Below are 72,089 nucleotides of genomic sequence, written 5' to 3'. Positions count from 1 at the left end.
TTTTTTTTTTCTTTCAATTCTTTGGTTCTTATAAACAATTCATACTTGATAATAGTTTCTCACATTCTTCGTGTGGTAACCAATATGTTGATTTTATGGTTAAGTTTACCTCAAATATTTGTTAGACGCTAACTTCTTTGAAATTTTTTCTCAAGAGTGTAATTCCTTTTTCTTTCTTTTTTTCATTCTTGAAGACATCGGTTAAAAAAGCAAAAAATTGTAAAAAATAACAAATTTTAGATTTTAAAAAAGTTGACTTAAGTTGAATACAACATTTTTCTGAACAAAACTTCTAACTTGTGTTTTTAAGAAAATGTTCTATGAGCACTCCTTAGCATTTTCTTTTAAATATTTATCCATTTTTTAAGATTTGTTTGAGAGTTTAAAGGGAAAGGTTTTGAAAGAAAAATAAAATAAGTGGAAGAAACATATGACATTGGAAGGGGAGAGTCACAAGCTCATTTTTCTTTATAATAAAACAAAATTCTCCTTTTTAGAGAACTTCAAAACTAAATTAAAGGAGGATTTTGAAGGATTTATATATATATATTTATTCTTCAAGTTCACTTACTTTTGTTTTACTCAAAAAAAAAAAAAAATTACTTACTTTTGTTGATATAATATTTCTTTAAAAAAAATGAAATAATTTAGCACAACAATTAGAAAGAATAAAATTACCATAACAACCTCGAGAAGACAAAGTAAGTGAATTGAATTGTCTTCAAAGACACTTCATCGTTCGTGGCAGTACCCAGAGACGACCAGAAAAATCATAAACCGCAGTTCCAGTTTAACTCATTTCGCCTTAAAAAAAACAATCGAATTGAATTTTGATTGAGATCGTCGAAGAAAGAAGAAGAAGAAGATGGAATATCTTGGTATCGATTTGAGTTGTGCAATTGGATCTCTTCGTAACGGAAACATCCCTGAAAAAGATTGCTTGCTTCCTCTCATTTCCAAACTCCTCGGTTACGCCATCGTTGCCGCTTCCACCACCGTCAAACTCCCTCAGGCACGCACTCCTCTTCTCTCAATTTTCCGTTTCACTGTTGAGGAAAAGGAAAAATAAATTAATTATGAGATTTTGATAGTTTTGTAGTTTGTTACGCGCATGCAATGCTTAATTTTGCAATTGAATTGTTATAACTCTTTTTTTAGTGTTAATTCTTAGGTTTTATATGTTGTATTCATTAGTTTCGAAGGAAATCTTCATTTTCTGTTGATTTAAGCGTGATTAGTGTGATGATTGATTTTGCTTGAAAGGGAGTAGAATTTTTTTGTCTTGACCCTGGGAACCTAGAATTTTAGAGTTCAGCCAGATGTGAGGTAAGTAAAGTCATCAATTATTTTTTCATCTAGGGCTCGAACAAAAGAGAGAGAATGTAAACATGTTTAGATAAATTTAAGGAAAACTGAGTTAAATAATTAATTTGAGGCTCAAAGTTACATTTGGAGGCATAAACAATTGGAACTCTTGTACTCGAGAACACACAAACATTTGGTAAAATGAATACAAATATGCACTTAATGTCTGCACACTTTGAAATTGAACTAGAGTTTGTAATTGTGTTGATATTGTGAAGTGCAGATTTTGAAAATTTTGAAGCATCAAAGTGTCAGAGGACTTAGTATGTTGTCGTTTGAGCTTGAAGTTGTTGGATATACCATAGCACTGGCTTACTGTCTTCACAAAGGCCTGCCTTTTTCAGCTTATGGAGAATTGTTGTTTCTTTTGATCCAAGGTGTGTGCTAATGTTTTGCAATTTTGATTATTCTTTTGTCAGTATATGTTTTTTCATCATTCTTCCATTATGTTATATCATGCACTTTTAAACGGGATTGAGGGGAGGGTTGAATGAGAATGAGGTGTGACTAAAAAGTTGACTGAAAAAGAAATAGAATAAACAAAGATAATACGACAAGACAAAAGAAAGGCAAATTTTTGGGTGTTTTATTGGAATGCTATCTGATTGAATTGTTCGGCAGTAAAGTGCCAAGAAAAGCATGAGCCAAGTGCCTTGGTGGATGAGTAGACATGCTAGAGGAGATAAGAAATGAATAAATATATTTGATGAAAATGGGGATGTTATTAGTTCTAGTAACAAACAAATTAAAAATTCTCACATAAGATGATTCGGTAGTCATGTGGAAAAAGGCCAATAGAGATCCCAATAAGGATAGCAGATCATGTGGACACTAGTAGTATAACAAACAAAGGTAGAGGTGGATCAAGTAAACTCTTAAAGGAAATGTAGGTTTTAATTCAAATGGCCTTAGAGATGTAGGCTGCATGGCCATGTCATCTGAAAGGTCTTAGCTTCTTTAAAGGTTAAACCAAATTTACACCTCAGCCTTTATATGAGATCAACCGGCCAATTGACTGTGTTTGAATATTTCTTTTTCAAACATTCTCTCTATTCTTACTTGGTGGAATTGTATATAGGCCAAATACATCTTTTGGTCCTTTAAGTTTGACAAAACTACCAGGTTAGTCCTTTAAGTTTTTTAAGTTTCAAATAGGTCCTTATTACCCTTTTAAGGACCTATTTGAAACTTAAAAACTTTAAAAACTTCAAATAAGTGTATTAAATTAACAACTTAAAGGACCTATTTGAAACTTAAAAAAACTTAAAGGACCTATTTGAAACTTAAAAAAACTTAAAGAACTTATTTGAAACTTAACAAACTTAAAAGGTCTAACATAGTATTTTTGTCAAACTTAAAGGACCAAAAGAGTTATTTTGCCTTGTATATGTATTACTTTGTCCTGCTGTATTCTGTTGATGATTTTGACTAATTTTACATACTGAATTGCTGATATTCCTGCTTGCTCATGAAATATAGGCTGTAGATCATGCAACTTGTACATCTCTATCTTTTGTTAGATATATCTTGTTCTTCCATTTACGTGAATTAGTTTAACTTACTTCGTCCTCTCCGTTTCTGATACAGCTCTTGTATTGGTTGCCATAATCTACTACTATTCTCAACCTATTAGTACAGTCACATGGATTCGGCCATTGATGTATCCTACTTGTTTGCTGAAGCACTGAATTTTCATTCTCATATTATGCAATTTAATCAAATATTCTCGATCATTTCCTTGATAAATTGGTTTTCAGATATTGTGCTGTAGCACCCACAATCTTAGCTGGTAAAATTGATCCTGTCCTCTTTGAGGCCTTGTATGTGAGTAATAACTTTATGTTCAACATTTATTTACTTATGCTGCTGAAATTTTTCTCCTATTGTCTCTGCAGTATTCATCTGTCGTCTATTCATGCTGTCAAACCTTTTAGCCTTTATTTTATAATAATTAGTAATCTATAAGGTTCTCTATGGCCAATATTTTTTTATGTGAATATGATCTTTTGCAGGCATCGCAGCATGCAATATTTCTGTGTGCAAGGATCCCACAAATATTCCAAAACTTTTCTGTAAGTAGAAACATGAACGCCCGTTCTGTATTCATGCTATATTGTGTTGGAGAAAATACCTAGTTGTCATGAAATTTATAAACTTATCTGTTTTATAGTTTTTACTTGCATATATGATACTTGATTCTCCAGCCAAAAGGGCTATACTTTTTCCCTTTAAAGCAACTGGTAAATGAGTTATTTTGTTGTACAGTTAATGATGATCTACTTGAAACTAGTTAGATACATGGTTGGTTGTCAAACTTTGAAGTTAACAAATACAATCATACAAGTTTCCAGCTCAGTATTAAAATTGAGCTAACTTGCTTACAAAATTGTTTTATGTAAATTTGGGTAGATTTGCATAGGAATCACAAATTTACAACATAATGGTTATTTGTCCTGGTACTAGCCTAAATTTCATGTTTTGCGAAAAACCCCAAACAAAACGATGATAAGGCTCCACAGTGCACAAAACTTCGATCTCACCCAATGTAGTCAGGAACGAGTTTCTACGTAGGTTCGATTGGCTGGTGAAGGGACGTAAAGTCGGGGAACGTAACACGGTTCGTAAGAACCCACTCAAGGGCAAAATTGTAATTTCTCATACACGCACACACAATCATATTAATATATAATACAAAAAAACATAGAACTCATAAGTACATTAAACTTAATTAATAAGTCATAATCAGAGATTGAAAACGAAACAGAAACAGAGTACTGGAAAGGAAGTGAAGGAAAGGAAAACAGAGTTTAAGTGAGGAAAACGAAAAAGGAAGTGAAGAATGAGAGAGAACTATGGGAAACCGGGCTACAGAGAGAACAACGGCGAGAAATTCGCCAGAAAAATGCCATGGCCGCCGTTCCTGTATTTTAGGGTTAGGTGAGGAAGATTGAGAAAAATTGAATTTCTAGGTTTTAATTAATTTATTAAAACCGGGATATTTTGACCCGACCCGGTTCGGGAAGCCCAAATCAATTTTGCCAAGCCCAGCTCGTTTTTTTTAACGTTCCTGCTTCAGGAACTCGTTCCTGACCACAAACATGGGGAAAACGAATCGTAGCAAGCTCGAAGCACGTTTTGCTGTGGGAAGCACGTAGGAACGGACGAACCTACGTGCCAGCACTCGTTCCTGACTACCTTGATCTCACCTATTGTGAGTTGTAGCTAGGGCTGGACATCGGACGGATAGGGTCGGATTTCGGTCCCAATCCCTCAATCCGGACAAGCCGACGGTGATAGAATGACAGCCCATTTCCGTCCAACTGAATGATCGGTTTTTTCGGTGTCGGTTTGACGGTTTTCGCGGTTCGATAGCGTCGGTTTTTCGTTCAAACAAAATTTGATAAAAAAAAAAAACTGCAAATCCAGATCTTCAGAGAAAAAAACAAACTCCACAAATTGATTTTCAAAGAATAATTCAAATGTGTTAACTTCAGAAGCAAAACTTAAGATCCAGTCTGAAATACAAAAGATTTGGTCAGATCTGAAAGATGGAAGAAGGGATATGTGGTTAAAATGAGAAGAGAAGATGAAGAAGAAAATACAACCCACACAAATGAGTTTTAGACAGAAAATAACAGAAGAAAACAGAAATGTTATAATTTTAGAGGAGATGAATTAGAAAGAAAAGCTGAGATTCTGATGGGGATCGTCGCCGGAATTAATGGTGAACGGTTGAGAAGGAGAGAATGGAAGTGAAAAGACGAAACTGAGTTCCTGAAAAAAAATTCTTGTCACAACAAAACGGTATCGTTCCAATAATTTACATAAATATAAATAATTAATATAATATATATAACATGGACGGACGGGTTCGGATTTCGTTGGGCTGGATTAGCCCAACCGAAACCAACCTTTATTAACCAATACAACCCATTGATCAGAACCCGTTTCAACCGACGGACCCGGATGACCCGACCGAATTCAAACGGTTAAAACGGGCCGAACGGATTTGGGCGGTTTGGGCCAATCTTGTCCAGCCCTAGTTGTAGCACTAAACTCCACGAATGTATCAACGTGAACCATCTGCAAAGAAGGTGAATGAGTTTTATTGAGTCTCAACCCCATAGCTCCCAGATTAAACGAAGTGAATAAGCAAAAAACATGAACAAACCCATCTTTGCAAGTTCGCAATAAATCCAACTTGCCAACAAGGCCAATGCCCTGATGAGCTGAAAGTCTGAAACCTAGCTCTACTGAGATAAATCTAGCTCCAACTAGGGGATTTCGATCCCAAGATTATTTGTCTCAGTAATTTTGAACCTTGGTCAATTTGTATGTCAATTTTGAACTTAGGGTCTGTTTGTTTGAAGTTTACCAAATTTATTCATTGGAATAACATTCCTTGGAATATAAAGATGGGAATTTTATTCCAAGGTATTTAGGAAAAATATGTTCGGTTAACTTTATAACATTCCTAGGAACCATAAAAATAGGGATTATAATAGGTAACTATATATAAATTTATTCTCATCTCCATGGGAACTTTATTCCCACCTTTTTCCTTGGGAAAATTTTTCTATTCCCAGGAACATTTTATACCCGGGAATAAAATTTAGTAAACTTGTAACAAACATAGGCATATATATTTCTATCATTTTATTCCTGGGAATCAACAAATATAACTTGAAACAAACACACCCTTAGTATACTTGTGTGCTGAATTGTCAAAATATCTTGTAATTTGTGAATTTGTCCATCATTTTTGAATTGTTCTGGTCTGGTCATGTGGATAGAATATTTATTAGAAGTTTTTTTTTTTTAAGGTTGAATAACTACTATGTACATACTGTTAAATTATGCTTTTGATATTGTGATATATGCTTTAAAAGTTACTTTTGTATTAAGTAAACTCTTCCAAATTTACAAATTGAGCCTACATACATTTCATGAGTTTGTGTAGACCCTTGAGTTTGACAACATTGATTACATGACAAACATGATTTTTATGTATGCTGTGTTGCCATTCTTTCTGCATTTTGAAGAAAACTAGGAGCTTTTATTCCTCTTGTAATGATAGGCTAGAATCTGTCAACTCTGTTAATGTGGATATGCTGAATTTATTTATTTTTTCAAAATGTTTGGACTAATGAAGTATATCAGCTATTTGTTTTTCACCATTCTTATTTGTCACTGATAACCCTGGTTTGAGCAGAATAAAAGTACAGGGGAGCTCAGCTTCTTAACTTCTTTTATGAACTTTGGAGGCTCAATGGGTAAGCCAGTAAATCTTTAGTACAACAAAGACTGCAGTTTTCGTTTGCTGGAATGGAATACTAATTTTTTTGTTTATGTTTGTTGCAGTTAGAGTATTCACCACCATCCAAGAAAATGCCCCAAAAAGCGGTAGCCTTTCTTCTTAATTTGTTTTCATCATCATTTCTCTTGTTGTGGTGATTGTCATCAATGAATATTAATTCAGTTTTTGGTGTTAATACTAATAGTAATGCTTAAGAAAGTAATGACCTATTCAACTTTTGTGTGTAGAAACATTTATTTGTTTTAAAAACCAAAATATGTTTGCAGGACGTCCCTATCTCAATTTTTTCTGCAGAAAAATGGAAACAATTTGAGAATATATTCCCCATTTGCCTCATTTTTTATTCTGATTTTGTGGTATTGTGTTCATGAAATTGCTATCTTCACCTATACTTGGCTTGATAACTTTTTTTCCATCTCACGAAAGTTACATCTAACTCTTCTGTGGAAGACAAGTGGGTGGTCCTCTACCCCTTGTGAAATTACACACTTTTTTTTGTGAACTTATTAGAAATTAAGCTTGAGAAATCCCAACAATACGAGGCTCTTTTTCCTTTTGTTTTATGGGTTCTTACACTTCTTATATCTTAACTTTCTTGGCAGTAACTATTTTTGTGATTGTGTGATTGTAGACCAAAAGGTGTTTTAGCTGGTCCTGAATAAATAAGAACTGTCTAATTTTCATGCTTTGATTGGGAATAATTTTCATGCTTTGGTATTGGCGATTGAAAAAGATAGTAGTAGATATTGTTAACTCTGCTCACATCAGAACAAGCGTTTGTGCCTGTTTGGTTTAGATTTCTGTGGAGGCTAATGGGAAAAAACCACATTCCCATGCACTTTTTACCAAATCAAAGAATTGTAGCCTTGGTCCAACTCAAGTTCAAGAGCCTTCCCAAATGCCATAACAGACAGGCACATTTTGTGATTTTGGAAAACTGGTTCTAAAAATGATTTTCCCATTCACATGCCCCCTCTTTCTATGAAACTGTTCTTAAATCTGCATTTGAAAATTAGAAGACAAAACTAGTCAGACTATTTGTGGTTGAAGGGTTGTGTGAAACACTTTGTATTGAGTGTTAGGATTTGGCTTTTCATTTTTTGGTAGAAAATTTAAATTGTAGTTTTGGGAGGGAGAGAGAGTAAGCAGTTCTATTGCAAGATTTATGATCCCTTATACCATAAAACATGGATCCCTATTTAATGGAATTTGTGAATTTCCCTCTTAAGAAGGGAAACTCATTTTTCTTAAGGATGAGTCTACGGAGAACTTTACCTCTTGTTCATTAGGTTCAACAGAGATGCTTAATAATTATCTTTAACAAGTCATATACATATACAGATCTCTTGGATGATCTAATGAATAAGATAGTAGATCACTTGACAACTCAAGCTCTCTACAGACTAGCTTTTCTTTATCCTTTTGAAGCAGAAAACCCGAAGTTCATTTTTTTATGCTTATATATACTTGTGTGTATAGTACTCAGAAAGTAGTTCCCATTTCATGTTTGTTACCACTATTGAAAGCACTTTCATAACCACATTATTTCTATCATTTTGTTGAGGAAATTGAACATATTCTACCAAGTTTTTATTGTTCCATTATTTCAAAACACACTTTTGGGATTGTGTCTGCTTAGGGATCTGGCAATTTTAATTAGCAAATCTTTTTTTTTTTTTGGAAAATTATGTCTTCCATCTCTTGACTTACAAAGTTCTGGGTACATTTCAGTCTTTTTGACATTTATGTGTATACAGTACATTTATTCTTTTACTGTTAATTGTGACCGTCTCCTTAATTCTATTGAAGTTCTACTGGGCTATGGAATTGGTGTTGCAACGAATTTTACAATCTTGAGTCAGATAGTGATCTACCAAAAGCCCCAGGCTGCGAAAGAGAAGAAAGTGAAATAGAAGAACTATATGGAGTTCTCCATATTCCTTCATCCTGTTCAACTCTCAACAGGTGCTGCTGCATGCACAGGCGATACACAGAATTTTATCAGTCTTAAATTAACCCACTGAACTTTACGGATTTTCATGTGCTGATGGGTGGACCATTTTATGGTAGCCAAGGGTGCATAAGTAACAGGTGTATTTTGTCATCATATTTTAGAACCTGTAATTCTTATGCATGATTATTTTGTCGTTGTCAATCACGTGATAATTTAAAAGATGCCTGCTGGTTCGTTGTAAGAATATCTTATCGTTCTTGATTCTCTTTATATGTTTATGTGATTCATTACTCACTCAAGCTAGTTGGTCCTTGTGGGATGAATCAATTTGGCAATATATATGCATGCTGCTGTACTTGATGAAATGATGGCAGAGTAGAACGGAAGAGCTTTTAGTTGGGCTCATAATAAAGGTAGTATTCCATTCGCATGCTTACGAGTGAGAAACTTTTTGTGGGAAGAAAAAAATGATATCATTACGAAATTATTCATATCATAAAATTTTGGTGAATTCGTAAATTTCTTGAGTATTTAGAAAAACATTCATATTTTTAGAATATCTAACTGAATCGTGCTTGTTTTTTTTTTTTTTTTTTGGAAATCAGTGCATATTTCAATTTGTTAAAAAAAAACTTGGCCTCTTAAATTAGGAAAATGAATTTGGATCTGCCAAACTTTGCAAGCATCAAGGGAGGAATGAAACTTGTTCGCAGTGCAAAAATATTCTACGTATATTCTACTGTCATCAACGAGGGATACATTCCACAAAAAAAAAAAAGAGGGATATCAATCAAATTTCCTAACATCAAACCTATATATAGCTATCCTCATCATCAGAAGGATGCAGGTTTGCGAGCAATATGCTTATTTTAGACGTGTAGCAATTATGCTTTTATTTTGAAGAAGCAAGGAGACAAAAGACTGGGCAATTTGCATCCAACTTCGTGTGTTAGACTCAATTTACTAAAGCCAAAACAAGAGCTGTACTATGCTAATTTTAATAATCAAAAAATGCTTTACTCTTTAGCTCAAAACATGTCATATCACAATTGACGTGTATATCACAATTGTGACCGAGTCAAATGCACAAGAGATCTTTTGTTGCCTCTCAAAGCATATCCAATGGAGAGCCCTTAACAAGTTCCTCAAGAAGAGCTTAATAAAAATATGTATATATTAAAATTAAAAGATGCATCTCTATGTGCAATCTCAAAAGTTGGTTGCTGAACATTAAAAAATGAATTTATGTGAAAAACTTCCAGTTATATAAAAACAAATACAAATGAGGATAGAAAAATTGAAGATAAAAAAAGTAAATAAGTTAATTATGAGTTATTTAAATGCAGTCGCCATTGGAGTAAAAACTGGTTGAGTTTGGTTAAATTTTTGGGTCGATGTCCGTAAAGAGTTAGTTAAGCAATCCATTTAATTCCTCACTATTAAAGATCCTTTCAAGAGTCATACACATTTGAATGTCGCATGCACCCAATATATAACATGAAAAACAGATATCTTCTGCCATTTACTACCAGACATCTGATACAATACTATAGTTTGATGAAACATGGATACAACAATCATAATTCATACAAAAACCAAACAACCTTAACCTCTATGATCCTATACACACTGTTGTTTCCAGTCCTTCAAATCTTAGAATCCAGTCAAGAGACGAATCAAACAAACAATGTATAATCTACGCAGGATGAGTGAGAGGAAAAATGCCATTGACACTTCAACCGTGAAGATTCAATTCAAAAGGCAATAAACATCACACGGCATAAATATCAAATGTTAAGTACAACATATAGAAAATCAAATGATACAGAACAATAATAATATCGAAAAATGGTCAAAGACAACAAGCTTCCTTATGCTCTTGTCTCTAACCATGGCGGGCACTAGTGCTACCACCTGACCATCTTCTCAAAGTGCTAGCTACAATTTTCCTCCCGGACAATAGCCCTAACCTTTGCTTGAACGAACTTGATCGAACAGTACTTCTCGATGCAATATTTGCCGATGTAGATGCTGCGGAGCCAGGCATTGAAGGAAATTCAATCCCATTGTCTTGTGCTCCACCATCACTAGCACTAGCATCTTGAAGTTCTGCTTCGACCGCATCCAAGTTAACAGCAACAGAAACCCTAGTGTGCCTCAACCAATCCCCACCTTCAGGGGTAACACCCTTACACTTCTTAACCTTCACTTTCACCAAATTGGGACAACCATTTGCCAAAGCTTCCATCCCAAGATCAGAAACAGGACAACTCTTGATGCAAAGTTTCTTCAAAGCCAAACACTTTGCAGCAATGCAAGATATCTCAGGATCACCAACAGTATCACTTGCACACAAAGCCAATCTCTCTAGATTCGGGCAATTCGATGCCAACATTTCCAAACTCACTCTCGTAGGGTTAACACCAATAAGCACCAATTCTTGCAAATTAGGGCAAAACTTTGCAACCGCAATTAACCCTTCATCGCCAATCCGATTTGCCTTCCATCCATCAATATGTAGCTTCCTTAACAACTTGCATCTTTCAGCTATCGCAACAAGTCCCATATCAGTACACTCAGGTGTCTTAACAAGATGCAAAATCTCCAAATTTGAACAATTCGAAATAGCTTGCAAGCCAATATCACTAATCTGAAGCCTCTCAAAATGAACCTCAACAATCATACTCGCCACTCTTTCCGCCATAAGTGTAAAAAGCGTATCCCAATCACCCGAACATCGAAAAAGCTTCAAAGTCTTCAAATTCTTAGCACCTAAAATCAACGAACCAAAACACTGTCCATTATAAAGCTCCTTCAAACAAATCGTCTTCAACGACGCCGCGGCCACACCCGGTCCAATCGGCTCAGCCACAGCAGTCTCCGCAATTCCCCTAAGCCTTTTCACCGACAATTCCTCCAGTGCGGCGCAGTTTTCAAGCACGGCGTTCATACCTTTAGATCCAAAAGTACAAGATCCACACGATAATTTCCTCAAACCCTTGCAATTCTTAGCAAAAGCTTCCATTCCTGCATCCGTAAGTTCACGACACGCGCGGAGCTTAAGGCGCGTGAGATTAGGACAACGCTCAGAGATTATAACAAGCGCTTCATCTCTAATACTCACAGATCTACGATCACACTTCAACGCTAATTTCGTCACTGAATCAAATCGATTAAACAGGGAAGGAATTACCGGAAGAAGATCGAGCTTTGCGTTCAACGAAAGCCGTTGACGACTCTGTCCTTCAACGTGAAGCCACCGCCGGCAAACGAGTGAACACTGATTCCGATCAGAGGGATTCAGCGACTGAAACACAATCGCTAAACACTCATCAGGTAGATCTGATATATAATCGGAGTTTCCGATTCCATCGTTACCGTCGCCGTCAACCGGATCTGCAACATCGTCGCCGTCGTCGGTGGAGATCATCGGAGAAACCAAGGCGGTGGATCTGGTGGTTTTCGTAGATCGGTTGCCTGCGCTTTCCCGGCGGTTGGTTCCGGTGACCGTGGAAGCTGCTTGGCCCATCCACGGTTGATATTGAACTATCGGTGAAATGAACGGTTAAGATTGAAAGAAGCTTTGTTTCTTAACAGAAACTATAACTATGTGTGAGTTTCATCATCTTTGTATTGTTTTTTTTGGATTTCAGAGACTGAAAATGCGGATTTGAAATTAATGTTGAATTTGATTATTTTTCTTTGGTTGTGCTGTGTTTGGTGTGAGACTCGATATAGATGGAGAAAGTAATTAGGTGTCGGGGAGCCCATTGGATTTCTGTGGGGTGTTGAGTTGTTTTGTGACACGTGGAAGTAAGATGGAAAATGCAGGCCGTTGTGGTGAAAGATGATAGGGACTGGAAGTAGAGGACACGACGGAACGGAAGCCATGAAAGAAAAGTGGACTTCAACTTTGTTGCGTTTACTTTAGGATAATGCTAATTAATGTTTAGAGTGTTTATTTTAAATTGCGAAAATAATTAAAGCTTAAATATTTGATTTGTTTATTTATTTTGTTTTTGTAGATAGACGAAATGACAAAACCATTATAAACTCACATACATAAATGGAGGTACCGAAGTTCGAACCCCAATCATGGCATTCAGCCTAACAATTTCGACATTTTATCAGTTTAATTAAGACTTCTGGATAAATATATATCTTTTTTAAAGAATAATGTTTTAATTTAAAATCCTTACAGAGTGTCTCGGACATCCGTTAACAAAACGTTTTACATTATACTATTTATTGAAAGAATGTCACGTCTTTGCTCTAATCTAAAATATGAACAAACACTCACTAAATTTATAATATAAATTAGATTAATCGGTTTTTTTTTTTTTGACACAAGATTAATCGGTTATTGATAAGCTTAAAAAAAATACACATAATTGAGATGGGAGATAATGTACAATAGACATGAACCATAATTTAAAAAAAACATATTCTATTTTAGGTAAAATCTAATAAAAAATGGTTGAGATTCTCTTTATCAAAAGATTTAAATATTTTTAGGTACTACGAGTACATCTTGAGTCGGAGACAAACACTTATTAAAAGAACTAATAATTAATAATTGAGCAAATGATTTAAATGGAAAATGCTTTTTTTAAAAATATTTTGGGCTTCCACCATTTGATGAGGTTGCATTTTGTGTGATCATAATATAGGTAGGAATAAAAATTATATATGTAGATGGAAAATTCGTCATTTACGACCTGTTTAGTTTGAGAGAGAGAGCTAAGAAATTGTCCATTTTTTTCGTTTGAAACACGAGAGAAACACGTGCGAGAGACAAAACCAGTGCGGGTCCCACACCTTTTTTCTTCCTCTCTAACCTGGGAAGAAAACAGAGAGAAAGCTTCACTAATTCATTTTTCCATTAATACCCTTGTTTCTCTGTAAATAATGGAAAGAAGCTTCTTCTCTACTCTTTGGGATTTTCCTTTTTAGTGGCAAAAAAAAATTACAGAATAATCTTGTCTTGTATCTGTGAAACAAATCGATAGAAGACAAAGGTTAAAAACAAATTGGAGTTTAATAATAGCAATCTTTGTGTTTAGAGAGAGAGAAGTTAATCGACTCGTAGAAGGAGAAGTTAATATCAACAAAAACGTGATTGTGGCTGAGACGAAAGGAAAAACGTGTCTGGATACCATGAACATGATGGTCTTTGGGTTAACTATGGATATTTATAAGTTGATTTATTCAATTAAATTTAAAACTAAAAGTTATAATAACAATATTTACCAATTCAAATTTATAATTTCTAATGTAATCTAATATTTTACTTTCAATTAAAAAAATAATCTAATTGGTTAAATTACTAGAAAATTGATTTAAGTTCTTTAAAAAATTAAATAAATGGCTCAAGAAATATTAAATTAATTTTTATATAAGGCTTTTCACTTAGGGGTATTTTGGTACATTTCAAAATAATCAACACTTATTTCTTCCCTATCTCGTCAATATTTCTCTTATACCAAACAACCTATCAAATCAACTCTATTTCTCATTTATTTCTCTCTTTTCAAACTCTTTCTCACCTATTTATCTCTTCACAATTTCTCTTCTCAACCAAACACACCCTCAATAATGGTAGGTTGTCTCATTCTTCTCAAAGTTTTCTTATATGTGTTCAGGGTCTGTCTTAGACATAGGTTGAAGAAACGACGGTTTAGGGTTCAATTTTTTTTTAAGGTGTGAGGTGTATATAGAAACATTTGGTGGGGGGTATGTATGTAGCAAAGTTCATTGAAATATCCCAAACATTGACATGATGAAGGGCTTGACTGAAGTCTCTTTATGATTTAGGCTCTTTTGGCGCGATTTGCTAGTTATACCTCCATATAGCACATATTTCTATTTACAACATCCCTGAAAAAAATATTCGTTGTTCTTAATAATGTGGCAAAAAAATATTGTCGAAAAAATTAGTGATATTTCTTTGGACCCTTTGTTCTTAAAAATGTGCTAGCTAATATTAAAAATATTGGCCATATTTATTATCCAAGAAATTGGGATAATTTTCATAACAAAATAAATTCTATTTTAGATGAAAATGTGCCTACTAGATAAATTAATCTTAATCTTGTCTTTCAAAGATTCCAAAAATTTAAATTATATCAATATAGTAATGTCAACTTTCTTGAATTGATTAAAAAGATTGCAGAATTGAATTTGATAATGCAAGATCATGTGAGACGCATTCATAATCATGAAACTGATGTGAGACGTATTTGAGATCATGTGGCCCGCTCATCTTTTTTGGTTTGTTATTATTTTTTATCAATAACTGCATTTGACATACGATGTTTTGGGATGCTAAAATTTCCGTATACTTCGCAAGTGCTATTGTTCTCTTCTTCAACAATATTTTATTTTGTTTTATGTTTATGGTGTGTTTGATTTATTTGGTAGTGAAAAGTGAAATAAAAAAAAACTAAATGAAAAGCTAATAAATAATAAGCACAACAATAAGCTAAAATTTTGTATGATGTATTATGTATGAGGACCTTTTCTTATATTATGCCTACAAGGTTTCTACATGTACTATTTCTAAAATTTAATTTTTGTTTAATTCTGTTTAATGGGAGGCAGTGAAGAATCTAGAAAAATTAATTGTGTGAAATGGAAATAAGAATGTTTGGCAAAAAAAAGTTGGTTTAAGTGTGTGTGTGACGCACAAACGATTATGCATTGTAAGCATAATTGTGTTTGAGGTTTAGAGTGGAGAAGAAAGATTTATTGTTTAACATTTTGGCTAAAAAATATGGATTGATATATTGTGGGGTAGTTGGTAGTTCATGTATGGGATTAGTTACAGATTGATCAAGCTAAAACAATGATAAAGATTACTATTGGTTATGGAAGAGATTCACTGTTTTGACATGATATTTGAGTGAATGTGTGGTATTAAAGGATCAATCCAGTAGACTATATAGTTTGGCAAGTAATAAAAATGATGGATGCTCAGTGATGTTGGAGGTGCGTGTTGTTTTAATAAGAGCTAGAGTTGGTTGAAGAGTGTTATTTGTTGGTTGATAATATTATTTTGCGATAAAACTCATTGGATAGGTAGACTTGGAGAAATGTTTCAAATGGTGATTTTTTAGTCAAAGAGGATTACCAACTGTTGAAGTGGAATCCAACATTAAAAGGTTGCCTTTGTATGAAATAAAATAGTTTTGTTGAATGTTTCTCGCTTTTGTGGAGGTTACTGCATGATAGAGTCCCTCTGAAGATAACCTTGCAAGTTATGGAGAAGTTCTTTTAGAGTTACATCGTGTTAGTGGATGTGGATTATTCGAATCTTCTCAACATTTGTTTGTATAGTGTGAATTTATTGATAATGTTGGAAATCTGGTTTTTAAATTAGTTAGATTTTCGTAGTGCAATGTCAAATACTATGTTGAAACTTGCTCATTCTTTTGATGATTTATGTCTATCTCAGAAGGTGCACCATGAAGTAATGCACATGATTTGGATGGCGTTGTGTGTGGGCTACTCAAGGCCGACCAAGCAAAGGAGCATCTAGCACTATAGAGTTATGCCTTCAATTTAAGGTGACCACAATTTTATTTTTTAAAATTGTTGATTTCACTTAAGGTTTTGTTCATTAACAACTCAAAAATACACTAATACACCCGGTAGTTAACTGTCATTCGCCTCCAATGGCAGTTAACAACCATTCCTCTAATAGCAATTAACTATTGTTGGGTTCCAATGACAGTTACATGTACTTTGCAGACAACATTATAACAACATTTTTGGCAAAATTGTTGTTTTTTTAATCCTCTAAATTTGCATTCAATCATTCTAACATGTCATTTGCTTAAGAAATATATTAATCATTTGCTTAACATGTTATTTGATTAAGACAAAAGAAAAGAATATATGCATGTAAAACAATAGAAAACCATGGATCATAAACACAATCAAGGAAGCCTCACATTACATTTTTTTCTAAAGATGTTGTATCATTATGATCTAGATTTATATTTAATTCATGATAGTTTTGTGAAAATGTTGACATTTAAGTGTCTTTTTTTTTGTGGTGGTCGGAGTTCGAGCTTCGGTCTTGTATATATTTTGTATTGTTCCTACTAACTGAGCTAAGCTCACGAGGACTGACATTCAAATGTCTGATACTTAGTATAATTTAACATTGGGTTATCTTTGCTAAAAAAAAAACTTATTTAATCCTATATTTTAACATTAAGTTGATTATTATTTTCGAATTTTAGTAGCAAATAAATATTATATGGATCACTTTCAAATCCATTATACTTTTTAATAAATGTATAATGATTTTATAAAATTGTAACACTTTTATTTATTTTTTTTTAATATTTTAATTTGGGTGAAAAAATCTAAAATTATGTATACTAACCACAAAAAGAGGTAATAAGTGACAATGTGTGATTGCAATTGTGAAAGTTTTGACAATCAATTTATTGCGCTTACATATGATGGGACTTGAAAATAGTGTTCAAGTTCAAACCTCGGTCCTATGCAACAAGAGCAATGTTATTTGAACAATTTTATGAGACAACTTATGAAACAAGCAAAATATACAAAGAAATGTAGGTTTTGGCTCAAAAACCAAAGCAATAGGGAGAGAGAATGAGATCATAATGTGAGTATGATAAAGAAAATTGTCATAAAATAGTTGTGCAAATACTTTTCATGCGACAATTGGCATATTATTAAATTGTTGATTTCCAATGCATTCAGATGTACATACTGCATTTTTTTCCTCAAGGTCAGTTTTTGGTCAATTTTAAAATCTAAAACATGGACAATTTTGAATTATTGACAGGGGGAGGAAAAAAAACTAGTCAGATTGTGTTTGTTGTTGAACCTACGATTTTGGACTAAAATTGCAAGCAACATTCAAAAAGAACTAGGAACAGTAATTTTTTATCATGCACTGGTATCTTCTCAAATAGGGGTGGGAATAGGCCAGGCTTTGATAGGCCTGAGCCTGGCCTATGGCCTATCATAGGCCGTTTTTCTAGGCCTGGCCTGGCCTATTTAAAAGCCTGGACTGGCCTGAAAGCCTACTTACAAGCCTACTTCACATTAAGGCCATCAAATAGTTCATTTGGCCTACTAAATAGGTTAAACATGTCTTAAAGCCTACTTAAAAGCCTATTTCACTACAAGTAAATTTCAACTAGATTAAAGCCTACATTTTTTTTTTTGAGAAGATTAAATCATACATAAAACCCTATAACAACAAAGCCTATTAAGGGACTAATAGATAGAGAAAAAGATGTTTATATTTTTCATATATGCAATTATTTTAATATAAAAAATATTTTTTAATAAATAAGTATTAATAGGCCGGTCTATTAGGCTTAACAGTCTTTTTTTGAAGCCTAAACTTGGCCTATTTAACTAAACAGACTTTCTAAAAAGTCTAAGCCTAGGCCTATCTACTAAACAGGCCAGGTTAGGCCAGGCCAAAACAAGCCAAACCGTAGACCCCTGTAGGCCGACCTGGTCTATCCCCAACCCTATTCTCAAATACTCTGCAGCATATCTGATTATATCTTTTAAAAGCGTAAAACATGTTCAAAAACACTAAATTTTATGGATTATAAAATCCAAAACTATGGTGCACAAGAAGGTTGGAGGGTGTGATAATAATAGATTCATAGTAGGAACTTCCTCTTTATTGGACTTGGGCTATAAGGCTTGCTTAGTTAAGGATATGATAAAAAAAATTAGAATTTATATTCTCACCCTCCACCTTTCTCGTACGTCCTTCATAATCTTAATTTTGCCTCCGCTTAGATTTTATAATCAAAAGCGAGTTTTGACATTTTGAATTATATAGTCCAAAATCAAACATACTCCAGCAAACAACAGAAAAATTAAATATAATTTGATAAAATAACAATTATGAAGATTAATCCAAAAATTAAATAGAATAAAAATTAAATTGTTTATGTTAAGATTATCTATGTACATAGAAACATTTTTTACTTTTTTCTTCCAAAAAAAATGTACATAGAAACATTTTTGGATTATCTATGTACGTTTAACAAAAACATTCATAAATTAAAAGATTTGACCAAAATAAACATATATAATTATATGAAAAATTATTATATATAATATGTGTTTAGTTCCCTAATGATATTCAGTTTAACTAATCTTTGGTGAGGTCTATGCTACCCCAATTATCACTTTCAAGGCTGTCATCTTCAACCTTTACTCCATCTATGTACTTGCAAAAGTACAATAATCGTATTAGGGTTTCTATTGTATTGTTCTGCCTTGAGAAGGCTCTCAAGGGTTGTATTTATAGCCCTCTATGAGCCTGATATATGGTTGCTTATGATATAAGTAACGAGGGTATTTAGGTCTTTATGGCGCATTCTAGAGGCTTCTAGAAGCAGGTTGAGGCGGCGCCCAGGGGAGGACGCGCCATGGGCCTTAGAGCCTTTATAGAGGACGGTAAGTCCTCTTGGAGGGTCTAAAAGCCCTTTTGAAGGTCTTTTAGGTGCTTAGGAAGATATCGACGATCCAATCTACAGTCTTCTAAAGGTTTTCAACTATCACCACGTCATCATCTTTGATTATCTCATTACCTGAAACACGAATGAGTTTTTTTTATAACTAACCATCATATGAATATATCTAAGCTTACAGGACGTGGCGATTCTATAGTACAAAAAGTGAAAGTTAAAGCCCAACCTTTTCTCTTGGTGGACAAGGCGATGCCATTTTTCACATTTCGACCATTTTGTTGTTGCTAATTGACAATTGCTCTTTAGGCACCCTAAAAAAAAGACTAAACAATAAATAATTGTTGTTTGAACATGTTTTTAATTGGTTAAATCAATTTTTAAAATATTTTTAATCGATTTAATAAGTTTTCGAACAATTAACTATTGTTCGATGTGTTTTAGATGCCTAAAGAGCAATCTTGTTTCTACAGTTGTGTGTTCAAGTTGAGTGTTTTCAATTTGAGTGTTGCTAAAGTTGTCTCCGCAAGTTAGAACCATCCTATCTTGAGTGTTTTCATTAATTGTCTATACAAAGTTGTTTTGAACCGATTGTCCACCGCATTTAAACTCAAAATACTATTGTATTTCTTTTATGTACACATTTTTCAAGTAAATGTTTTTTTTTTGTGCGTGTGAGACTGTATTTTGATTTGTGTATGGATTGGAGTAGCCGGCCATTTTATTTTCGTTAATAAAACTATCTAACCGAGAATAAAAATAAAAAAATATAAGTCGGTAAGAAACAATTAATTTTGACATGAGTAAAAAACAGTTTATCAAAATCTAACATAAAACAAACATATCATAAATCATTTTCCTACCAAACATGTCACGATGGCTTTGTACATGGAATCAGAATCTCTTGTCTCCCCAAGATAGATACCATGGGTAGCATAACAAAAGCAGTGCCGTTTTCAGAATCGTACGTTTAGGTCCAACAAATTGTGGCGTGTTTCATCCACATGCGTATCATGAGTGATAAGAACTGCGTGATACACTGCTTCTATTATATATCTATATTTATATGTATATATTTGTAATAGTCTTTGTTTTTTGTTGCCATAGTTGGTATTCTTCTTAAAGATTCAGATATTTGGAACTGGTCACGGGTGGGGGCAAATGATTCTTTATACTAGAACCGATTAATCAATTTGACCTAATTGAAAATAAGATTCGGTATCCTTATTATGTGTTTAAAACACTTTGTTCTTTCACCTAACCAAATCACTATCAAATTAATGAATGTATGTACTATTTTTTTTTTTTTTTTTTACTTTCGTACCGGTTTCCGACCCATCAAAGGTGGACGACTAATCCGGCTCATGCGTAGAGGCATGTGCACTAATCAAGCGTTGTTTTCCCTGAGAATCGAACCTGATATTCCCCAGATACGTTCTCGGAAGGAGCTCCTTGCCACTGGAACCCAAACAACTTGGTTCACGTACTAATATTTTTGAAGAGAAAGAAAGTTTTAGTTCTACATCACTTTCCATTAAATTAATTAAGACAAAGAGAATAGGTAGTTATTTCAGTATTTTATTTCTGTTAAACTTAACGGTTTAGTAGATTATTGCATGTTGGTCCTCGTAAGCTTAGCTCAGTTGGTAGAAACAATGCATAAAATATACAAGGTTCGGGGTTCAAACTCCGATCACCACCAAAAAAATATTGTTGCATGTTGATGTTCGGTCCTTTCTTCGAACGGGTTGTTTTGGATTCTTCTAGTTTCTTTTAAAAAAGAATCTTGTTAAAAAGCAAATTAAAAGAAGTACACTATGCTATTTAGATTCTTCTAGTAAAAAGTAATTCTTCCGTCCCATTTTAATTGAGTGATTGACTCATTTCACACTTATTAAGAAAAAGTGTATAAATGAAGGAGAGAAAAATGGTTTTAGGTACCCTTATCAACTATTGGTGCATTCTTCTTTATCATTAATTCAAAGTATAATATATTGAATTGAGAGTGATGAAAGTAATAGTATTAATTAGAGTATAATTGAAAAAAAGTCATTAATAATTGTATTGAAAAGTGAAATTAGTCAATTTTTTTGAGACAATATTTTTTTACAAATGACTCAGTTATTATGAGACGGAAGGAATAACCCATTAAAAATATCGGAGTGATAGGAAATGTGTCCTTGAACACCAATCCATCGGAGATGCAAACTAGGGTCCTACAAACATTTCGACACTCAAGTCGGTAAGAGAACAAGAGTGAATAAACCTATTAAAAGGATGGAAGTTGTGTACTTTGTCATTGTGATAAAGGGTTTTATAGGTATAGATGTGGAGTCATTGGAGAGTTTGTTACATGTGGTGCGCCCTCACATTAGTTACATGCCTTTGAGGCGTTACATAGCCCTTGGAGTGTTAATTGCATGGGACGGACCAATGCCTCTGGACTTGGTTCAGCAGTGTGTTCGGTTCAGAGTGCTTCATGGTTCAATGTATAGAGTATCGTACGTGGACTTTGAACCGATTCAAAACATGAATCAATAAAAAACAAGGTGCATGTTTGGTACTGTGTTTGTAAAATAGAGTTTGATAGAAATTACGATAAAATACCATGTTAATGTAGAAGTTAGTATTTAGAGTTTTTGAAAATCACGACAAAAATACATTGGAAAGTTTAAAAAATGTGCTTCTGTATGTTGCAAACGGAGAAACCAAACACACATAAGCATTTGTAAATTTCCTAACTTTACCAATTGCAGTTAACACAAATTGTTAGATTTTTCCACTTTCACATTAGTTATAATTTGGTTTTAGTTTTAATCATGATTGATATTGACGATGTCTCTATCCTTACATGAAAGGGTGTATCTTCTCAAAATTTCTATTTATAAAAATAAATTTGAAAAGTTCAATTAAATTTGATGGCCTACGTTAATAAAAATCACTACTGCAATTGGACCATGTATATGGAGAGGCTATGGAGCTATGGACCATCTGTCAGGTCCCCCCCAGCCCCCTGCCTACTCAGCGGTCTAAACATGAACCACACATTTCGACCAAAAACAATGAAAGAATTACCACACACAAATAAAGAAATTCAAAGCATTATATTTTTTCTTTTTGTTATTTGACAGTTTTAAAGCATTATTATGTCTGCTGTTTAATTAGTACATTGTACATTTTTTAGAAGGGACTTCTTCTCTGAGTTGCATGCATGTTTGGGATGCTAGTTACCAGACCACATGTGATAGATAGAGTAGTTTGTAATGTTATAACTTAGTATTCATACTCTATGTTACTCTTGTACATTACTAACACTTTGCTATTATAATTAATGTTAACTCTGAGGGTCTTACTCTTATTATCTCTTTCTCCTCTTCTTAACACTTGTTGCATGTTCAGGATGCTTAATGTTGATATTTTATCACATGCAAAACTAATATATTTCTTATGTAAGTTTTTATAAGAGATTACTTTTGATGCATTTGTGGTGTAGACTATTTTCACATGCATTCAATCACATCATGCTATGCCTCACATTCTTAGATTAACTCAAAAACATCTCCAAAAAAAAATTAGTTGGGTGATTTAATAGGACATTTCATGTGTAAAAAAGTTGTACAATGTCGATGTCAGATATGTATATAAATTAAATTCCATTTGAAAAATTTACACTATTGGAATGAAAACTTGTTTCACCTTTTTATGATGCGGAGTATAAACTGGTTGCACCTCTATATATGCCAATGTTAGTGGTTAATTTTTTTTTTTTTTTAAAGAGCAAAAATTGTGAGAAACAGGGATCAAACTCTAGATCTCTTTCCTCCATCCCAATTCATGCCATTAGGCTGACCAATCGGGGCTAAACTCACCCCACTTGATAAAATTGCTAAAAACAATTTATATATTTGCTCTATGTAAAAAAAATAAAAAATTCCATTTAACCATTGTTTTGCATGTATTAATTAACTCCCTTTTGTTGGGGAACATATCGGGAGGAACATGAATCTACACCAACTTGATGTTGTTGAAGGACTAAGACAAGTTTGTTAGAAACAACAATATTTTACTAAAAAATCTTAATAAATTATTAAAGAGTCGGACCTAAAATATAAACTTAATATAAATAAAATTAATTAAATTACAATCTTTGTCTTAGTTAAAGAAGAAATAGAAAAAGTACACAAGGAAGATGCAAGAGGGGTTAGGCATGGACAAGGACAGGGACAGAGTGAAAGACACAGAACACGTGATACGAATCCTTTGGAACACATGAAAACAAATGTTTTTTCTCAGTGGTGGGCGAGAAAGCAAGGCCAAGTATCTCACAAAAGATTCTTCTCTTTCTCTCCGGTTCTAATTCTATTTACAAAATTCTATAAAGCAAAATTTAAATGAAATTAGTATTACTTTTTCCTATGATGTCGAGAACACTAAACTTCTTTATGTCATTCATTCAACATGTGATCTCCATCTTATTTATTTAATAATGGAATAATATTTGTTATTAAGGGGTTAATTATCCCCAATTCATAAAATGGTAATGTTAGTCTCACAAAAATAAACTTTTCGTATAATCAGTTACCATTTTTATCTCAAAAACATCAAATTTCTTCATTTCATTATTCAACATGTGATCTCCATCTTATTCGTTTCAGAATCAAATAATACAGATTATTAGAGATAAATTATCTTCAATTCATCAAGAGGTAATGTAGGTGGAGGCTTCTACGGTGCAGTTAAAAAACTAACTTTTTTGAAAAAGTTATTTTGTTTAGCTAATAGTATAACTATCGATGTCATGTCAGCTAGTGTTCTGTCGTGGATCACTCTAAAACTAAATTTTACCTTATTATAAATCACTCCTTAATATTCATGGCCGTTTTATTAAGTCTAATGAGGAATTCTACTTGTTTAACATTTATGCACCTTGTGACCGAGCAGCACAGAAGTTGTTATGGGATTCTTTATCTTTGCGTTTACAACAATTGAGGGGTAGGAAAGTGTGTGTCTGTGGGGATTTTAATGACGTCTGGTGTAGTGAAGAAAGAAGATCAGTGAATGTTAGACATTCATCTCTGGATTTTTCTCATTTCAATTCTTTCATTGGCGATAACTCTCTGCATGATCTTCCTTTGGGAGGTCGTAAGTTTACTTGGTTTAAAGGGGATGGAAGATCTATGAGTCGGCTTGATCGGTTTTTGCTATCAGAGGATTGGTGTCTGGCTTGGCCAAATTGTTTACAGTTAGCTCAGTTGTGGGGTTTATCGGATCATTGTCCTTTGGTGTTGTCTGTTCATGAGGAGAATTGGGGTCCTAGACCGTCCAGGTTATTAAAGTGTTGGACCGATATTCCGGGTTATAAGCAGTTTGTAGGGGTGGGAATAGGCCAGGCCAGGCCAGGCTTTGATAGGCCTGAGCCTGGCCTACGAAATAAATCACAAGCCTGAGCCTGGCTTATGGCCTATCATAAGCCGTTTTTCTAGGCCTGGCTTGGCCTATTTAAAAGCCTGGACTGGCCTGAAAGCCTACTTACAGGCCTACTTCACATTAAGGCCATCAAATAGTTCATTTGGCCTACTAAATAGGTTAAACATGTCTTAAAGCCTACTTAAAAGCCTATTTCACTACAAGTAAATTTCAACTAGATTAAAGCCTACATAAAAGCCTATAACAACAAAGCCTATTAAGGGACTAATAGATAGAGAAAAAGATGTTTATATTTTTAATATATGCAATTATTTTAATATAAAAAAATATTTTTTAATAAATAAATATTAATAGGCCGGCCTATTAGGCTTAACAATCTTTTTTTGAAGCCTAAGCTTGACCTATTTAACTAAACAGGCTTTCTAAAAAGCCTAAGCCTAGGCCTGTCTACTAAACAGTCCAGGCCAGGCTGTAGGCCCCTGTAGGCCGGCCTGGCCTATTCCCAACCCTAGCAGTTTGTAAGTTCTAAGTGGAATTATCTTCGGGTTGATGGTTGGGGTGGTTTTGTGTTAAAGGAAAAGTTCAAATTGATTAAAGTGGCCCTAAAGGAGTGGCATGCCAACCATACTCAAAACTTACCAGTAAAGATAACTGGTCTGAAGGATAGGATGGCGGTGTTAGATGGGAAATGAGAAGTCGGACTGTTGTCTGATGTTGAGTGTGATGAGTTACATAGTATTGTGACGGATATTCAATCTCTGTCCCGTCTTAACTCTAGTATTTGTTGGCAACAGTCTCGGGTGCGTTGGTTGCGTGATGGTGATGCCAACTCCAAATTTTTTCATTCTTTGATGTCTTCTAGGCGCCGTCATAATGCCCCGTGTTCTATTTTTGTCAATGGGGCGGTGGTTGAGGGCGTGCAGCCTATTCGTAATGCTGTTTATGCGCATTTCGCGGAGCATTTCCAGTCTACCAATGTAGAGCGCCCAAGTGTGGCAAACTTGAACTTTCGGTCCTTGTCTGTGTCGGAAGGAGTGAGCTTAATCAAACATTTTTCAGTGCAGGAGAATAAAGAAGCTGTGTGGGATTGTGATAGTGATAAGAGTCCTGGTCCGGATGGAATTAATTTTGGTTTCATTAAAGAGTTTTGGATTGAAATGAAGGATGAAATTGTGCGCTTTGTGTCTGAATTCCACCGCAATGGGAAGCTATCCAAAGGTATCAATACTACTTTCATTGCCCTCATTCCTAAAGTAGATAGTCCTCAGAAGCTTAATGATTTTCGTCCTATCTCTTTGGTGGGGAGTCTTTATAAGATTTTGGCTAAATTGCTAGCCAATAGATTGCGGGGGGTCATTGGTTCAGTTGTTTCGGAATCTCAGTCGGCTTTTGTTAAGAATAGACAAATTTTGGACGGTATTCTGATTGCTAATGAAGCTGTCGATAAAGCATGTAAATTTAAAAAAGAGCTTATGTTGTTTAAGGTGGACTTTGAAAAGGCATATGATTTTGTAGACTAGGGTTATTTAGATTCTGTTATGGGTTGCATGTCTTTTCCTGTTCTTTGGAGGAAATGGATCAAAGAATGTGTTAGCACTGCCACAACGTTTGTTTTAGTTAATGGAAGTCCAACTGATAAATTCTCGTTGATGAGAGGGTTAAGACAAGGTGACCCTTTGTCTCCTTTTTTGTTTTTGTTGGCGGCGGAGGGTCTTAATGTTGCGATGAAATCTTTGGTTGATGACACTTGGTTGTTAGGTACTAAAAGTTGGGCTAATGTTCGTGCTTTAAGGGCGGCCCTTGTGTTGTTCGAGGCTATGTCGGGTTTGAAAGTGAATTTTCATAAGAGTATGCTTGTTGGGGTGAATATTGCGTCGTCTTGGTTACATGAGGCTGCTTCCGTGTTAAGTTGTAAAGTAGGTAACGTTCCTTTCTTGTATCTGGGTATGCCTATTGGTGGTAATCCTCGAAGATTGCGTTTCTGGGAACCTATTGTGAATCGTATTAAATCTAGACTGTCGGGTTGGAATAGTCGGTTTCTATCTTTTGGTGGTCGCTTGGTTCTTCTCAAATCTGTCCTGACCTCTTTGCCTGTCTATGCAATTTCCTTCTTCAAAGCTCCATCAGGTATAATCTCCTCTATTGAATATTTGTTTATTAATTTTTTTTTTTTTTTTTGGGGGGGGGGGGGGGGGGGGGGGGGGGAGTGAGAATAATAGGAAAATTTCTTGGTTAAGTTGACAAACTATTTGTTTAAAAAAGGAGTGTGGCAAAAACAGATTTTAAATTCCCTAAAAAAAATTCATAAAATGATCATTAATATTGTTTACTAAAAGTTCCACAATTAAAAAAACAAAAAAAATATTTCCACAAATAAAGCGTGATGGCAACCTCTACCAATCCACATGCAGCCATTGCTTTTAGGAAGCACACTCTCTCTTGTCAAATTTTCCTCTTGAACAAGTGGCTCTTTGCGTTGGTCCAGCAGCTTCTAAAGTGGAAGTACTAAACCATTTTTCGTCATGGAATCTTGCATCTTTTTTGCTTACATTTTCCTCTCTCCATCAATACTCAAAATACATTACAGATCCAAACACCCTGAATTTTATTTGACTTTTGGTCTCATGATGATAAAATTCATATATATATATATATATATATATATATATATATATATATATATATGAGATAGGATCAAATGATACCAAGGTGTCAAATTAAATTTGACACCAAATCCTAGCCATTAATACGATTTTATCACATGTTTGATCAAGTGACTCATCTTTTATTTTTAGAAATAATTTATTCTTTCTTCTTTTGGTTAATTTCTTTCCAAAAATTCTAATATTCTATTTTTTTTTATGAAGGATTCTACATCGTTTATTCTTAGGGCTATCTTGCACATGATTTACCCCTATTTCATTACTCCAAAACCTAATTGCCATTTTTTTTGCTATACCATTGTTTTATGCTTCACTTCCCAAGCTATTCACCATTACACCTTCCATCTTCTCTTTTCCTATGCTAGTCGAAAACTTAATTTTGTGGTTGCTGTCCAAAACTTAATTATCGTTTTGCTCATCCTATAACAACCTTATTTCTTTATTGAGTTTATTTCTATTAACTATTTTTTCGAAGAGCCTCAAAAGAAAATTGTTTTAAAGAAGGGCCATGATGCTAAAAACATGAACAAAATGAATAATGACTAATTCTTTAATGTAAGTTCTTTATGCAATGTTGTGAGTAATTCATACCTAAGAATAAAAGATGTAGAATCCTTAATAAAAAAAATCAGAGAATTTTTTGAAAGGAATTAACCAAAAGAAGAAAGAATAAATTATTTCTAAAAATAAAAGATGAGTCACTTAATCAGGCATGTGAGCACTTAATGAATTGATGGGAGCCGTTATATTAAAACCGTATTAATGGCTAGAATTTGGTGTCAAATTTAATTTGACACCTTGGTGTCATTTGATCCTATCCCTATATATATATATATATATATATATATATATATATATGGGTAGAGATATTTTGACTCCAAGAGTAAGTGTAATATCTTACTCCAAATCTTGACCTTTAATTTCAATTTTGGTTAATGACTTAGATTAATTGATATGGTAGGTTTTAATTCCATTTTCTATTGTAGTCAACACTTATCACCACAAAATAACAAAACAATAAATGACATTTAATTAATTGATTGATTTTTTTTCTTCCATTGTTTTTTTTTTGTTTCACGCTAAAAGAATTTTTATTTTGGATTTTATGCTCTTGTTATGTTATGTTATATTGGATTGACATGTTTTTTTTTTATGTTATGTTGAATTCTTGAACTTTTTTTCAAATAACATCATCTATGTATGTCGATGACAACAAAAACTAATTACGATGGAGATGATTATTTTAATTTGTCGTATAAATAAATACACAAATTTATTTATTTTTTATGCAATTATTGTAAATAAATTAGATATAAAAAAAGACTAGGGTTACTTCCTCTATCGTCTTTTTTTTTCGTGACAGATTAGTACAAAAATGTGCGTTTATAAAAAATATAAGAAAAGATCAGGATTATAATGAAGAAATCAAACAAAATATGTCGTATAAAAAATAGTAACGGGAGAAGAATAAATATGCAATTCTTTGAATTTTACAATTGTTTTCTTTTAAAAAAAAATATATGCAATTATTTTAGCGTAAAAAAAGTAAAGGGAGAAGAAAAAAATCAATGGGAGAAGAAAAAAAAATTCTTTTTGCGTAAAAAAATATATGCAAATTTTTTCTTATGCAATTTTTTAGAAGGAATAGAATGAGTGATTCTTGAAATTTTTCTTTCAAGGGTTAAAAGGATTTTAAGTTAACCCTCAAAAATTCTTTTAGCGTGAAACAAAAAAAAAGCAATGGAAGAAGAAAAAAAATCAATCAATTAAAAGGCATTTATTGTGTTTTTGTTTTTGACAAGAAACATTTATTGTTTTGTTATTTTGTGGTGATAAATGTTAACTACAATAGAAAATGGAATTAAAGCCTACCATATCAATTAATATAACCCATTAATCAAAATTGAAATTAAAGGTCAAGATTTGGAGTAAGATATTACACTTAGGGGGCGATGTATTGGATTAGGATTCTATGAGATTTTAAAAAACTTTTTAATTATGAAAAAGTCATGTGGTATTCAATCAAGACTTTTTGCAACTTAAAGGAAGTCTTGTGGTATTCAATTAAGACTCTTTGTCATTTTAAAAAAGTCTTGAGGTATTCAATCAAGACTTTTCATCACTTAAAAAAAGTCTCGTGGTATTCAAAATCATTTAAATTTCAAAGGATTATTTAATAAATTGGATTTTGTGGGATTTTGTAGTGTAATTTTAACAAGAAAAAGTCCTTTATGAAAAGATGAGATTGTTTTTCTTTTAAAAGTTACTATCTATTCCTTCTCCCTTCTCTCTCTCTCTCTCTCTCTCTCTCTCTCTCTCTCTCTCTCCCCTCTCCCTCCCCATTCTCTCCTTTCTCTCTTCGTTTCTCTATCTCTCCGTTCTCTCTCTCTCTCTCTCATCCCCCCTCTCTCCCTCTCTATCTCATAAAAAATAAAAAATTGTATTGAGAATATTATGATAGAGAGTACGTTGTAATCAATGTTCCGCAAATTGAGTGTTAACTCTCCGAGATTACCGAGTTTACGTTTTTAGGTACCAAAATCGTGTTAACTCTGAGGTAAACTCGGTTTCTGGTAAAATCAGAAGGTTTGATGAGTTTGACTGAGTTAACACTCGATAAACTCGTGTAAACTTGACCGATTTGTAAGGGCTGACACAATATATTTTTTTGAAAGATTTGTAAGTGTCGGCATAATTTTAAATATGTACAATTGAATTTTGTGAGAATAACATTTTTAACAGATAAAAATTGTGTATTGAGAATAATGTATTAGAGTGTTTTTTAGTCCCTTAAAATTTTAAAATCAATAGTAAAAAAATTATTTATTGATTTTATATTTCTTTATTCAAACGCTAGAATTTATTTGTTCATTATTTTTATCATTCACGCTTGTAAGTTTGTTTTTTTTTCCTAAAATTCATTGAATCCTTTGAAATCCTTGAAAGTCAGTGTGATAAATCATTTAAAATCTTGATTATATAAAGTCTTTTACATAAAAAGTGTTTTAAAATCTCACATAATCAATACAATCTCACAGAGTCTTTTAAAATCTTAAATACTTCTTTTATTAAAATAATCTTTTAAAATTCTAATTCAATACACCCCCCTTACTTTTGGAGTCAAAATATCCCTACCCTATATATATATATATATATATATATATATATATATATATATATAGGGGTTGCTAACTTATTCCCACCCAAAAACATGAAGGAGTAAGTTAGCAAGCCTACTCCCACTTGCATTTGACCAAAAAGCCAATTTTATCTATTTAAAACATGTTTTAAGCCAAGGATAAACTTGTAAATTTGTAAATTTATTTTATTTTTTAAATAAAATATTAGAAACATGTTTTATTAATGCTTGTTATGTCTTACGTTACTCAACTTTTTATAACAAAATTGTGCTGGTTACTTGATGTTTGTAGTAATACCTGGCCGTTGCTTAATTTGTTTATTTTTGGTAGAATTTTTTTTATCACGAAGCAAAGTTAGTTATTATTTTGCTACAGGATAAATACTCATTTTAAGCAAAATTGACCTTATTACTTTTCTAATTTAAACTTTCACCAATATAAATAAGTACTCATTTTAAGTACTTCACCAAAAAAATTATTCTATCTACTTAAAATATGTTACTTTTCTTTTTTTGTGAAATTTGAATTCTGTGGCTTAATTAAAATATAAAGCAGTCTTCTTTTTTGCTTTTTAGGTAGGAGAATCAACCATATAATATTTCTTTTAGAAAAATACTATTTTAGGGGAAAAAAAATACTTTTTTTGAACAGCTTAAAAAAAATAATTTTATTAGGCGGATACTCATGAGCTGCAAATTCATTAAAAAAAAAGAACAGAATCATAAAAAAGTGTATGCAATATGCTAGTTTTATTTTTACGTTAAAAAATGGAATGATGTGAAAGAGATTTTGTTCTTGTTTTAATCAATTAAAAGAGACTTACAAAATTACCCTTGCCTTTAAAATTGGTTTGAATTGTACTATGTGGGTATTTTGGTAAAAGACAAGTGGGAGTAGACTTGCTAACTTACTGCTTCATATTTTTGGGTTGGAGTAAGTTAGCAGCCCCATATATATATATATATATATATCAACTTTCAAATCTATTAAAAATACATTTTCAGTTTTTATCCAAACTCTTCCAATTGATTCCTCACAAAAAATTGATTATGTGGGAACATTCTAAGGTCTTTCAAATAAACTTTACTTTACCATCATGAGTTAAACGTCCAAGACTATTAAGAGATTTTTATACCACATCTTCAACCGAAAGATATTAGTTATGTGTCCTCTCTCTTATATATTTAATATTTTCTCAATTTCTTATCGATGTAAGATTTAACCACTCACACTTGAATTTCATTGTTTCCTCCATTTCTTGGCTTGATTCCTCGCTGAAATTTCTTTGATTTTTATTACGAAATTTTGCAGTTCATCTTTGAGTATTTGAATCTTGATGCTTCTCAACTTCACCCGAACTCAATAGTGTTCGTGATGGCTTTCGAGTTGGTCTGTCTCCATTTGAAAATGATTCCAACCTTGTGTTTTTTCTTCCATATGTTAATTTTCACTTGCAAAGGTGGACAAATATTTAAGTCTTCACTTTAATGGTATATATTAACAACGATAGTAAGTCTTCAAAGCACAAGATGTATCAAGGAGACCCCTAATAATTATATGATGTCATTGTTACAAAAAGCAATTAGTCAATGCTCAAACACAACAAGAGACTTGACCACCACGAACTATAGCCATAAAAAAAGTTGGCATTACTAGCTTTAAGCCGCCATAAAGAATAGTGCTAAATTTTTTTTTTATGGTGACACTAGTTGGGTTTCTCTAAAACAACCTTGAAAATATTTGAGATGTTAGTGGATTTTGTTCGCGACTTTAATGGTAAATAATATTTGATGTATCGTAAGACGACGAATGAGACCTCAACTTTTATGGAGATGAGGGGAGACGCATGATGAATACAAGGGTTGTAATTAACAAATAGAAACGCATTATAACGAAGAAACCATAAAAAAAAATAGGCTTATGTTGTATAAAAAATAGTAACGGGTGAAGAATAAATATGCAATTTTTTGAATTTTACAATTGTTTTCTTTTAAAAAAAAATATATGCAATTATTTTAGTGTAAAAAAAGTAAAGGGAAAAGAAAAAAAATCAATGGGAGAAGAAAAAAAATTCTTTTTGCGTAAAAAAATATATGCAAATTTTTTCTTATGCAATTTTTTAGAAGGAATAGAATGAGTGATTCTTGAAATTTTTCTTTCAAGGAAAGGATTTTAAGTTAATCCTAAAAAATTCTTTTAGTGAAACAAAAAAAAAAAACAATGGAAGAAGAAAAAAAATCAATCAATTAAAAGATATTTATTGTGGTTTTTTTTTTGTTGACGAGAGATATTTATTGTTTTGTTATTTTGTGATGATAAATGTTAACTACAAGATTTGGAGTTAATATATATATATATATATATATATATATATATATATATGAGATTTGCTATAACACACCCACTAATTTTTATATAGGTGTGTTTTAGCAAGATACACCTTAGGGTGTATTTAACTACTTTTTAGTTATAACTTGCTAAAACACACCTTCTAAAAAATAAGTGAGTGTATTCTAGTAAATGTCTATAGGAGTTGCTAACATACATCCACTTATTTTTTAGAAGTAGTGTTTCAGCAACAATCACTTTAAGATGTATTTAACAACTTTTTAGTTATATTTTTGCTAAAAACTAATGGATGTATCATAGCAAACATATATATATATGGGGGTTGCTAACTTACTCCTTTTTGGGTAGGAGTAAGTTAGCAAGCCTACTCCCACTTGCATTTGACCAAAAAGCCAATTTTATCTATTTAAAACATGTTTTAAGCCAAGGATAAACTTGTAAATTTATTTTATTTTATAAATAAAATATTAGAAACATGTTTTATTAGGGGGATTCTAGGATGAGGGTCCAATTAGGTCCCTCACCGGTGGACCACGAAAAAAAACACCAATAAATTAAATAAATGGTTTAGATTCAGTCAAATTAAAAGGGAGAACATGTCAAACTTTTCACATTCAATATTATCCTCAGATGGTTTTCACTTATGTTTACAATTCCTACTATTCTTCCTTCAAAATAAGATACTCTCTTTACTTCCAATGATTATGCACTCAAACCATAAAATCTGATATCAAATTATGAACCCTAAATTTAGAAATTTATTATTCTTCAGACATCAATTCCTCTTTTCAGTCCAAAATCAGACTATGAAATAGAAATCAAAGATTTGGAGGAGAAAAATATGAAAATTCTTACTAGCTTTGGCATCTCCTAAATCCATTTCTTATGCAACCAAACATCACCTTCCATCAAATTAAAAGTATTATCAAACAATTCAAGAAGGGTTTAATTTTATGAACACATCAATTCCCTCATTTCATTTCACGCCGTGATTGTGCTAAGGATGGAACTTCCATGTCAGATATTATAGAGACTTTGATGAATAAATGAAATTTTGTAAGAGATTTTGTTTGACAGAAGAAGAAATTTGTTAATTGTAGGGTTCATAACTTGATTTTCAATTTTGATGGTTTTAGTCTAAGATGATGATTCGAGGGGAAAAGCGTACATGTTTATGGACAGATTTACAACATTAACAGTAACAGAGGTGGAAACCATGTTAGGATAGGATTGAATGTGAGTAATTGTATATGTTCTTACTTTTAATTTGAATAAATCTTAACCATCTATTTTATTTAACGGTGTTTTTCTCGTGGTCCACCGATGAGAGACCTAATTGAACCCTCACCTAGAATCCACCGTTTTATTAATGCTTGTTATATGTCTTACGTTACTCAACTTTTTATAACAAAATTGTGCTGGTTACTTGATGTTTGTAATACCTGGCCGTTGCTTAATTTGTTTATTTTTGGTAGAATTTTTTTTTATCACGAAGCAAAGTTAGTTATTATTTTGCTACAGGATAAATACTCATTTTAAGCAAAATTGACCTTATTACTTTTCTAATTTAAACTTTCACCAAAATAAATAAGTACTCATTTTAAGTACTTCACCAAAAAAATTATTCTATCTACTTAAAATATGTTACTTTTCTTTTTTTGTGAAATTTGAATTCTGTGGCTTAATTAAAATATAAAGCAGTCTTCTTTTTTGCTTTTTAGGTAGGAGAATCAACCATATAATATTTCTTTTAGAAAAATACTATTTTAGGGGAAAAAAATACTTTTGTTGAACAGCTTAAAAAAAATAATTTTATTAGGCGGATACACATGAGCTGCAAATTCATTAAAAAAAGAAGAAAAGAATCATAAAAAAGTGTATGCAATATGCTAGTTTTATTTTGAGTGATGATACATGTACCACCCCATGTGGCAATACACCCTTTACACCCACATAAAATTCTGACACGTGGCAACTTGGACCCCACACAAATAGAAGATAAAGTGTGGTTGTGAGATGAACTTACCAAAATATCCCTAATACATAGGGTGTACAATGGGATGTAGGAATAAAGGGTGTTCATGTAACATTTTCCTTTTATTTTTATGTTAAAAAATGGAATGATGTGAAAGAGATTTTGTTCTTGTTTTAATCAATTAAAAGAGACTTATAAAACTACCCTTGCCTTTAAAATTGATTTGAATTGTACTAAGTGGGTATTTTGATAAAAGATAAGTGGGAGTAGACTTGCTAACTTACTCCTTCATATTTTTGGATTGGAGTAGGTTAGCAGCCCCCTATATATATATATATATATATATATATATATATATATATATATATATATATATATATATATCAACTTTCAAATCTATTAAAAATACATTTTCAGTTTTTATCCAAACTCTCCCAATTGATTCCTCACAAAAAATTGATTATGTGGGAACATTCTAAGGTCTTTTAAATAAACTTTACTTTACCTTGTGACATTAAATTTCATTATTTCAAAAAGAATTAAAATTATAATAGTTATAATTATAACAATAGTATTGGGGGAGTCTGAGGAACACCGAGAGTGATCATGAGTTAAACGTCCAAGACTACTAAGAGATTTTCATACCACACCTTCATCCAAAAGATATTAGTTATGTGTCCTCTCTCTTATATATTTAATATTTTCTTAATTTCTTATCGATGTAAGATTTAACCACTCACACTTGAATTTCATTGTTTCCTCCATTTCTTGGCTTGATTCCTCGCTGAAATTTCTTTGATTTTTTATCACGAAAAAATCGAAGGATCAAACCAAAAAGCTTATTTTTAGAATGGAGGATCAAAACATCATTTTGTTTTAAATCAAAAAGTGCATTTATGTTTATATTTGGCTTAATTGATCCGCCGATCCCTTAACTTATTTCTTTTATTCAATTTAGTCCCATAAGTCTTAACTTTCTCAAACACGTTCATTAACTTATTTCTTTTATTCAATTTGGTCCAATTTTGATAATTTTAATCCCTTAGAAAAAGAGACCGTTGGATTACGGAGGTCTATCAAATTTTATAGTGTATCACCAACACCTAATTTATTTTAGTTTGCTTTATCTTCTTCCCTCTTAATATGCAAATTTTACCTTCAACATGATATCATTGTATTTTACCTCTTAACAAATTACGTGTTGGTGATACACTATAAAATCTGATAGACCTCCGTAATCCAACGGTCTCTTTTTCTAAGGGATTAAAATTATCAAAATTGGATCAAATTGAATAAAAGAAATAAGTTAAAGGACGTGTTTGAGAAAGTTAAGTCTTATGGAATCAAATTGAATAAAAGAAATAAATTAAGGGACCAACAGATCAATTAAGCATCTATATTTTATCGTTTATAAAAATAAAAGTTCTATATTTTATCTATTTATTTTGGCCACATGACCTCGTTAGAACAAGATGTTGAGAATACAAAAAAGCAAAATAGCAAATAAAATGTTATGGCTTATTGGCTGTCCCAAAAGCTAGGATCAAAGAGCTCGACATTCTGTTCCTTTCATGCATTTGAACGTTCCTTTCATTACAAGAGTAAGCATAAATACATGGTTAACAAGTAAACATATAGCCAACCTAGTTGGTGCTTTTTATTTTATTTTTGCTTTTTCTTGATATAAGCAGGGTGGCCTTTTTGTATGTGTGGATTTTCAGCTTATCTAAAAGAAAACTACATGTGGATGTTGAATGCTTGCATATCTTATCTCAAAAGCTTTGGCGTTATCAATTGCAACCAATTAAAATTCTGATTTGTTTACCACTAGCTAGAAATAATACCAAAAAATAAGTAGCTTTTTTTAGGGGGAAAAAAAGAGTAGTTAAATAGCTAGATAGTTGTTCGAAAACTTTTTTATTGTTACCTGGTCTAATTAGACCAGTTAGTTAATATAAAAGATTATTGAGATGCATGTACGTACACCATTAATTTGAGACATGTAGGGGGTATTTGGATAAATAGTTTAAGTAAAGGCTTTTTCTTTAATAAAAAAAATTGTAAGTAGTGATATAAATTATTTATACATTCGGAAAGAGAATTAATGAAGATAAACTTTATATAAGTTGTCTCTATAAGCAATGTAAGAGACCTTATAAAAATGAATTGAAAACAGATGAGAAGTAATTTCATAAGATATATTCATGGTTGCTTTCAAATATTTTGCTAATAATTAAATCTTAAGATAAATCAAACAAACTCTTCAAAAATACAACTCCGGTGAAATTATGGAAAAGAGGTGTTATTCAAGATGTATATCAACAAAGTTGTGTACTTTGCTTTTAGAGAAATTGAAACAACAGGACATTTATTTGCAAGCTGCATCAAGACAAGATTAATATGGGAGTGCATATTTAAGTGGATGGATTGGAACGTAGCAGGGTGGGAAGATGAATTGATTGATACTTTTTTTGCTTTATAAAGAGGTTTGTAAAGGGAATATTGGTAGAAAAATGTCTCATCTAATTTGGTTAGCTACAACGTGCTGCATTTGGTTGGAGCATAATAACATTCTTTTTAATCGGAAGGTGGAAAATACTACGAAAGTGGTTGATTGGATTAATCGGATAGCATGGTCTTAGTGTGTGTTTGGATTTGAGTTTGTGCCCTATTTCTCGCATTCCAATGTATTTTAAACGTGACTTTTTTGAAGCTACATATCCAAGCTTTCGTCTATTCGTTAGGAGCATTTTGAATGCAATTCCAAACATGCTATCAGTTTATTTATAGAAAAGGAAGAAATAAGAATCTAGTTTTTGCTAATTGGTGCGCTAATCCACTATGTTGTTTTCAATGTATTTGACTTGATTCTTTGTTGTGGGTTTGAGTATCCCTTGAACTCAAAGTAATAAAATCATTTTGCTTATAAAAAACCTCATTAAAGAAAAGATAGTATCATTTATTATATTAGATCAAAGTAAGGTAAACGGTGGCGCTGCTGTGGAACATTCTTTCTTAAACCCTTACGGGTTTGTTCCTCTGGTGTCGTCGAAAATTGTTTTTGGTTTGATAGATATTAAAACCTCGCATTCTGGAGGTTCTATTCAGTTCGGGCGGTTGGTCATTATACCCTTTGAGGTTTACTTTGGTATTGTTCTTGTTTGTTGGTCTCTAAAACTCTTGAGGGTCTGAATGGTTGTTTATGGATCAAAATCGGTTTGGTTGTCTTCATGTACCGGTGGCTTTCTTGGTTCGTGATCGCCTTATATAGAGGTGTTGCTACTTTTTTATGGCCACATTATCCGTCATTGTTATTGTTATGTTTCTGAATCCAATGTGTCTTTGGTGTATTGGATTGGTAGGCTAAAAATGGTCGTGGATTTAATGTTGTTTGGTTGTAGAATGTATGTGCTTGGATTCGTCTCCGTGTTGACGGTTGATCTCACTCATTGTAATCAAAATCTAGATCCATTGCTTATCATGTCACATATCTCTTTTTTTTTCTTTTCTTTCAATTTGGTTTTGCATATGTACGCAAGTGTGCTTGATTGTGCTAGTAGTTGTGGTTGATTACTCTGGATTAAGATCTGTATGCGGGTGCGCTTGATTGTGTTGTATACCTCTAGAGTTGTTTTTGTTTTGCTCATTTAAATTGCTTTTTTGTTTATACTGGATCAAGTTTTATGTCTCTTATTCTTTTATTCTTTTTTTTGTTTAATTTTAATTTATTTATGATGTCACAATGCTATTACACCCCCATTTGCTTGAATATATACACTACACCCGTTTGGAGAAGAGAAAATATATATATAAAGCGGAGTGTTATTTGAACAATCATTTACTTGACAACTTATAAAACAACCATAATTTACAAAGAAAAAGTAGAAAATTATACGAAAATCAAAACAATAGAAAAATAAAATAAAAAATAATGTAAATATAAAAGAGAAAGTTATCACAAATTTATCATAAAATGAATATTCAAATATCATTTCTCATATATAAAAGCGCACAAGAGAAAGACAACACACCAATTTTTTTTCTATTATTTAGTGTTCCATATTTATAAAGTGAAGGAAAATAGAAAACATCTTGTGGGTCTCACAATGATTCTTTTTCTCGATTTTGAAAAGAAAACATAAGATGGACCACTTAATTTTACCAATTTTCTTCTATATTTTTGTTAAATCCTACGACTTTTCTTGGAGCAGATTTTGCTTTTAAATATATACATACAAATTTCTTAATTTTCATTTTACATCAAAATCAATTAACTTTCTTTTAAGAAGTCCCGTGAGAATAGCTCAATTGGTAGAACAATACATTATTATATGCATGGTCAGGATTCGAACTCCGAACAACCTACTTATTCACCTTATAACGTGAATTATAGCCACTAAACTACCTGACAAAAAAAATATTTTCTTTCAAGAAAAGCAAATCAATTAACTTAAAATCATTTCATTTTTATTCTCATTTTTCTTTTTCATAACCCTACTTCTTGTCACATTATTTTATACACCAAACATAGCATGAATGTCAAAATCATTGTTCTAGGCACCCAATATTAGTGTAGTGAAATGAAATTTTCTACTTATTTATGATTATATGAAGAAAAGGTAGTGGTAGTGAAATGGTATTGGAACTTGAAAGTCTTGTATGTATTGAAAATTTGCAAATTGTTCGCCGCCATGGCCCCTTGGTTTACGGAGCTGCCAGAAAGTGAGCCACCTTGATCATTTTAATATGGTCACAAGCCACACTCACTCTCTTTATATTTTTGTCTTTGGTCCACATGTATTAGCTTTTCCCTCAACCATGGAATACAAATTAACAATATTATTCCGTAGATTCATGCATCTCTTGTTTAACTTAAAATGACTAACTGTTGCAGCAGGTTCGTATATTTTACTATTTTAGTCGGCAAGGAAACTTTTTTTAGTACTAATAGTACATTAGGACTCCATTAATTAGTGGTGCTACTAGACAGGTATGTTCACAAAATTAAAAAGAAATTGAGTACTCTAAAATCTAATTATATTAATTTTAATTGTTATATTGTTTTTATTTCATTGTCCTAATTATAACATCAGTTTTGAAGAATTGTTCATCACTAAAAATAATGTTTATTTTGTCAAGTTAAACATTATAGTAAAATCTCCCCTTCGTTCTCGCGAATCTCGCTTGACGGTTATGATTTTCATGAATCCATACCCGCCGAGCCTACATGTGCCATACAACGGCTCATGCATTCCTCCACTTTCTATATAAAGTGACTCTTGATAGTCTCGAAGATTAGGATCTCCTTATTCTCTCAACTCTCTTTCCAACTTAATACTGACTTGAGCGTAAGATTGTCTGAATGTACACACCCCATCGTTCTAGTCAATCAGCAAAGGTTTACAACCACCGCTCACAACTGCACTGGTAATCACATTCTGATCAAGTATGATCATAAAGTAAATATGAAATGATATTTTTGTGTGATTTGATTGAATACATGTGTAATTGAAAATTATAAAATTACTGTATAATGAATCTCGTTAACAATATAGTACTTTGATGATATAATTAATAAAAGAGAAATGTTAACTAGTGCTCCCAGACACTAATCAAGAACCTTAAAAAAAATTATGAAAGATTGTGTAATCAGTGCCTTGAAGATTAAAAATGATGACATTTCTAATTTTTTTACTTAATTTAACATGCTTAAACTACTTCGAAATCATTCGTTAAGAAGACCCTTAATAAAATTATCAGCCGAGCTAAATTTTTAATTTTTTTTTAAACAAGCCGAGCTACAATTTCATTAGCAAGATTCCTTGTTTAAAATATAATATAGATACTGCTAGATCTTTCTTTAATTAAAGTGTTTGAAGAAAATTAAACACTAAACAAATTGAAGAAAAGTTCAAATTGAACATCTTGGCTCTATTGTCTTTTCCGTGATTAAAAAGTACTTTTTGATTTATGATTAATTAAACATTTGTTGGTGAAAATTAAATAATGATACTAGTGTCTGTAGCAGCAGTTAAGTCGACATTAAATAAGGTAGGACCAATTAAGGACTTTGATATTGAAAATCTCGAGGATTAATTAAATGTTTTGATACCAACAAGCACAATGCACGAGATTGTATCACGTTGTACTACTACTACTGTTACTGTAACAATGACGTGGTGGCAGTGGAGTTTGACTCATTGATTCTTTGCTATGAAACTTGTGATTCTAATTTTAGATTCAAAAACGGCGATTCTAATTTTTGTGATACCAAAACGGCGATTCTTTTTACCTGCCAAAAATAAATTCGTGATTCCTTCGGAAGTGAATCTTTTAGATGTGGGACAAGAACATAGTAATTCAAGTAATTAAATACGTATTTTACACAGAGAAAGTAATTGGAGAAAAAAAAAATCTTTTTTTCTTTTGAACAAGCCAAAATCAAAATGAAATATATAAAGCAAAAGGTTAACAACTGTTTTCGAAACACAAAAAGTAGTAAGATTTATGAAAATTTGTGCATTTATTTCATTAGAAATTAAAATCTTTAATTTTTTTAAAGAATAATTTCTTCATTATAAATTCTTAAAGAATGTCGCGGAGACACTCCTTAACGAGAATAATATATTAATACCAAAAGAGGATTATTTCCAGCACAAGATGTGTGTCAAAGATACTCATCAAAGTTTCCAACACGAACAATATGGAGAGAAAAAAAAAACGAAAAAATCAACCAATATTCAGACAAACAAAAGGACATAGCGATCAACTATAATACCATAAAGCAAAATTAACATACTTTACCTTCGGTCACCAAAAAAAAGAAAAGTTTTTTCCTATAAAAAAAAAAAAATTTTACTTATGAAGAAGTTGAGGGATTGATTTTTCCCTGTTTTAAAATAACACGTTGTTTCTTTCAATCCATCTAACCCAAACACAAGAGACCAAAATTAGATGCATGAAGGAATGTCACGATTTAGAAACGTATGCTGAGTAAGCGAACTGAACAAAATGATCTGAAACATGAGGAGAATTAGCTGAAGATAAACCTATCTAGGTACGCACAAGGCGCCAAAGAGAATTAAAAATATTGCAAGATAGAAACGAATGTTGAGTTGTCTCTACATTATCACATCTACTCACACAAAGTCGTGATTCGTGAGAGATTATGCTACATCTAACCAATTTATCTTTGGTCAGGAACCTATTGCGCAGCGGTCGCCAAACATATAGAGAAACCTTCAAGTGAACATCTTTATGTCAAATGAATTCTGAATCTGAAACGATGCGGCTAATGACTAGTAAGCAAATGGTACCTCAAGGACATTGCTTAAATGGTGCATAAAAGGAAAATTTTCTTTGAAAATGCAGATCAAATATTTTTCAAAGTAATAATTACATCATTTTCAGTGCAAAAGTGAATTCTTTTGATTCCTTAAACAATGCTCTAAAGTCACTTGTTAACATTTTCTCAAAATAAAATCACAAAGAAAGCAATTCAATGAAAGTCGGATTATCAAGTTTAAACAATGCTCAATATCGTTTTACTCGATGCATATTTTTTAAATTTGATCGTTGGATTATAAGTTTATATCACATAGATCATTCACGTAAAATTTTATGAAAATCTAAAATTATTTCGTATGTTATTGAGATACAAGATTAACGGTGTTTTATAAAAATGCATAAACCATTAATCTTGATGTATCTTAATAACATACGAAATAATTTTAGATTTTCGTAAAAATTTACGTGAATGATCTATGTGATATAAACTTCAAATCCAACAATTAAATTTGAAAAATATGGATAGAGTAAAATGATATTGAGCGGTGTAACATTGATGTAACATTAAACCGGTGTAATTTGATCACTCCTCATAAATATATTTATGCTTTAGTTAAACCATCAACACGTACAAATCATAGCAAGGTCTAGGCATGGTCTAATGATAGTTGTTGATGAGTTAATCCATTGTAAATGAACTCAAATCGCAACATGGGTCAAGAACTACGTATCATACTAGACCGTAGTAAAGCTGACTAATTTGAACTTAAGACAATGAATGATGGTTGGACGTCATATAATACCCTTATGAATATCATCCCATCATTGTTAGGAAAGGATGAATGATATTCAAAACGGTGTTATATACCAAAAAAATTGTTAGTATTTTTATTTATTTATTTAATTTTTGGATGGATTTTCATTTATTTGTTTATAATTATAAAAAGTGAAAGAAAATTATTTTTAAAAAGTGTCCTTTCAGAAATATTTTTAAAAAGTGACAGACAATTGACAACCAAAAAATAAGTTATTAAATATAATATTTTGACCCAAATAAATACAAAAATATTTTTTTTCTTTAACAAATCTGAACCCACTCAAAAGAAATAGCACCTGCCTGCGAAGGGACACCCACCCCCTATGGCCCAAACCAAACAAACCGTTGTGACTCACGAGACCTCAAAATAAAATAAAAAATTCAAATCCAACACATAAACATTTGAAGTCCGAATTTGCCTATAAAAACGCCCCTTGGGTATCATAGTTTGTTGCAGACTCCAAACATCAATAACAAAAACACCGTAAGGGTAAAGTTCAGAGAGTTTGTGAGAGAGAGAAACATGGGTGGTTGGGCAATTGCTGTGCATGGTGGTGCTGGTGTTGACCCTAATCTCCCTCTTCAACGTCAAGAAGAAGCCAAACAACTTCTTACTCGTGTTCTCAATCTTGGCATCTCTGCTCTTCGTTCCAATCTTTCTGCCATCGATGTTGTTGAACTTGTGGTATGTGTTGTGTCTATCTCACATGTACCATAATAATATTGTTCACACTTCCTCGTACCCACATACACATGTTTCCCATCATGTCCTGTCCCTTTTCCACCCTTATCATTATTATTTCATAACTACCATAACAAATAACCGTGACAGTCATAATAAAAATATAACGAATCGTAGCGATCAGGATTGAATATACTGAATCTTTTACATGCATTGTCATTATGAACAATTTTTTTTAAACCACATGATTACCGAAATATATTTTAACTATTCCAAGGAATTTGGAGGGGAATATTTTTAATAATTTTTTTTTTTTTTTTTTTGTTATTGAAGGTGAGGGAATTGGAAACGGATCCACTATTCAATTCGGGTCGTGGATCTGCCCTGACGGAAAAAGGAACGGTGGAAATGGAGGCTAGCATAATGGATGGACCAAAAAGACGATGCGGTGCCGTTTCAGGTTTAACCACGGTAAAAAATCCAATTTCACTGGCTCGTTTAGTCATGGATAAATCTCCTCATTCCTATCTTGCTTTTAACGGCGCTGAAGATTTTGCTAGGCAACAGGTTCGTGTTCTCCTTACCTATTCCCACGTGTGTGTCTTCCTTAAACAACGTTAACAAAAACCAAATCTCTGTATTTTTTGTTTGTTTCATCTTCATTTTTTTATAAAAATAAATAAGAAAAGATATTTTGTTTTTGGCTTGGTGTTGGAACTTTGCTAAGGAGAATCTGTTGATTATAATATATGTGAACGTGTACGAATCTATTGGGCTAATAAATAATTTGATTATTATTAATTTATTATTAGTGCTAAATTACTAAATTATTTTACTTGTTTTGGTAGGGTGTGGAGGTTTTGGACAATGAGTACTTTATCACTGCTGACAATGTTGGTATGCTTAAGCTGGCAAAGGAAGCAAATACAATCTTGGTACGTAATTATTATCAAATTCAACAATGGGTCTTGAATCTTGAATTATTACATTGTACTGGTTAAAAAGAGGTCCAGAGTGTGTGTTTTTTCTGAAAGTCACTTTTCACATATTGAAATAAACGTGGGTGAAAATTATTTCACAAAATAAAGAAATATTGCATGTTTATTTAAGCATAGTTTGGACCAATTAGTACACTTTCTCTTTATTTAATATATATTTATATCTACCAAACTCTTTGTTGAAAACAAATCTCAAACCACCAATAAAGACAAAGTGTTGTTCAATAATTAATTAATTATTTGTTTTCATATTTAATGATCAAATTGGAATAACGTAATTAATTACTAATTGTGTGATGCAGTTTGATTATCGGATTCCATCTGGATACGAAACATGTGGTGCAGCAGTTGAAAGTCCAATGAAAATGAATGGACTTCCAATGAGTGTCTACGCACCTGAAACAGTCGGGTGCGTAGTGGTGGACCGTGAAGGAAGATGTGCTGCTGCCACGTCAACAGGCGGGCTAATGAACAAGATGATTGGTCGGATTGGTGACTCACCTTTGATAGGAGCTGGGACCTACGCGTGTAACCTAGCTGGCGTATCATGCACCGGTGAAGGCGAGGCTATCATACGTGGCACTTTGGCGCGTGAGGTGTCGGCTGTGATGGAATACAAAGGTCTTGGTCTTCAAGAAGCAGTGGATTTCGTCATTAAGAATCGTTTGGATGAAGGATATGCTGGACTCATTGCTGTTTCTAGTAAAGGAGAAGTTGCTTATGGATTTAACTGCAATGGCATGTTTAGGGGTTGTGCTTCTGAGGATGGATTCATGGAGGTTGGAATTTGGGAGTAAAAAATGTTGCAATTGTGCAATATCTTGTTACTTGTTACTGACTTAGTTGCCAGTGAAAATTGTTGGGTCCTTTTCTTTTAATTTAGTTTCTTTCTTTGATTTGTTTTTTAATTTGGGTTTTAGGGTGGGTTAGTTACTACTAGTTGTTTCATTGCAACTTGCATTGTGCTGTAATTATTAGTTGTTTAAGAGGGATAGAAAATGTGAAATAATAGTAGCAACATCTGTTTTTTCATTTATCTCTTATGGAAATAAAAAAAAAACTGGTGACATACCCCCCTAAAATACTCGTGTACCTTTTCTCTTCTTCTCATTTATTTATCAAGCAAATTTTCTTTCATTTTTCTTCTCTTTCCCCTGTTTTCAAAGCAGAGTACAGATATTAACACTCTATTCCCATAAGTTTGGAATGTGGAAATCGTTTTATGTTATAAATGCAAGAGCCTCCATTTCACATACAAAAGAAAAGATAAAGAATAAAACAAAAATCAAAACTAAAATAAACCTACAAATACAGATTCCTAGAGGTTATTAGGGTCTACACCAAGTTGATAGATTTTGAATCTCGCCTACAAGATTAGCTACAAAAGAAAAAGATAAACAATAAAACAAAAACCAAAACTAATATAGAGACAAAAACTACCACTACTGATTCCTAGAGTTTACTAGGGTCTACCAAATGTTAACAACTTGAATCTTACTTTCAAAAACTACCTACATGCATAAACCTTACTAAAATTCTTAGTAATGCGGGACTCTGCTACAACTTCAACTGTAAATATTTCATGTGAATCAAACTTTTCAAATTGTTAGCGCTTGAGCCTGCTTGGATCACATCTAGACAAATAGAAATGAGGTGACGGATAATGTCACGAAATGTTCGTCGAGGTGGATAAATACGTGTACATATTTTTCTAGACATACCAATTACCTAACAAAAGACATATTGGTTTGGGAAAAGGATCTCTCAAGTATAAGTATTTTGTTAATTGATCATATGACGTGACAAAATACTGAATTCTTATTGACCGTCGTTATAAGTATTTCAAAATTATAAGTATTTTAAAATTGATCGTAAGATGTGACAAATTAATAAAGTGCATGTTTGGTTGGGCGGCTGAAAAATCACGTTTGCTTAAAATCACGAAAAAATCATTTTAACACATAAGCTCTAATTCTTAACTTCTTAAAATCACGACAGATTTACATTAAATAGTGTAGTGATGTGTTTTTGCTTGATCAAACGTTACTTCAAACAGGCACGAAATCTTATCGAATACCAATGTATGCTAAATTACAATAGATTGTTGATACTTACTCAAAAAAAAAACACATCACTACATTATTTAATGTAAATCTGTCGTGATTTTAAGAAGTTAAGAATTAGAGCTTCTGTGTTAAAATGATTTTTTGTCGTGATTTTAAGCAAACGTGATTTTTCTGCCAAAAAAAAAAGATTGTTGATACTTATAGATTAAGTTTTCTTATTAAGATTTTTATACACATGACATCGTTATGCTAAACGATAGTAGATTTAGTTTGCATTTTTATTAACTACTAACTTTAGAACAGTCAATTTCAAGAGTCAATTCAATCAAATTTATTGGGGTATTACGTATAAATGAAACAGCCCTCACGAGAAGCAACCTCTATGAATGGGATCTTGAAATGGTTGCAACTTACCACTAGTCCATTCCCCTTGTAAACATTCACATAATAAGAAAAGAAAAAATGAGCCCACATGTAATATTGGAAGTGTTGTTCTTCCCTTTGGCTTTCTTAACAGAATTTGTTCACTTGTTAGTACTTGGTACATTACAACCACAAGTTGCTTTTGCAGAATTTCAAAACTCTCTTGATTAATGCATATGCATAGGGTGGTAAATTAAATTGTGGTTGGTGTTGAACCAAAAATAAAACAAGAAAGAAAGTAAGGGCCGGCGTGATAACTAAAAAGCTGATGATGACTGAACAACGTGTGTGACCAAGTTGTATGACAAAAAGAAGAACATGGATTCGAGAGGATCGTACCACTATATCACACAGTAAAAAAAAGTTTGAGAAATTGAATACAAAATATTAAAATTATGATAAATGATATTTGTACAACCACTTTGTGACAACTTTCTCTCTCATACTCACATTATTCTTTTATTCTCTCTCTTTCTTTTTCTCTCTCCATTGTTTTTGACCAATAAAAAGAGAGAAAAAAGAAGTTGTCACAAAAGTTGTATCAAATACTCTAAAATTATCAAGTATTGAAATATATTTAAGCATTGTATTTTGTTTTAAAAGGCAAGATAAATTTATTTAATTAGAGAGCCCTTATTGCGATTCTGAAGACCAAATATCACATTGTTACGATGCTTCCATATCAATCCAAATACAAATCATCCATATAGAACGAAGACATTTCCATTGTACTTTACCAAGGGATACCAAACCGATAATCCCAACAATGTGACGAAAACTACTATCAATCATAGCACAACTTTTAATTCCCAACCAATTCAATATATCATACCATGATTTTCCAAATCAAAAAACAAATGTCAAGAGGTTTCATTCATATTAAGTCCCATTCACAGATTCTATATTATAAATCTCATGACGAAGCAAATTATTTTAGTCCGTAGTTTAACAATCGCAATGCAAATAACAATATCATTGATGGTACTAATTTTGTTTCAAATAACGTTACACATCAATAAATCTTCTATTGAGTCTACATTGAAAATTAGTGCATAAACTTCTTTAAGCATGTAAATTCCATTGGAAGAATTAATCAAGGTTCCATTTTCTTTGGTCCTTCAAATTAACCTTCAAGAAAACATTAGTCAACAAAACCCTATACTCCTCTAACCACTAACTCCACCCCCCATTCGAACAAGCTTTTCTCCACCTCCACCTCCACCCCTCCTATATCTAAAACACTATTTTTTTTACCATATCTTTGACAATAACATTTTTATCAACAACTAGACTAAATAGTATACTAAAACACTCCTTCAACACCATCCCATCCACCCAAGACTCATGCCAAAACAACGTACTACATCTATTTCCAACCATCCTAGACAGATGATCATAAAACAAGAAAGTGTTCTAAATTAAGTAATTTGAGAAACATTATTTGACAGTGTGCTAAATTAAGTGATCAACTGTTTTCTTTTTTGACTATAATTAAATTATTGAAATTTTAAATACCGAAATTTTAGGGTCTTGCTTTCGGCCAACGAAATCTTGTAAGAACTTATTTTATACTAATACATAAATAAAAAATAGCATTTCATTAAAATATATTATATAGTCGATCAAGGGGTAATGATTATAAAGGTGATCTTTATTCCACCTAACAGCATGTCCTATTCATAAATCTTCTGAAACATATGTTTGATTTTGTTTGTCTTCATAAAGAAACTTTTACATGCTTTGCCATTTGAAATAGTGTCATCAGAGCGTGTGTTCAACATATAATGTATATTTTGATATTCTCTTTTTAACACTCTCTTCGATACTCAATCTCCTGTGATATAAATTAACCATTCTTAAACGACGGTGAATACTCCATCGTTATAATATTGTTGGTAAACGGTTAAAAAAAGTTGATACGGTTGGTGTAAACCCTATAGGCTAATAATTTATGTTAAACTTATGTTACTTTTATTCTGCTGTCTATTATTGTACTCGATTTCCCATCAGATAAAACTTCAATCACAATAGTAGTATGAAAAATTGTAATGTGGCAATCTAAATTGCAGCCATATACATTGTTTTTTGAAACCTTTAGAGCAAGCTAGCAGCTCCACAAAATACAACATCTTATTTTGTTGGAAGCACTCTAGCTAGTTTGGTGTCAAATCACTTGCCATGAAATTACACTTGGTGGGTCTCTGCCTTACTCTGCACACCACCGATCACCTTCTCTTTCTGTCATATTTTGATTTCTAATGCAACTTGTTTGTATAGACATGCATTAAGAGGTCCCTTCAATGAACAAAAAGTTAAAATATATCAGAGAGTATCACATGTATATCTTACAATATAAAGCAAATCTCCCCGACAAAGATTTTTCTTTTTATAGTATCACTTTAAGCTTAGTCGTACCTTGTTATTATTACATTATGATGATTTTATAAGATTTATTGTTGCCGTGATTATGAATATTGAATATCAATTGCATGCATTACATTTATTTCCAAAATGTTAATAATTTGCATGATTCAATGCTTCCAAATTTAGATCTTATATATGCATATATCTATATGATAGCTAGCTCCTTATTTTGTTGAAGGCTTGCTCTAGAGAGTAGACACGTCTGGTATGAAGTGGCTACTTCAGTACTTCTACTCCACCATCATTCTGAGCTTGAAGTTTCATGTAATAGGACACGTTCTTTTTGTTTTTTTATCTAATATATGCATGCTAGTCTCTTGATTTTTATTTCACTGTCTGACTTTAATTAATTAATATATATATATATATATATATATATATATATATATATATATATATATATATATATATAAATATTTATCTTTCTAAAGAATTTAATTGCGAAACTCACGTACACAAAATGTTAGAAATTGAGGAATTACATATTCAAACCGGTGTTATGAAATATCCCTGCAATCTTTTACCATTTTAACCGTATTTTGGAGACTTCAAATAAATATATATATATTTTTTAAAAGGGTTAAGTTTTGCTACGCATGAAAATTAATGACATGGTTTTATATACTCCTAAATATAGATATAACCTTAGAGTGTGTTTGGATAGGGGAATGTAATGTTTTGAGGGAATTCAACTACTTTAAGGTGAATTCTATTGTTTGAATTCACTTCAAAGTAATTAAATTCCCTCAAAACATTCCCCCATCCAAACACACTCTTAGCATCAAGATTTTAAATCATTGTTGAGTCATGAGGTCTAACTGTCATCTATGCATAAGATGACCTTATAACCATAATACTTTTTACATGCGTGTTACAATAAACGAGATTGAAGCTCTGTTTGAGAGTTTGAAGAGAAGGGAGATAATGATTTTGGGGGAGGTGAACAGGGAAAAAATAGAGAATTTTTTCACATTTTTTGAGATATTTTTTTGTAAACAATGATAAATGAATGTTTATGAGTAATTTTTTCAATATCAAAAGTTTTACGGCAACATAGATTGAATTTGGATAAGAGCGGTGCTATTTAGTGGGAAAAAAAACATCAAGAAATTATCACGACTGGTTTGGAACCGTCAGATTGAGACCTTTAATACAATATATCGTGAAATTGTTTCTTAGGGAGAAGTAGCATTTTTCTTTGGATAATTTATACAAACCCTACAAAACCCTTCTCTAACGCAATTTTTAAATTCTCCCAAATTATAAAGATTTTGTATTATGAAGAAAGATCTCTCAAAATCCTATTTTTTTAAACTCTCCCTTCTCCTCCCAACATATACTCCGAACACACTTTACCACATTTTAGTGCAATATAAAATAACTTGCAGCATAATCGCAACAAAAATTTAAAACTATGCTGATAATACATTTTCTTTGAAACCCTACCCGGAATGATTCCAAATAATTTCAACTTTCAAGCTTTCCATATACAACCAAAAATGCATAAATTCTATTTTTATTGATACGGAGGCTTATATCCTTGCTGACTAGGATCAAGGACACTCTGTCAGTCGTAATAATTATATAATACAGAGCTTTTATATGGTCCAATTCATGCTGAGCATGATTATTCCATGAAAATTGCTATGATCCAAAATGCATACATACCTTTACAAAATGCAATTGTTTTTCCTCATCATGTACGGTCCAATCTAAGGTGGCCTGCTAATGTCTCCTGTCATTTTCACTTGATATGAATTAAAAGATAGTTTATAGTCATAGTTAGTATTTGATCAACTCCCCTGTAAATAAGCATACAAAGACATTGATAACTTGATTTTATTAGCTCTTGACCTGAAATATAATATACCTTAATACATTCCTTAAGATGGGTGATGTTATTGCACAGAAATGGAAAACCAACTCTACTGTAACAACACTCAAATTATAAGGAAAATTAACCAAGTCATACAAAAATCTTTCTATAAGTTTGATAGTCTGAAATTGTCTGCCTAACATCACTTCAATCTTGCTTATTTACAAGAGTTTGTGTATGTTCAAATCTTGTATCCAAAAGCTTGTGACGATTCACGTAATTTCCTCAACCTTCCCCCGCTTAGCCTCATGATCGTGTGGCGATAACAGCTCGACACGCACCATTAATTCACGTGAACATAAATTTATTGAAGTTTACCATTTCCTTCGAACATCTCCTAACTGCTTTAGGCCATGATTTATTTGAGATTACCATTTTTTATCCTTGGATACAATTAAATTGGGCCAGATGGGCTTAGCAAGTAGCAAAATATACTAAACATTGACAATTGCTTTTCTCACACTAAAATACCATTACACCCCCAGCGACAGTTAACTGCATCCGGCTTCTCAATGTAAGAGCCAGTGGCAATTAACTACCGTTGGATGTATAATGGTCTTTTACTAATGTGAGAGAGCAATTGGGTATGTGCGAAAAACAGTTTTGCCAGACATTGTGGTGCATTTTGATGTGTGGTGTAACGCCCTATTTATATTAAATCGGTAAAACACGCGAATAATATAAATATATTCAAGAAATAGACGCTACGTCATCAATTCAAAATCCAAAACAACATGCATGTATAAAAATTCCCAACAGTCGCAGCGGATAAAGATCATACATCTCAAAAGTATACATGTCATGATATCGAAATACATCATCATATAAATTCTCCAAATCCCGACAAATGGGTAAATCTCCAAACATAAATAAATCCAAAACAGACAATCTAGAGTAATCATAAGACAGACACCTAGATCAGAGCCTACCCTAGACTCTAAGGAACCGATACCGGAGATAGCTCCCGATATCCAAGCAAGCACCAAGCAACTCACCAAAGCAACTAATCACGCACTTCGTCTATCCATCCATACAGACAGGTAGGCGGTCAAAACCACTGGGGTAAGCTTTACATCAATCATAATCCACATAAACAATTTGATATAAATGAATCAAATCAAGTATCGATTAATTAATTAATTAAACATGAGCAATTAATTTCAATATAAACAATCATGCAACAATTCCAATTCTCACAAATATGTATTCATCAAATACACTTATCATCAACAACCATCATTCAAATGCAGCAAATAAGACTCATGCTAATATGATATACTCCTAATCCCGACACATATATGCATGTGGTACCAAATCACCTCAAGGTCGTCACCCCATGATGCAACAAAAACATCATATGTAAGATTTCACACCCGTCTTACATTATCACCGAAATAAAAGAGTACCCCTCATTTACAACTTCAAGACTCAACATGACTATGATGCATGGACATACAAGCAAAGACTCGACAATGCAAAATCACCTCATGACATTCACAACAATATAAAGGACAACTTCCAATTATATTGATCACCTCCACCACAATTGCATTATCAAGTATTTACGTCCACACAACTATCAAGTCACAAATCAATTAAGAGTCATTATCACATCATCATCATAATCTTCAATATCAACTACATAATATAGTTTCACCACTCCAAATATTCCTCATATTCAAATAAAGAGATAATACAACACCTTATGATAAACATCATATCCAAAACTTAACAATTCATTCACACACCTTCATTTAGACATAATAGGCTAGTCACGAAAGAGTTATAAGATAATTGTCTTAAAGAACCATTTCCGATAAAGTCCGTATCAAGTGGCAAACGACCAACATTGATAATTCCCAAAACAAGGTAACATTATTAAAGTTTGAAAGCTTATAAACCAATCTTAATCAATCATGTAGTCACGAGTTTAAACCACTTACAAACTATTAAACATTAGTTCAAAGAATAGATTAAGTTCGTATGAGAAAACCCAATTTCACATTTTCCATATTCCCACCCGAAAATCAAGTTTAACATGATTAAGACATTAAGCCAACTTTACAAGTCTTGCCTAAGTCCACATGAACTGTAGACACAACTTGTAATCCCTATTAGTTCACAAAATTTCATTTCGACAAAATCCGAAATTCCCAAAAATTCAAGTTTCAAACCAAAAATGGAATATCCCAAATTGAAATGAGTAAAACATGTTCCAGTAGATTTATGAGTCAAAACAGAGGTTAAACAAGTTGAAAGAAGCATTTTACAAAGCTCGGATTGGCCCCCTAAGACCCGGAACGAAAATCAAAGGTGGCTGAAACTGGGCAAGTTCGCTTAAGCGAACAAGTTCCAGAAGCTACAACAAAAGTTCGCTTGTTGTTCGCTTCTGGTTCACTTAAGCGAACCAGTCACAGAACCTACTGTGATTGTTCGCTTACCCGTTCGCTTAGCGTTCGCTTAAACGAACAGTCCTATAATCTCCACCACCTCTTAGGTCTTCAATTCTCCTCTCTTCTAACCATTTTCTCTTCTCTTGCACTTTCTCTCTCTACCTCTCTCTACAAATCTTGTGAAATGAAATGTAAACCTATTTTTCTCTCAAGTCTAAAACTTATATAGGCTCTACTCAAATGGGCTTAACCCTAATGCTTTAGTGGGCTTAACCCACTCAAACTTTAATTCTAAAATGTTTCTATTCACTTAACGGTAAAATACTAACAACGATCATTTACCGACTCACAACTAATTACCACAATAGTAACTTAGTAAAATAATGATTTACACTAAAACACTAAAAATAATCCTCACATGAATTTACTAAATTACCTTTACTCACAAAATGATCAAAATACACTTTGCACTAAAACCCATTAAAATGCATCCAATGATAATAATCACACACAAGCACATAAAAACATATATTAAAACAATTAAAAATAACTCCAGCGAAAATCATACTCTTACATGTGGTATGTCATTTTTTTTGACAAAATGTGGTATATCACCTAACCATCATTTTCTCCTATTCAAATATTCCCGTCAATGTCGACAAAATGTAGTATGTCACCTAACCAACATATTCTCCTATTCAAACATTCCTGTCGATGTCCCAAAAAGTGACTTAAAACTAAGTAATTATACTTGTATAAATGTTGTTAATAAATAAATAAATTGAATATACATAATGAGGAATGGAGTAAACCATTCAGCGCTACACGTTGTTCAAAAGTTATCAAATAAATATAACATACACTCTTGGTATCAAATCCAATTTACCAAATCAAAATGTGAGTTATTCGATCTTAATCTGATGATCCGAATTGTGCGACTGTGACAAATGTGTGATCATTTATCTACCTACTTAGTTTGTCATGTAAATGCATAATTAACTAGCTAACTTGTGTATAATTAAAATGATGGTTGTTGGAAGCGAAATAGGCATGTGCTAACTTGATGCCCAAATGAACCTCAGACATTGTGGTAAGGTGAAGTTTATCTGTCTTGAGATGCAATCCCTTGGCATCAACACATTTGACATTTGGAAGTTTGATACCCAATTGAGCATGTCTCACTTTCTCAATAAACTTGCCTTCCCCTGATGCAAGTGCTACCTGCATAGAAATAATTTAAGTGTTGTGATTTTCTTTATTTTATAAAGGGTTAATATATGTTTACCTCCTTTAATATTAGCGATTTCCGGTTTACTTTCCTGTAAAAAAAATTGTTTAGATTCCAACCTTGTAATTTGAATTTTTTTTGATTTTGGACCTTCATGGCATCAAACTACAAAATTTAAGGTATTTTTGCCCCCTGTAATATGAGAGAATTTCGGTTTACCCCCCTACTATATCATTGATATTTCAATTTATCCCCTTGCTATATCATCGATTTTGTATGGTCAAAATTAATGAAGATCCAAAACTAAAAATCTTCAAATTATAAGGTTGGAATCTAAACAATTATTTTTACAGGGAATAAATCGAAAATCACTAATATTACTTAAGTTAAACATATATTAACCCAATTTTATAAACTACGGTGTCAAATAACATAATAAGTATGATGCTCATGTCATTTGTTAATTTTTTTTTCTTCAAAATCATGGTTTTTAAATTTATGCATTTTATAATATGCAATTAATTGGTTGTCTTTGTATAAGATGTTCTTCATTCCATTCCATCTTTATATCAATCAAACAAAGGGTCCATGACTCCATGTTGCACCGTGATTATTTGTTGCTTTATTACCTCTTAACTTTATCATTTTAAAAAAGTTGTATTTTATTGCTTTTCATTCTTGCTGATTGGATTATTGGTACATATCTATACCTTGGTCTATCACAACCTGCACTTGATGAAGAAAAAAACATATGCTAGCGATACTAATTTGTTTTGGTAGTGTCCGAAATTCAAACTCCAAACTTTACATATATTATACATTATTCCTATCAACTGAGTTAAGCTTACGGGATTGTTAACGACACTAATTATTACTAGATAATTAATTCTTGCTTTTACCTAGTTGATCGTTATAACAAATATTGGAAGAAACGGTAAATTGAGATAAGGGATAGTATAATAAAATAAGTTTTTTTTTACAGGAAAAAAAAACAATCAATGTGCAAAAAGAAAAAGTTAAATATACACAAAAATATTCATTATTGTAGTTTTTTCAAGATTTGTCTGATTAAGATTAGAAATGGATATTATATTTTGACGCCTCATTTCATTATTGGAAAAACCAATTAAATTATTTAATATATTATCAAAGTACTATAGTTGGACCTCCAATAACTTTTTTGATGGATAATTATGAGCTAACGTCCGAAATTTTAAATTAAAAAACGTCACAAGTCCTATCATTTACATTCATCACGCTCGTTTTGAAATTTGAAATTCGAATATAGGTGTGCTCCCTTCCTGTCTTCTTTTAAGATTTTCAACTTTTCTATGTAGGTTGGCACGCAGAAAATCCAATGCACTAAAAATCACAAACAATAATAATTTAAAATAACAGATGAACAATACTTACAAATGCATAAAAAAAATATTTGATTTTGATTGAACACTACTGATATTCCAGATGTATGAAAGACAAAAAAGACATTGTACCAACAAAAAAAGAAAAAGTAGCATTAAAAGTAGAAAGAAACTAACCTGAATAACAAGAAGAGATGGAAGTTGAAGATCTAACCTAAGATTCTCAATTAAATTCTCCATTCTATATTTATACCTTTCAGCATCTTCTTCTCTTACAGTATCACTCTCACCTTGATACCATAAAACTGCTCTAATTACACCATCACCATCCTTAACCGATTCAATAGATCTTCTCACCAATTCATTATACAAATGTGATCCATTTCTCCACTCTTCAATTCTCGTCCCACCAACTGCACAAGGAACAAGACCCACAACACATTCACCACCACTCATTCTAACAACTTCATTTGCAAAAGCAAGCCCGGGACCAATACCACAAGTTTTTCCTACATCTATATCTGCATGAAGAGGCTCATGAGCTTCCTCCCATTTGAGTTTTGTATTTAGCTTTAAAATTGATGGGTTTGGTTTGCATTCCGGTGGGATATTACCATCCCATTTTCCATTTAAAACACCTCCTCGACCAGCCATGTTGCTTTGTCCTGCCAATATGAAAATGTCTTTAGTTGCTTTGCCACAATGGGGTGTTACAACCAAAACACATAAAAACATTGACCATATAATAAACATTAGCTCCATTATTAATGTTGGAGCTAAGGAAAATGTGTGTTGGTTTTTAGGGATATGGAAGAGGGATCATTGATAGTATATAAGCGTGAGTGAGGGAACAATTTTGTGTTAGGGATATCATGATCATGGGATAAACAATCGTTAATTAGGTTTCTAGCGTGCTTCATATGGGACCCACCAAGTATTTTGCAACCATTATGGGTCATTATGTTTGTAGTTGGCACTTGAAAATCAAATTAATGTGATCTCCTGGTTCATTTAACGTCACTACTCTTACCATTATGATCAATAGTGTAATTAGAAAAGAGAAATATTAATTTGTGCCCTTAGAACACATATTAAGAATTTCATTGATAGTAATTATGTATTGGAAATTGTGTGAATTTGTTATTCAAATTGTTTAATACTCCCTCCGTTTTAAATTGTATGTCGTTTTGGAAAAAATATTTGTCCTAAATTATATATCGCTTTACAATACCAATGAAATATTAATGTTACTTTTCCCATTATATCCTTAACTATTTATTACTCTCTATTCTTTCAATTCTTTAATTTATCATTCTCATACAACTTATTAAGGACAATTTTGTAAAACAACTCATAATATTTATTTCCCACACAAAATTAATTATATTTCTTAATACGTGTGAAATGTCTAAAACGTCATATAATTTGGAACGGAGTACTAATTTTTTCCATTAAATTCTTACCACTAATGGAATGCAATTAATGCATATTGTAATAAGGAGAGCTCAAAGTTCGGTTTAAATTGATGGAACTCAATAGAACATACCGGAATAGAACAAAATTAATAACAAAATGTAACATAGATTTCGTTGTATTGTTTGGACATAATTGTATGACGAAGCATAACAGAATTTCCGCTTTAAATCGGCAGGGATGCTTCCTCGCCTAATAGTCTAATTGTTTGTCTGACGAGGTCAGCTAAAAGAATGATTATTTTTAAGTATAAACTACATTTTTCGTATATTCAAATTAAAACTTGATGATTATGTATATGTTTGATTGTAGAATTTGATAATGTGATTGATCTATAGCAAATCCATTTTCTTAATAATTTTGATTTAATTGTTTTGTTAAATCACATTAGAAATTGCAATCAACAATCATGTTGATTGCATTTTATCATCGATTCAATTTGTTGTATATTTTTGGAGAAATGATATTTAAACAATCATTTTTAACAACTTTGATGATAACTCTCTCTCACATATTTTTATTGTACTTTTATTCTCTCTCTTCCTTTTTCTTTCTCTATTGTTATTGTCCAATAAGAAGTGAGGAAAAAGGTTGTCACCCAAAGTTGTTTAAAATTGGTTGTCAAAATATCATTCCTCATATTTTTGTAAGTAGCAATTGTATAAAGTTTAGGTTTGATTTATAATTATTGAATTATTCAACTTAGGAAAAAAAAAATATTGCCATAGATTAATTTATTAATCAATTGAGAAATCCGTGATCAAGACTGAGTAATAACATTAATCTCCATTCCTAAATCATTTTGGTTTTATCTTTTGTGGTTTGCATTCTTTTTGTAGCAAATCAATCTATTATTTTAAATCAAATTTTAAAATAATTTACACAAAATTATACATCTCATACAAAATTAGTTTATATTTAAGTTATTTCACATATAAGTCAGTGTAAATATAAAGTAAATTTAATATAAATTATAAATTTAATAGTGATATTGTATAGTTTTATTAAAAAAATATAGTTGTATTAAGAATTAATGCCTTAGCCCAAAGTAATAATTTCGCTTGGCGAAGTAGTTCTTCCTCACAACTACCCATTTTCATGGTTGTTGAAAACTCCTTAACCTCAATAGGGATTGTAAGCGCTTAGCATGTAGTTCTTCCACATGGTAATAAAAGAGCTGTAATTTTGCTATAAGCAACATTCAAAATAATTACCCCTTTGGATCTAAGAGCTGATCGAAGATAATGATTTCCATATAAACGTTTCCCCACTACCAATGTAGCTTTATAAAAAAAACCACCATTATCGAAAAGAGAAGACTCCATTATCTTATTATATACACTCATCTATTCGTTAGTCAACATCAATTATCTTTGTCGATTGAGCTTTGTCGTAATTTAACATATCAGCAATAAGCTTATTTGTGACAGACGGCGTGTCATAAGTGTTTGGTCGCATCATAGATTTGAATTCCTTAAGCAACCTTCCGTTTAGTTGAAGCAGCTTTTCAAACTGGATTGAAAACATATTCTACAAATATCATTGATGATTCATATATCTACAACTAAAATATAAAAATTTGAAAAATTAATTTAAAATGTATACAAAAAAAGTGAAGGCTTAATTGCAGTTTTGGTCCCTCTATGAATGATATAAAAAGTAAAAATACATATGAATTGAAAAAGCCTTTAATTTTCAACTACTTCCTCCGTTCATATAGAATTCTATTTGGCAACAATTTCCAAATTGCATGACATGCATTATTAGCGTTTGTCACTATACTCGTAGCTAACAAGGTCAAAAACTATCTACTCAATTGATGACTCGAATCCAAATCACTTGATTTTGTAATTCCATCTATAAACTCTTTCTCATCAAGTAATCTCAAATCATAACATGCTCCTTGGAACATGTCATATGGATGACCAATAACTAAAAAAATAGTATCGCTATATTATTTCATTTAAAAACTACACGTGAAAAATCAAAGAAAGATTTATAAAAAATAAAATAAAAATGTTACACTATGTGTTGTATGTTGGCTTTTGAGAAATGATATTTTTAGTGGACTTACGCTTTTAACTGTTCAAATTAATCAATATTAATAATTTTTTGTTAATATTTATTTATTTACTATATAAACATAAAAATATACATACATAGTATTATTTATGGTCTAACCCCGGTAAAACCATTAAATCTTGAACCAGTGCTTACATCGGATCAGTTTCCATTTCAATTTTGATAACGTTGATTATGATAGGTGCTAATATTTGTCATATATAAAATAATTGATAGGATTCTATATGAAATTATGAAGTCAAATTTTTTTTTTATTTGTGACTACTAATAATTTAGCTTTTCTAAACATCCATGTGACATTTGTCAATGTAAGCAATTTGTCCACATGAGAAGAAAGATTTGGAAGATTTGAGTTTGACACTTGCAGAAGTCACCCATATTGGTTGTCTAATAACAATGAAAATAGTCATCCTCAATTAGTTGAACCTAATTTTAGTAGCATAGCCTGTCCTAAAGATCGAAGTTGTGAAAATGTCTTTGTAGACTCACTTTGGTGTCATGTCAAAAGTTTATAATTACAATGAGTTACAAAATTTGTTACCATTTTTTCGTGATCAACCATCTTAGATTGTGTTCAAAAATTTGTTTGTTCCTAATTTTTTTTTCTTTCTCTTATCTCTGCCTTATCATTGATTAATTTGTTATAAAAAAATTGTGTGTTTCATTGTTCATCTCTCAAAGATTAGATTACTTTGAGTAACATGATCAATACATGTGTTTCATGACTATGTATATAAAATCATATGTCATGCGAATAACATGATCAGAAAATCATATGTCATGTGAGTAACATGTGTTTCACATTTTTTTATAACCAATTTTCTTCTTAGCTTCACTGGTGAATAACATGATCAGAAAATCATATGTCATGGAAAACTTGATTCATATCAAGGTGCCACGTGTCGATCATTTCTTACGAGATTTGCATTTCCATAAATAAATTTGAAGAAAACCCTCAAATATACTCCATCCGTTTCAAAATGAGTGTCGCTTTAGCCAATTGCACATATATTAAGGAATGCAATAAAGTAGTCAATTGTCATAACAATTTTACCAAATAATCCTAATCAACTATTGGTTTGTTTTTCATTAAAGAAAAAATAATATTTTGGAAGTAGTGTAACATAGTATTAATTAAAGTGTACAATTGAAAAGAAAAAGTTATAATTGCATTGGAAACTGAAAGTGACATTCATTTTGAAACAATTTCTTTTGCTAAAACGACATTCATTTTGAAACGGAGGGAGTATAATATAGATGCTAAATTTTGTAAAGGCTAAAATGCATTTTTAGTCCCTTAACTATTTAGCTAGTATCGCTTTGGTCCGTTAATTAAAATTTGATTTATTTTGGTCCCTTAACTTCTCTCTGTTACACATTTTGGTCCTCTCTGTTAGTTTTAATTCAAAAATGTTAGGTTTTCTTCATCTTCTTCTCCTCTTTTTCATCTTCATATCATCTCCATCGGCCTTCAACAACAAGAATTTCAGAAAACTTTCAAAAGAAAATGAAGAAAACCTAACGTTTTTTTAATTAAAACTGACGGAAAGGACCAAAATATGTACCTGAGAGAAGTTAAGGGACCAAAATAAATCGAATTTTAATTAAGAGACCAAAGCGATATTATCTAAATAATTAAAGAACCAAAATGTAATTCAGCTTTTTTAAACTACATTTATGACTAAAAAGTGTATCCTTATTATGACTAATATAGTAGCACGTTAACTTTGGAGTTGACTTTATATAATTGTATAAATGTATAGAATTTTTTTTTTTTTGCGGGAAATGAAATGTATACACATATACACCTAACTCTTTGGCAAAAAAGAAAACAATAAATTAGGAATAACAGAAGTGTAATTTCTACTAACAAAAATCATTGTGTAGACATGTGGATAGCTACAAAAAAAAAAATATTATCCAATGAAATTCATTTTAAGAGGAAACTGCTTGGGTGTTTCCATTGGGAACCTTGTGCTACAAGGCTTGTGTGCAAGCCTTGCTGTGTTTTCGTGTTGTGATTCTATCCGCGTGCGTTTGATAGGAGAATAATTCACATTCCCACAATTTCTATAGCCACCGTTTTGAACTCAAAAGAGGTGACAGTTCCACCAAACGTGTATCCTTTTCACAAGTGTCACAGGCAACATATTAACTTCAAGTTCAACTTTTTTCAGTGGCTTTTGAGTACTCTTATGACATGGACAAACCAAAAAGGAAAACATCATTAAAATATATGAAGAAAAAGAGTGAGGTACCGCGTAATAGATTGCATTGTACATACAATAGAATAAAAAAACCGTGTGAAAACAAATCAGATTCTGGCAGCGGCATGAACTTGCAAAAACATTTTATTATATACTTCGGGTATCCTCTACGGCTTTATCCCTCATAAATTTTAACGGTGTTACATGTTAAATAAACTTAGATCTCATCGAAAAAGTTAGTTTAAAAGTTGAGGGTAACCAACTACATGTAGCAACCTTGACGATTAGAACTCCAATACATACTACAATAATTCATTCCTAAGATTGGATTGGAACTCAAACCTTTCTGATCTCTTTCACTAACCTAATATCAGTTTAAACATTCTTGTGGGTAGACGCAGTACTAGTAAATGTAGGTATAAGAGTCAAACTCTACCATTAGAAGAAGTAAAAGCAAGGAATTTCAATTTCTCCTCCACACTTGGAAGCCATTAATAGAAATATAAAAAGTCAAAAAAATACATATATTACTCTTCTAAGTTCATTCTTTTGGTATTAATTTGTCCAACAACTTTTTTTTTAGAGTCAAATATTGAAAAAGTTGAATTAAAGACGTAACTTCAGAGATATATATATAAAAATTGTTTCCAATTTTTTCTCTAAATGTTAAAAATATGAAAATTAAGGGCTAAATGAACTTGCTTGATGTTGCAAATTTATCACGAAAGACACGCAATAATCAATCTCAAGCGTATTGAGTTGTGATCACACAATTTAGATATAAAGTTCGTAAATTAATATTGAACGATCTTAATCATTAATTAGAGATCAAATAGTCAAGATTATGTAATTTTATGACACAAATACAACAGAAAATCTAAATCACTAACCAAGCTTTTTTCTAACAATCTTATCATTAATTTGAATCTTTTTCTCTAAGTTGGGTAGTAATATTTCAACATTTTTTGTAATGACTACAAATTTGAGTCAAACAGCTTGCAGCTTTTAAGGACCCACTTGGAAGAAGAAAAAAAAGCATACACCGCCACACTTACCAAGTTCTTGGTACACATGTACATATAAAACCTAGTAGCAACTCATAGTTTAGACCAACACAAGTGCAACAGCTACCTAGACATATTGTTAGTTACATATACTTCATAACAAATACTCAAAGAAACAAAAAAGGGTTTGAGAAAAAACAAGCAAGTTATGAAGATGAAGAGTTTATGGATTGTGTTGTTTATCACAATGGTTGTGGCATCTTGCGAGTTCTCTCTTGTGCATGGTAGAGTTCTTCGACCGGAGGCTCAAAATGCACAAATAGGTGATGGTTGTGAAGGAACAACTGAGGGGTCTGTTGGAATGACAACGTTTTCTGTTTCTTCAAATAACTCAAGTTTTCATGATTCAGCAAGAAGCTTGGCTTTTAGATTAACTTCCGGACCCAGCAAAAGAGGCAAAGGACATTAGTTGGTCGCATGCATGCACAACCATTTTTTTTTCTTTCAACTTTGTATCCGATTTAAAGATCGACTAATTTGCGTTTTGTTATATATGTTCTTACTTTGGTTTTTTTATACAAAGAATTGTGGCTAATTTTTACCTGTGGAGTAAATTGTTGACAATTCTTCAAGCCTCAGTTTTTACCTTTCGGTATTTGGTCTGTTTTTTGTTTCCACTTCCACAACAGAGACATTGTTTGTCACCTTGATCTGATATGTATTTTTAGCAAGGAAGTAGAAAATTGCTATATATACGACTCTTTCAAATCGTAGTCCGAAAATGTAATTGTGGCAACAATTATAAGATTTTAATGGTTTATGCAATTTTCCATATTTTGTTGCAAAATTAAAGCTTTTTTTAGATTTATGGAATAGGGTGGAGCACAATGACATTGAGTGGAACGGAGTAATATGTAACTGAGATTCTATTTCGAAGTTAAGGTAGTATTTTGTAAAATGTTCTAATTTTATTGTTTCAAAAGTGGACGAGACAAAACAAGATATAACTTTTTAATTTCTTTTTTACCCTTATTTAAATTACTATTATCGTATAAAATATTATTACATAAAATAAATACCCAATTAAGACATAAATAATATAGAAAAATCAAGTTTTATATTGAAAAGAAAAAGTAGATACAATTTCCAAGACAATATTTCCTTTTATAACTTCTTAATCAGAATCAGTGCCCCCGGAGCACTGGTTAATATTTCCCTTATTTATTTGCTTTTGATACGTAGAAGTATAGATGTTTGTGAGTTATAACTTTCCAATTGTAAAAAACTGTATTTATATTTTTTTTTGAATTTGAACTCAAAATCACAACAATAAACTTAGATGTGTAGAGTAAAAGGGAAATAGTAACCAATATCAAAATAATCTCAAACAACAACAACAAGAACAAACCTAGATCGAATCTAGGAACAAAATGTAAAGCACAAAACCACAAGCAAAAGATAAAGAGAGAATAGAAACAAACACAACAAGAAATGTTTACCTAGTTCAGCCCAACAATGATCTACTCTAGATGAGAGATTGATCTCTCCAATCTACTATCAATGAGTTCTTTACAAAGAAATATAAAATGTTACAAGAAATTAGCTTCAACATATTTGTATGGTGATTGTTAGACCGTGGTGGTTAGCGAAGGATCCCCTCCTTCTGGCGCCAAATGATCTATCCGGTGAGGATGGATGAGAGGCGACGATGGCGGAATGTGCTCTGGTACGGTGGCGATGAGTCTTCGTGGTGGGACGAAAGGTGCATGCAGGTACGTTAGCACTCCAACGTTCAAAACAGTAACGGACTGAGAAAGAGTGTGTAGAAAGTGTTGTGTAAAGTGAATCATACATTGGGGATGAAGTTAAGTCAGCCTAACATAGACGCGCGTGAGAATAACCGTCACCGTGTTTTGCGGCGTGTGATTAGGGAGCAGTTAAAGGACACTTATATGGTGATTAATATTTTTGTTTTTTTGAATCAGCAAATATTATTAAACGCCCGCAATACGCAAGGTATGGACGAAGCAACATACAAATGGTGCCGCATATAGACGGTACACCATAACCACCTAAAAATACCCCTGAAGATAAACTCACCAAAACACATCACTACTTAAAACAAACTCCAAAAAAACAATCACTGTAAACACGGTATCCACCACCGCCCATCGTCACTACTCACCCACAAAGAACACCATCAAAATAAAACTTCCAGACCCCAACACCCAAGCTGAGCCACATTTCAAAGAGCACCTAACTGAAGGATCATGCAGCTATCACAAACCTCGCAACCTCCGAACCACTGAAAGAGCACAACACAAAGCCCAAAAATCAACTTGAATCAAATAATTGACTCCCGATCTCGAATCAAAAGTGATCGGCCCACCAGACTATAGCACCAAATTAGCAGGGTACCCCTCGCCCCCGGTACTTGCGTGGAGGTGTGCTTGAGTATAACACGGTGCACTGATATTGGTGTGTTTCTTCAGACGTCGAGTCTTAAAGCGGTGGATGTTTAGTCCACGTGTTAACAGGATTGGCCTTCTCACCGATCCATAACATAGTAAAATCTCAACTACAATTACATATTGGCTCTTCTATTTATCCTTATTTTGTCACAAAATCTCAACTGCAATCAAAATATAGAACTACCATAAAATTAACAATGCAACTATTATTCGAAGCAGTGGCAGATCTATAGTGAAACATAGTGTGGCAGTTGCCACACCAGATTATTCCTCATTTTTTTCTTCATATACTTGACTTATATATATATATATATATATAGTATAAGTCGTCAACATATCACAATTTCTTTCTTGGCTTGGTGGTATGTGCTAGATGGATGAATTGTATGTGTTGAGATCGATTCCTGGCAAGTTGCAGTTTTGATATTTATATAAAATTTTGCCACACCAATATCAAATGTCTACATCCGCCCCTGATTCGAAGTATTATTTATTAAGAGCTTTTTTACTCTTCAAAATAAATGCAAATTGTAGGTATTTGCATGCTCTAACGACCACTTTGAAAGTGTTTTTTTTTTTTTTTTTTTTTTGACAAATGACTATTTTCTTTTATTTGAAAAATAATACATGTATACTATATTTTTAGGTATGAAATTTAACCATATCTTCGCCACTTGACACTCAAAGTTGTGCCGCTCTTCTCACTCGAGATTTTTCCATACCTTAGTGTTTCTCTAAAGTCTATATGAGTTCCTTAGCACTCAAATCAACGACATGTTGCTTAAATACTTTGTGTGTATTTACAAAGATACTTGTATATTTGATACTTTGACATACTCATACAAAATTAAATACTCAGAATATCTTCTTCTAAAGTAAACTTAAAATGAAGAATCCAACTTGTACATAAATTTAACGATAATTTATTCTAGTCGAACTAATTGTACATATACCATATCACATCCTACGCTAATGAGTTTGATGAGTGAATATAAATGTTTTTTTTTTTTTGAATAAAAATATAAATGTTGGTTAGTTTAATAAATAGACTTTATATCATATTAATTTTTTTTTATATTAGGTCTAACTTATTCTATAAAATCAGCAATTTATAAGATGATGATCGTCACCCTTTATAAACTCATTTTAAACTTAATATCTTTAAATGAAATTAGATGCTTGTTATAACGACATACTTTATTATCAATTGTTCTCGAGAGTTGACAAACTTAAAAGTAAAAAAATTGTATTCAACACAAATTGCCTTGATAAAAAGAACTAGCAGAGTTGTCCACAAATATTTATTACTCCCTCTATCTTTATATATAAGTATCATTTACCTCTAATAAAAGGGTGTTTATATATATAAACGGAGTGAGTAGGTTATCAAAACATCCCTTAGTTTAAAGGTAACGATTCATAAGCTAATTTATTTATTTACTATTTTCACCGAGTAATCAAAACCATAAGGATTTTTTGTACAGGAAAACCATAAGGAATTTGTAAAGTGACCAGTTTACTTTCCTGAGTAAACTTAGTAATCATATCAAGGTGATAATTTGATACAAAATAGGAGAGAAAGTATTAGTTTGATACTATTGAAATATACTTAATAAATAGTATCTTATATATTATTAATTGGGTTAATAGTGCTTTAACTCCTGTAATTTAGGTCATTTCTGGTTTCCCCCTTGTAAAATAATTTTTTTGAATTTCATTCTTGTAATATGAAGATTTTTTGGTTTTAGACCTTTATGAAAAATTTCACCCCCAATAATTTGAGAAAATTTAGGTTTACCCCCCTTGTAATTTGAGCAAATTTTGATTTACCCCCTGTTAATTTTAGCAAATTTCAGTTTACCCCCTGCTATATCTTCGATTTTGTACAATCAAAATTCATGAAGGTCCAAAACCAAAAATATTCAAATTACAAGGACGAAATCCAAAAAAAATATTTTATAGAGGGTAAAACTGAAAATGACCTATATTACAGGGGGTAAAACACTATTAACTCTTATTAATTCATTAAATTGGTTCTTCAACTACTATCTAAATAGAAGAGAAAGCATTAGTTTATGTACTAAATTGATAGATGCCAAATAGTTTAGGGACTATATATAAAATAAAATTTATATAGTTCAGGGACCAAAATATACGAAAAAATGGTGATTTAGAGATCAAATAAGTGTTTATTCCATCAAGAACTCAACATATGTTACCTCTTTCATTTTAAATTTAAACCAGTCACACCATGAACTTATCCTTGAATTTTCTACGGGGTGTCCCATTCGCCATTCCATTCTTATGAATTATAACTTTATACCATGAACTTTTCCTTTCCGTTCTTATTCAATGAGTATAAAAGTATAAATTATTATTTTTCAAGAACCCTTTTATTCTAGTGAAATAAGTTTATAAGATAGAGTATCTTTAAAAGAAACTTATGTTTTTATAACAAGGAAAAATCAACTGCATTCAACTTTTTTTCTTGAAATCAACTGCATTCAACTTTTTTTCTTGTTTTCATGTTGTAGGTACAAAATTTCCGTTAACGTTTAACAGTGACTTATCTCAGTCGAAGAAAATGTGGTGCACACAAATGTGATTCCTCCCCTCCCAAATGAATTTTTTTGATACACAAGAATCAAAGATCAAACCCTTGGCCACTTATATAAAGGGTTCAAGTCTCTTACCATTTGAACCAATTCATCGGTGGTTGCATTCCTTTGATTACATCCAAAATTAGTGATAGTACAACAACACTTGGCAGCACTTCAAGTAAACTTGGACAAGAATTTTACCAACTATGAATCTTCTCTCAAGTTTAAAATTACTTTTCTATTTTTTTTCTTACAACCTCTTTCAAATTTTCACATATTTTCATAAACTCACAGCTCCTATAAACTAGAAAGGATTTCAAATTTGGTCTAAAATAGAAGACAAATCAATTGGCGCAGAAAAGGAGAAATCAACATCACTAAGTACCGAAGTATTCAGTTGAGTTTTATTGCGAAATGAGAAGTACAAAATGTTCTTTTCTCTCTCTCAGTTCTGCTTCTACGTGATATTTCATACTTCTCAATTCAGACTTCAGAGTAAAACTCGAGTGACTGATATAATGTGATCAATCCCAAATATATATAGTTAGCTCAAATAACAGAAAAGGAGTTAACTACCTAACAACTTTGCTAAACACGAACAAATTTCTAACTACTTAATTGTAGTTAAAGACTAACTATAAACTAGATTTAAATTACCAACTCTTATAAGTCACCTACACTCTCATACTCATAAGAAATCATATACAATGATGTAATAATGATGACAACACTATTAGTAAAAAAAAACGTTTTTGGAAATATCTAACACTAAATTTTTCCATATTATCATATAAGCTAATTAGTCTTACAGAAGACAAATCAGTTGGTACAGAAAAGGAGATTTCAAAATCACTAAGCACTGAAGTATTCAGTTGAGTTTCACTGTGAAATAAGAAATACGCAATGTTCTTTTCTATCTCTCGATTCTGCTTCTATTTGATGTTTCATACCTCTCATTTAACAGTAAAGTCAGCTGACCTATACAATGGAATCAATCTCTAATACATTTAGTTAGCCCAAATAACTGAAAGGAGTTAACTGCCTATCAACATTGCTTAACTCAACAACTTTCTAACTACTTAATTGTAGTTAAAGACTAACAAAACTAGAATTAAATTAATAACTCATATAAGCCATCTACACTCTCCTATACTCATAAGAAATAATATACAATAATGAGAACACTTCAAAAAAATATTTTTCCAAAAGTATCTAATTCTCAATTGTTTTCATACGATCCCTTTGAAATTTTTACATATTTTCATGAATTATCAGCTCCTATAAGCTAGAAAGGAATTAAAATTTTGTAAAAATAGAAGACAAATCAATTAGCATGGAAAAGGAGATATCATAATCACTAAGCACCGTGTTGAGTTTTACTGTGAAATAAGAAATACAAAATGTTATTTTCTCTCTCGCTTTCTCAATTCTGCTTCTACTTGATATTTCGTACTTCTCATTTCACAGTAAAACTCAACAGACTGATACAATGGGATCAATCCCTACTATTTGAAAAGAGTTAACCATACAACTTTGCTTAACACAACAATTTTCTAGCTAATTGATTGTAGTTAAAGACTAGACTAGCTTTAAATTACTAACTCTTATAAGCTATCTACACTCTCTCATGCTCATCAGAAATCAAAAACAATAATGAAGACAACATTTTTTTTAAAAATAAAATAAAATCTTCAGAAAATATCTAATTCTCAATAGTTTTAATATAATCAATAAGCACAGAAAAGAAGAGCCAACTTAGGTTGGTAAGGAATTGCCTCATACCCCGTGTGGGTGTAGGTTCAACTCCTGTTACCAGCTTAAAGACAAACTCGGCGGGCAATTTGTAAGTATCTCTTTCTACCCTGATTCTAGTGAGCCTCAACGACCAAACTCACCTAAACTTTTCTCCGTGAGCCTCCAGGAGTAAACCTACCTAAACTTCTAATTAACGGACAGTCAATTAATTAGAAAGTTGCTCATGAGTTAAGCAAAGTTGTTGGGTAGTTAACTCCTTTCAATCAATTTAACTCTATACACATACAAGGAATTGATCCCATTGTATCATACTATGATTCAGTTCAGTTTTAAAGTGAGATAACAGGTACAAAATGTTCTTTTCCCGCCCTCAATTCTGCTTCTACTTGATGTTTCATACTTCTCATTTCACCCTAAAACTGAACCGAATTATCAATGAGATCAATCCCTAATATATATAGTTAACAACTTTGCTTAACTCACAAACAACTTTCTAACTAACTCATTGTAGTTAAATACCTATGAAGCGTGGATATAGACACGGACATTGACACGCCAGCGCCGATATTAATTTGAAAAAATCACATAATTAAATATAATTATATATGCCGGTCCCATGTCTGTGTCAGGTGCCTATCCGACACCAAGGCATGCCTAATCCAAGAGGAGTGTCCGTGTTTCTTAGGTCCATGAATGTTGTGTTTACAAGGATTGGTTTTGTCATCCAAAAAGGTCTAGCGGCGCAGCTTGTTGCCCGCTTGCCTCCTATTCATGTGTAAGTAATATTGATAGTAAATAAATACTAAGTAAACTATATTTAAATTACTAACTCTAATAATAGTCATCTACATTCTACGGTCTCTGTATACTTTTGATTTAAACGCAACAAATGCAGAACAAAATAAGCACAATGACACAAAAAGCTATGAAGTTAAAACAATATCATATTTCACACACAAATTGGATACTCAGAGTATAACTCTACATCCTCTGATTCCACCAATTTCTAAACAATGCAGATAAAACGAAAATTAGCAACATCAGAATCAAACCATAACAGTAATACCAATTATTTAACAAGCAAACCCTAAAATGCTAAATATAACCAGTAGATCAATCAAGACTCAAAACAGCAACTGCGTCTGCGGCGGAGGAAGGAGTTCCGACGGAGGTGTTACCGTCATCAGCGAGACGAGATTTAGCTTTAACAGTCTCGATCATGCGCTTACTGATCTCCTTCGAGTAAACCTCAAGAATCGTAACGTTATCGTTGCTAGTTGAAGAGGAAGCATTGGCGACGGAGAAAGCTTCGTCCTCGATCTGGATAGCGGCGGCGGAGGCTTCGTCAGCGGACATTGTGCCGTAGCGTTTGGTGAGGACTGAGGGAGTGGAAAGTGTTTCGATCAAACGGTTTTTGACGGCGTCGCGAGTGCGTTGTTTGGGAGGCCAAATAGAGTAGTTTCCGGTGAAATTTGGTTGTTGCGGTGGAGCGAGGGTGGAGTCTTGTTCGGGTTTGGTTTCCGGGTCGGACATTGTGAGGAATAGGTGAATTTGAAATGAATTGGAATTTTTCTGAGTTTTTTGTATAGACAGAGGGAAGCGTAACGGTTTGATATTTAGTTTTTTATTTATTTGGTTTAGGAAAAGTACGAGGGTTGCCTTATAAGTAAGATCTATAGAATGAGACGATCTGCTTTTTTTTTTTTTTTTTTTGAAAGGCTTGTATATTACATCACAATTTCCTTCTCAAATTCAATTTTCTTTGTTTGGTAGTAACATAAAATTTGGACCTTGGGTTTGAAAGATTTGAAACAAAGTGTATATTGACAAATAAAAATTATTATTATTCTAATAATCTCGTGACTTGTTATGATGTACATGTATCAACATTTGATTTGTTAATTAATATTTGATATTACTTACTTTAAAATGAATTGGTTACTTTACATACAACCGCAATTTGAATTTATCAGTGTCGAATTTGACTCCTATAAAGTAAGTGGTTAGTGTCTCTATGATCATACCTTAATTGACATGGACGTTGCAGTATGTAAGGGTTGGGGTCTGAACCTTGTATTTTCCACTTGTTTGCCTAAAAGGATGAATTTCCAGTTTTGACAAAGAAAGTAAGTGGTTAGTAAAGTAAAAAAAACTAAGATTGAGATCTTAGTCATTTATAATGGGGTATGCATGTGCATATAATATTATTTATTAACTCTTCCTTAAAAAAATATCAATTATTAACTCATTTGCACAAGGTTAATATTACTTCAT

At 32.1% G+C, this 72,089-nt stretch overlaps 5 protein-coding genes across 5 annotated transcripts; 2 read left to right on the top strand and 3 right to left on the bottom strand.

Moving 5' to 3' along the window:
• Positions 1-717: 717 nt before the first annotated feature.
• Positions 718-8,959, top strand: LOC11420388 (mannose-P-dolichol utilization defect 1 protein homolog 2). Its single transcript, XM_003589081.4, has 8 exons — positions 718-1,012; positions 1,589-1,742; positions 2,953-3,025; positions 3,123-3,189; positions 3,378-3,437; positions 6,578-6,638; positions 6,727-6,768; positions 8,492-8,959. The coding sequence occupies exons 1-8, from the start codon at positions 866-868 to the stop codon at positions 8,593-8,595; spliced, it is 708 nt and encodes a 235-aa protein (XP_003589129.1). The 5' UTR covers positions 718-865; the 3' UTR covers positions 8,596-8,959.
• Positions 8,960-10,129: 1,170 nt separating this feature from the next.
• Positions 10,130-12,365, bottom strand: LOC11420387 (F-box protein At1g47056). The gene has a single exon (XM_003589080.4). The coding sequence runs from the start codon at positions 12,163-12,165 to the stop codon at positions 10,522-10,524; it is 1,644 nt and encodes a 547-aa protein (XP_003589128.1). The 5' UTR covers positions 12,166-12,365; the 3' UTR covers positions 10,130-10,521.
• A 30,846-nt stretch (positions 12,366-43,211) lies between these two features.
• Positions 43,212-45,534, top strand: LOC11422735 (probable isoaspartyl peptidase/L-asparaginase 2). Its single transcript, XM_003589078.4, has 4 exons — positions 43,212-43,457; positions 43,788-44,021; positions 44,303-44,389; positions 44,755-45,534. Exons 1-4 carry the CDS (start codon positions 43,296-43,298, stop codon positions 45,247-45,249), a joined length of 978 nt encoding a protein of 325 aa, XP_003589126.1. The 5' UTR covers positions 43,212-43,295; the 3' UTR covers positions 45,250-45,534.
• An 8,845-nt stretch (positions 45,535-54,379) lies between these two features.
• LOC11419176 (probable carbohydrate esterase At4g34215) lies at positions 54,380-57,188 on the bottom strand. The gene is made up of 2 exons (XM_003589077.4): positions 56,401-57,188; positions 54,380-54,855 (listed from the first exon to the last, which is right to left on the bottom strand). Exons 1-2 carry the CDS (start codon positions 56,983-56,985, stop codon positions 54,634-54,636), a joined length of 807 nt encoding a protein of 268 aa, XP_003589125.1. The 5' UTR covers positions 56,986-57,188; the 3' UTR covers positions 54,380-54,633.
• A 13,538-nt stretch (positions 57,189-70,726) lies between these two features.
• Positions 70,727-71,452, bottom strand: LOC11417199 (MFP1 attachment factor 1). Its single transcript, XM_003589073.4, has one exon. The coding sequence runs from the start codon at positions 71,346-71,348 to the stop codon at positions 70,929-70,931; it is 420 nt and encodes a 139-aa protein (XP_003589121.1). The 5' UTR covers positions 71,349-71,452; the 3' UTR covers positions 70,727-70,928.
• Between the last annotated feature and the right edge of the window lie 637 nt (positions 71,453-72,089).

This window comes from Medicago truncatula, chromosome 1 (genome assembly GCF_003473485.1).
Source record: "Medicago truncatula cultivar Jemalong A17 chromosome 1, MtrunA17r5.0-ANR, whole genome shotgun sequence".
Classification (NCBI taxonomy): Eukaryota; Viridiplantae; Streptophyta; class Magnoliopsida; order Fabales; family Fabaceae; genus Medicago; species Medicago truncatula.
The sequence above is the reverse complement of the archived record's forward strand: the minus strand, read 5'-3'. Positions and strand labels throughout refer to the sequence as shown.

Bases quoted from the DNA above. Each gene is read 5' to 3' on its own strand.
- LOC11420388 (XM_003589081.4), top strand. From the start codon at position 866: ATGGAATATCTTGGTATCGATTTGAGTTGTGCAATTGGATCTCTTCGT. The intron at 1,013-1,588 runs GCACGCACTCCT...TGTGAAGTGCAG, and splicing joins CCACCGTCAAACTCCCTCAG to ATTTTGAAAATTTTGAAGCA. The intron at 3,190-3,377 runs GTGAGTAATAAC...GATCTTTTGCAG, and splicing joins TCCTCTTTGAGGCCTTGTAT to GCATCGCAGCATGCAATATT.
- LOC11422735 (XM_003589078.4), top strand. From the start codon at position 43,296: ATGGGTGGTTGGGCAATTGCTGTGCATGGTGGTGCTGGTGTTGACCCT. The intron at 43,458-43,787 runs GTATGTGTTGTG...TTGTTATTGAAG, and splicing joins TCGATGTTGTTGAACTTGTG to GTGAGGGAATTGGAAACGGA. The intron at 44,390-44,754 runs GTACGTAATTAT...TGTGTGATGCAG, and splicing joins AGGAAGCAAATACAATCTTG to TTTGATTATCGGATTCCATC.
- LOC11419176 (XM_003589077.4), bottom strand. From the start codon at position 56,985: ATGGAGCTAATGTTTATTATATGGTCAATGTTTTTATGTGTTTTGGTT. The intron at 54,856-56,400 runs GTTAGTTTCTTT...ATTTCTATGCAG, and splicing joins CATCTCTTCTTGTTATTCAG to GTAGCACTTGCATCAGGGGA.
- LOC11417199 (XM_003589073.4), bottom strand. From the start codon at position 71,348: ATGTCCGACCCGGAAACCAAACCCGAACAAGACTCCACCCTCGCTCCA.
- LOC11420387 (XM_003589080.4), bottom strand. From the start codon at position 12,165: ATGGGCCAAGCAGCTTCCACGGTCACCGGAACCAACCGCCGGGAAAGC.